The sequence below is a fragment of the Saccopteryx bilineata genome, chromosome 2 (genome assembly GCF_036850765.1).
Source record: "Saccopteryx bilineata isolate mSacBil1 chromosome 2, mSacBil1_pri_phased_curated, whole genome shotgun sequence".
In the NCBI taxonomy this organism is placed as follows: domain Eukaryota; kingdom Metazoa; phylum Chordata; class Mammalia; order Chiroptera; family Emballonuridae; genus Saccopteryx; species Saccopteryx bilineata.
The window spans coordinates 38,937,807-39,005,379 of NC_089491.1; the positions used below are offsets into that span (position 1 = coordinate 38,937,807).

Below are 67,573 nucleotides of genomic sequence, written 5' to 3' on the forward strand. Positions count from 1 at the left end.
GGAGCCTCCCTCCCTCCCAAGCTCCCAGGGACCCCAGCCCTCTCTCCTTATAGCACACATCATACTGAGTTATAATGACTAGTTTGTCAGCCTTGCTGGATAGAGATCTGGTCTATTTAGTTTCCACTGTCTCCATGGTGTCCAGCACACTACCTGGCACAAGGCAGTCACACAAATATTTCTCTAGAAAATGAATAAATAGGTGAGGAAAGACTTGGCAGCCAGTGGTGAGAGCTCATCTGTCCCTATAGACTTTGACCTCCAGGCTACCCCTTCTCTCTCACTCAGTCAGTCTGGGCCAGGGCCAGCCCCATCAGGGGCCACAGTTCTCAGGATACTGACAGATAGACTTGCGAGCCAGGGGTGAAAGATGGGAGAAGACCCAGAGGTAGAAGGAGGAGCAGCCAGGGAAGCTGGAGCAATCTGGCCTGAAGGAAGTCCGCCACACCCGGAAGCCCACTTTGAGCTCCAGGGCTGAGGCAACACTTAGACCAGGGGATTCACAGGGAAGCAATTTCAGCTCTGGGAGACAAAAGCCCTCTAACTCTTAGAGAAACCCGGGCAGCTCTTAGGGCAGCGGTTCTCAGCCTGTGGGTCGCGGGGTCGGGGTCGCGACCCACAGGCTGAGAACCGCTGTCTTAGAGGATAAAACCTCTTGTGCTTGGGAAATCCCCTGTGGAAGCTGGCCAGCCTCCCAACTATGGTCTCTAAGGTCCAGCTAGGAGAAGCAAGTCTGTGCCACTGGGGTTGAATGGGAGCTGGCATGCCAGACTGATCATCTCACCTGGCAAGAGTGGCCAACATTATACCAGATATAACTCAGCTGTAACAAAACCAGGTCTGTGCAGGCCCAGGCAGCTTAGAAGGGGAGAAGTGGTAAAGGGGCTGTGCCAGCCCCTCCTTGATGAGCTGAGAGTATCACAGCTTCTTCCTCCCTCTGCTCCCAGAGCAGGTGTTCAAAACCTCAGATTTCTCAGGTCTTAGGGTTACAAGAAATAGAAGGGATGGAGATAGTTTTCAAGAACAATTGTTATGGCTGGGAAGTTTGGCTCTGCTGCCTGGGGAAAATTATCTATCCATTCATGCATTCATGCATCCATGCATCCATCCATCTAATGTTCCTGCATCCATTAAACCTCCATCCATCTTCCCACACACCCACACATAAATCCATTAACCCATCCATCAAATCAGCCAGCCATAGAGTACCGAAGGTCCCAGCTGTGGATAACATTTGGATTCTATGCCCTGCACCCCAGCAGGCAGAGGACAAGCACAGGTGTGAGGGAGGCACATTGCCTCAAATCCTCAGTTCCCAGTGAAACCAAGCAGAGGTCAGCCTACCAGAAGCAGACACAAATCATCCCTCTGGACCCTCAGGAGAACACCCAGATAGAGTAGGGGAGGTGAAGGAGGGAGGCCTGCAGAAGGTGCTCCCAGAACAGAGGTCCCTGAACAGTACTTCCCTGCCACTGCCACTGTGTGTTACACGAATAGGCCTTGAGCTCAGAGCTCAGCCATCAATCCCACGATCCTTCTTCTGGTCCTCATTGTTCAACTCTAGGCAAGATCTTTCCTTACTCCTCTCGAGGCTCTATCTAGTTCCCCCATCTATTGGGAGATGCTTAATTTTTAGGAGTCCCTCAAAACAAAGACTTGACTCATGAATCTTTGGGTCTCAGGCTAATAACCCCTGTCAACGGGCTTCCCCAAAATCACACATGTTCAGAAATGTCACCATTTCCTGGGTCCCCAGATCACCCTCTAGGAACATAAGGAAAGCTGAGACTCAGGAAGAGAAAAAATAATCCAGGAGCTAGTGAAGTGAATGGTAAACTTTGAGGAAGTCTGGGAGCAAACCCCCAAAGTCCCTGACTTCCTTCAGGCCAGATTGCTCCAGGCATGAAGCCCTCCCCACCTTTTCTCTACCCAGCGCCTTTCCTCCTGGCTGGCTCTCTCCCTCTTCTTCTCATTCTCAGCCACCAATCCCTGCTGGGCACTTGGTTTTATGTCCTTATCCCCCTGCCAGAAACATGAGGGCTGAGACCAGTAATTTGGGACTTGTCCTGACTCAAACATTTTCAGCACTGAGACTTCATCTAATCAATACCTGCTTTCTAATTCACTATAATTCACTAAGTGTGGCGTCTTTTATTTATCCTGAGTTCTAGTGGGCCAGGAACTACCCAGGATATGGGGATTTTGCTGCCTGCCTATAGATAGACACCTGCCTCTTTAGGGTGCAGGGCACCGGCTATAGGTGTAAAGCCAGCAGCGGAGTGATACCTTTCGATCCAGTAGCCAGCATCTTCCTAAAGGGACCAGACATCCCTGCTCAGGGAGCTCCCAGCTTCATAGGTGGATAAAAAGCTCCCTGTCCTATCTATTTTTTTTTTTTTTTTTGTATTTTTTCTGAAGCTGGAAACGGGGAGAGACAGTCAGACAGACTCCCGCATGCGCCCGATGGGGATCCACCCGGCACGCCCACCAGGGGCAACGCTCTGCCCACCAGGGGGCGATGCTCTGCCCCTCCGGGGCGTCACTCTGCCGCAACCAGAGCCACTCTAGCGCCTGGGGCAGAGGCCAAGGAGCCATCCCCAGCGCCCGGGCCATCTTTGCTCCAATGGAGCCTTGGTTGCGGGAGGGGAAGAGAGAGTCAGAGAGGAAGGAGGGGGTGGGGGGTGGAGAAGCAAATGGGTGCTTCTCCTATGTGCCCTGGCCGGGAATCGAACCCGGGTCCCCCGCACGCCAGGCCGACGCTCTACCGCTGAGCCAACTGGCCAGGGCCTGTCCTATCTATTGATAGAGTTCCCAGCAGAAGGAATTGGGCCTGTCCATTTCCATTGCTCTGCACTGGGGCTGGCACAGAACAAGCCCCAGTAAACATCTTAACAAAAAGTAGAACTGAACATGGCCCTTTCCCACGATGCCCCTCTACCAGCCACACCTGGAGCACATCCAGTTCTCAAGGCAGTGAGGCTGTCTGTGTTGCCTGCATGTTCAGTCAGAGCCAGCCCCATGAGGTTTTGATCATATTTTCATCATCTCATGCTCAATTTCTTGGTAAGCCCCCACCCTCGTGCCCCCCTCCTCTGATCTCCGGGAAGCTCAGAAAACCTTGGAAATAGTCTCACAAAGGGGCAGGACTCCCAAGTAGGGAGTTTCCTTCAAGATCCCCTATGTAAGAATAAGCAGGCACTTCTCTAGTCAGAGGACTTTCTCGATGACCCCTAAGACTTTGCCCACATGGAAGGACATGGCTCTGTAGTACCAGCTAATTCACTACTAGTGCTTAACAGGTGCTGGGCACTGCTTTTGGTGCTCTTGTCATTTGTATGTTGCAGCTGAGGAAACTGGTATACAGATGTTTAGTAACTTACCCAAACTGGACAGCTGGTAAAGTGGCAGAGGTGAGGGTCCTAGCTGGACAGTTTGGCTTCAGAATCTGTACTACACATGCTGCCTCTCTCGGCTGACCCATTTTCTATGTAAAAATGGGGATTGATACAGCAGCACCAGGTTTGAGGAAGCAGTCCACAGGAAATAGGGAAAGCCATCATTTTGGGATATTGACCATGTGCCAGCCTCCAAACTGAGTCCTTTATGTGCATGATAAATTGCATCCTCAAACAACCCTATAAAGTGGGAATCACTAGTCCCATTCTATGTATGAGGAAATTGAGGCACAAAGAGGTACAGTACAGTGACCTCCCAAGTCCATTCAGCTGAATGGCAAAGCTGTGATTGCAGCTCAGGGTAGCCTGATAGGTAGCACTTGGGCTGAGGGCTGATGGTTGGGGAACTGTGATGTCCAGTTGGGGTGGAAAGGCTTGGCTTATTAGGAAGAGCTGGGAAAAAAATAAATAAGAGAAGCTGAAGGCCTCAGGCAGAACCCCAGTAACGGAACCCAGACACAAAGATGCCCCCTGGCCCTGGCCAGTTGGCTCAGTGGTAGAGTGTCGGCCTGGCATGCAGAAGTCCCGGGTTTGATTCCCGGCCAGGGCACACAGGAGAGGCGCCCATCTGCTTCTCCACCCCTCCCCTCTCCTTCCTCTCTGTCTCTCTCTTCCCCTCCCGCAGCGAGGCTCAATTGGAGCAAAGATGGCCCGGGCGCTGGGGATGGCTCCTTGGCCTCTGCCCCAGGCGCTGGAGTGGCTCTGGTCGCAACAGAGTGATGCCCCGGAGGAGCAGAGCATCGCCCCCTGGTGGGCAGAGCGTCGCCCCCTCGTGGGCGTGCCAGGTGGATCCCGGTCGGGCGCATGCTGGAGTCTGTCTTACTGTCTCTCCCCGTTTCCAGCTTCAGAAAAAATACAAAAAAAAAAAAATGCCCCCTGGAGGGCCCCCAGCCTCCTGGGCCCCTCCAGCAGAAGGGGAGCTGGCTTTCCCAGAGCCTTCGGGAGGAAGTAAGCACAGGTTCCCGAGGTCTTCCCAGACCAAGTGGAGCAGTGGAGAAGAGATCAGGCTATAGCTATGTCCACCTTCTCACCTCCATTCTCTGGGAGTAACGGAGGCCAGGACCTGGTGATGTTGCAGTGAAAATAAGGATGAAGGAGCGGGCAGAGCTGGAATCCAGAGGGTATGAGTAGAGCAGGACAAGGGGTCCTGTGGCAGGGCTTCTAAAAGGGGCAGGCCTCTCAGGGGAGTGCTAAGCCAGCCTGGTGGGACCTCTTCAGAGAATCTGATGACCACAGGAGCAGGAGCAGACTCCTGGAGGACCCACTTTTGAAGGCCATTTCTGCCTCCTGAGGGGTTAGGAATAGGCAGGACAGGGGAGGAAGACAAGGGTTAGGGCAGAAATTCTGAGGATCAGAGTAGATTATAGGAGTCAGACTTCCAGCCCCATTTCTGTTCCTAGGACCTTTAGGTCTTCCCTGTGGCTCCTATGGGGAGGCAGAAGACATGAGCTTCCCTGGGCTCCAAGCCACAAAAGCGGGATGGCTTTATCCCCAGCAGCTTTGACACTGCCCTACTGGGATAACCAGGTCCCCCAGAGCTCCAGATATCAAAATGTGGTCCCTGGGAATCTGAACCCAACATTATCAAAACCCCAATCACCCCACTGACCCCATACTGTCAGACCATCATTTCAAGGAGCCTCCTCCAAAAGGAAGCCACCCTTCCCACCAGGGGCACAACACTCAAGCCCTCCATTAATTCAGAAACCCTGACAGGACATATCAATATCTATTGGTGTTCCCACTGGTGACGGGACTCCCCTTAGTGTCAAGGTCCCTCCAATACTAACAGGCCACCAACCCTCTTGGGAAATCCAAGCACTCTCAGGAACAGCCATGCCTATCAGGCAGGACAGCATCATCGTGCAACACCAGGGACACCATTTTCCCTGTAATCTGTGTAAATGGCACCTCCTGGCATGGCTACCCTAAGAATCAGAGTGTCTGTTAGTGTGCGGCTCTCAGTAATCACAGAACTTCTGTGACATAGGGTCATGCCCCCTGCCAAAAAAAGGGGGGCAAATAAACAAATGTATTAATAAGGAATTCTTACTTGCAAGCCACTGAAACTCACTAGCTGATTCAAACAGAAAAGTAAGCTATTGAAAAGACCCTGGGAAGGTACAGAAAATGGAAGAATAAGGGAGCCTGGTCAGCCAGAACCACTTGCAAAGCATGCAGTAGGGTTAGGACAGTCCAGACAGCCCTCCAGGACAGCATGGTGGCACCATCAGAAGGGGGTGCCAAATGCCAGTACCACCCTTACATCCAGACAACTGAGACCCCAGCCCTATAGTCCATGTTATAGAGAGCTCTGCTCTGGCCCTCCTCCAATCAAATCTGTGGACATGGAGCAAAGAGTACATAAGGCTAAGGAGGCATGTTCACCTGGAGCTTGTGTTTCTCCTTCTAGACCACATTTTAGGAAGTGTAAACTAGACAATTCCTGGCCTTCAAGTTGTTTTGAAAGTACATTTTTCAAGGAAGTGAGAGAGATTTTTATTTGACAATAGTTAGCTTGATTTATAACTTTTAAATATTTAGATACATGGTATGTGGACCTCCATTTGTACTGTTACCGCAAGCCCTTCAAATATTAGATGGTCAACCAACCAGATTCCACCTCTGGAATCACAGCTTAGCTGCCCATGGAAACCAGACATCACTTCTGCCACTGCTTCTACCACCACCAAAATGGATTTTCTACTAACCCTGCTCGTTTGTATCACTACTAGCTTCCTACTCATGGTCCTTGAAAGGTGCTTCTCATTGACTAAGCCTAAGGCATGTTCCCAAGTCCTAGCTGCAGAGATGGCTAGGAAATTTAGTGTGTGATCCTTAAGGGGTTGGGTGATGGAAGGCAAGTTCTACTGGTAACTAAAACTCATATAATAGGAAATTCCTCAGGCCATAGAAAGGGGTTAGTTAAGGTTGTGGGCAGTGAAAAAAAATAACATCTCTATAATTCACCCCATGGCTATCCTACAGCAACATACATCCTTCTTCCCAGACACTAGACTTCTTAAAAGTTTAAGAATATGCCTTAACGAATATCACTTTTGCTTATATGACCAAAAAAGTTCACTCCTCCCCTAAAAGATACTAGAACCTTTAGCAAATAACACATCCGCTTAGTCAGCCTGAGCTGCCATAATAAAATACCATAAACTGGGTGGCTTAAACAACAGAAATTTATTTTCTCAAAGTTCTGGAGGTTAGAAGTTCAAGATCAAGGTGCCAACATGGTTGGCTTCTGGGGAGAGCCCTCTTACTATCATGCAGATAGCTGCCTTCTCACTGTGTCCTCATATGACATCTCTCTCTCTTTTTTTTTTTTAATTTTTGTTTATTTATTTATTTTTTACAGAGACAGAGAGTGAGTCAGAGAGAGGAATAGATAGGGACAGACAGACAGGAACAGAGAGAGATGAGAAGCATCAATCATTAGTTTTTCATTGCGCATTGCAACACCTTAGTTGTTCATTGACTGATTTCTCATATGTGCCTTGACCGTGGGCCTTCAGCAGACCGAGTAACCCCTTGCTGGAGTCAGCGACCTTGGGTTCAAGCTGGTGGGCTTTTCCTCAAACCAGATGAGCCCGCACTCAAGCCGGCGACCTTGGGGTCTCGAACCCGGGTCTTCTGCATCCCGGTCCAACGCTCTATCCACTGCGCCACTGCCTGGTCAGACAATTTCTCTCTCTCTCTCTGTCTCTCTCTCTTTCTATTCTTATAAACCACAGTCCTATCAGATTAGGACCCTACCCTTATGACCTCATTTAACCTAAATTACTTCCTAAAGAACCTATCTCTGGATACAGTCAACTTATGAATTTGAAGGGGAGACACAATTCAGCCCAGAGCACAATCCAAAATCTCAGGCTAACATCCATTTCTTTTCTAGTTTTGTTGTTATTTTATCTCTTTATTCTACAACACCTGAAAACCAACAACAACACATCTGATTGGCCAGGACAGGCTGGGTTATGCTACAGTAATAAATGAGATCCAAGTCTGAGGGTTAACACAACAAAATTCTATTCTCCATGCTTACCAAGCTGTACTCCATGTGGTGGTTCAACATTCCAGACCATCTTGATCTTTCAGCATGCTCCTTCATCTCAACACATGTTCCCATGATTGCTCCAGCCAGTGAAGACAGCAAGAAGAACCTTTGCTCAAATGCTTCTATCAATAAATAACACATGCCGTTTCTGCACAGTTAATTAGCCAAAGTAGGTCACACAGCCGTGCTTAACCTCAACTGAATGACTGCCAGGAGGAAAAAAAGTAAACCATATCTTGGTGAGTAGTGGTAATCTGACTGTAACAGCCTATATTAAGAATAGAATAAAGGAGGACAAAGTAAAGGGGGAGTCAGTTAAAGAAATAGCTACATTTTATAACCGGGAAGTATGAATAAAAGCTCTGGTCAGTAGTTCTGAAACTGGTCCAGGGGCTTAACTAACTTTTATTACTTCATTCTTATGTTATTTTTCTATTGCTGTGTAACAAATTACCACAAATTTAGCAGCTTCAAACAATCCAAGTTTGTCATCTCATACTTTCTGTGGGTCAAGAGTTCAGGTACATGTTAACTGGGTCCTCTGCTCAAGGTCTCACCAGGTTGGGCTCAGGTATCAGCCAGGGCTTCAGCAACCTCATCTCAGCCTCGAAGTTCTCTTCCAGACTCACTGGGTGTTGACAGTTGTGGCTCCAAGACTGAGGCCTTGAGTTTCTAGAGCTGCCTGCCACTCCCTGTTACACGGCCCTCTCGCCACATGACAGTTTGCTTATTCAAGGTCAACATGAAAGCATCTGCTGCTGCTTCTAATTTCTTATCTCTAGACACTTTTTGTAAGGGTTCACCTGATTAGGTCAGGCCCACCCAGGGTAATCTCCCTTTTGACTGAGTCAACTGATTATAGATTTAATTATATCTGAAATATCTCTTCATTTTTGCCACATGAAATAACCTAATTCCATCATATTCACAGATCAAAGTTTAAAAAAATCCTTTTGAAGCAAGATTATACAAGGCATGCACGCCAGGGGACAGAAATACCAGAATTCTGTTTACTGCACTTCCTCTATGACTCATTCCCTTTACTGCCAACAGGCACTTCAGTTGGTCGCCTGCTAAGCAACCCAAACCTTCACACACAAAGGATACTAGTCCAGGGTGGTTCTGCCTAATTATGGTAAACTACAGGAGCCTTCCATTAACTTTGACCACTGGGCATAGCATCATCAGGAAGTGCCCCAAGTACCCTAGGGCTTAGCACCATACACATAGCCTCTTTCGCCAATTACCCTTCTCCTGCCTCACCCACACTGGGATTAATCACGAACCTCTATCTTTCCTCTGAGCCTGTGCTTGCTGTTCATTCTACCTGGACTCCCCTCCCTCCTGCCTCACCCATATTAAAGGCTCTGCAGAGCTCCCTCCTCCAAGAAGTCTGACCTGCCTTCCCTCTTAGCCCCCAGGGCTCTTCATCTCATCTCCAGCCACAGAAGTCACCTTCTGCTTTGGGTTCAAGGGCCCTTCTCTCCTGTACTTGTCCCAAGCAAGCTCAGCCTAGACCCAGAAACCCGGGGATCCAGAGTGGCCCAAATTGCAGAAAGTAAAGGACAGAGTTATTCAGAAAACCCTGGCAATGGCTTTACTTCAAGCTCCAGGGGGTAGGAGACAGGAAAGGGAGGTATGCTATTATTTAAGACTTCCCCCCATTCTGATGTCCCATCACCTCCGGAAGTCCTGCAGTATTCTACCCACACTCTGGGACTGCAGGGCCAAGCTCTGCCCCTCTGGAGGGGCCAGAAACTTCTGGAGAAGGATGGGGTGTGAAGCAGACCCCTTCCCAGGATCAGGGACTTTCAGGAGCTGACTCATCTGATTTCTTGCATATTTCCAGCTCCTTTCTGGAACAACACAGCCCAGATAAATCAGGCAAGAGCCCCCCCTTCCACAGGCCAAGAGCCACACATCCTGTTTTCTTTATATACTAGACGCCCTCTGCAGGCCCCATCAGGTTGAGAGGGACCCCATATTCTCTTTTCCCTGCGCACTGGACGCCCCCTGCAGGCTCTGTAAGCTTGGCAGCCACAAAATGATGGATTGAACAGCTAGAACACATGCACACACACAAGCACCAACACTCTCACCCTCCTATATATGTCCACACTCATACACACATACACAGTCATATTAGCAATCACACAGTTCATTTACTTACATCAAGGACACAGCACAGATATTTAAGCTTATAATCACCATATGAACACAAGGACACATACAGATACATACACACGATTACATGCAGACATTGGGCACACAAGCACACATTCACACATGCACACAATATTTTCTCCTAAAGAGGAGTACTTGTTTGGGAGAAATAGGTTGAAAAGCCACCTGAGGAACAGGGTGACATCCTGAGTGGTAGACTTAATAAACTGCTTCTAGGTCAAGGAGGCTTTGTTTTGCTGGGCACTAAACTGGTTGTCTATTGCAGATAAGAGTTTGAGTCAAGCTATGAAAAAGAGAAATTTAGAGTGTGCAAGAGTTTAATCTCTATAACTTGTATAAAAGTTCATTCTTAGAAGCTGGACTCATGAACTCAGCAGGCCAGACTGAACTGTCCTCACGGCATCCCAGGACACCACAAAAAGAAAGAGGCCTCCTGATACTGGTAATACATGCTAGATGATGGAGAGATGGGGATGGACCTAACCTTCCCTAAGTGCCCATCATGAGTCAGGTACTTACAATATTGCATAAGATACATATTACTCCTACTTTATAGATGAGGAAACTGTCACATGTTTCCTCATCTGTCCAAAGCCATAAAGCCAGATTCAAACATAAGAGTTTGAGTATAAAAATCCTGTTGTTTCCACTACATTAGTAATGGCAAATGCAAGGCATACATGTTCCCAACAACAATACTGATTCAGACCAGGGATTGGCAAACAACGGTCCATGGGCAAAATCCAGCTAGCCTGCCTGCCGCCTGTTTTGCAAATAAAGTTTTATTGGAATACAGCTATGCCTGGTCATTTACATATTGTCTATGGCTGTTTTAGAACTACAACAGCAAGGATGAACAGTCCCTGCAGAGGCAGTATGGCCAGAAAAACCTTACGTATTTACTGTCTGGACCTTTATAGAAAAAGTTTGCCAATCCATGATCTAAACCCAGTCTCAGAATTGTCAAGTGAGATGAAGTGTATTACCTTTAGTGTCTTAGCATTGAAGGATGGTCAGATAAACAAATGAATTGGATATGGGATGGATAAATTGATAGATGGATGGATGGATGGATGGATGGATGGATAAATGGACACATAGGCAGACATAGAGTAGACCCCCTTTATCTGCAGAAGACACATTTCAATACCCCTGGGGGATGCTTGAAACTGTAGGTAGTACTATCCCCTACATATATTATGTTTTTTCCTATATATCCACATCTGTGATAAAGTTTTATTTATAACTGAGCACAGTAATAGATTAATAACAATAACTAATTATAATAATATACTCTAATAAAAGTTATGTGAATGTTCTCTCTCTCTCTCAGCAAACTAGCACAAATTTCTTTTTCCTTCTTCACAATTCCACTGGCAGATTTGTTTTTACCATAAATCTTAGCAACCTCAGTATACAATTTTTTTCTTTCCTTATTGAGAACTTTTGTCTTTTTACTTAAAGGAAGCACTTCATGGTTTCTCCTTAGCATAATCAAATTCCCAATATTACTGTTGTGCTTTGGGGTGATTCTTACGTAAAATAAGAGTTATTTGAACACAAGTACTGTAATACTGCAACAGTCCAGTTGATCTGATAACCAAGATAGGTACTAAGTGACTGACAAGCAGGTAACATATACAGCATAAATATGCTGGACAAAGGGACGATTCACATCCCAGGTGGAATGAAGAGGGACAGGTGCGAGATTTCATCACATTATCCAAAATAGGAAGCAATTTCATACTCATGAATTTTTTATTTCTGTAATTTTCCATTTAATGTTTTTGGGCTGTGGAAAGAGAAATTACGAATATGGGGACTACTGTTTATAGGTGTTTATCAGAGTTTGGCTTCAAATGCCAATGTTCTGCCATTTATAAGCTGGAACGCTCACCTTTCTGGGTTTTAGTTTCCTCATCTGTAAAATGGAAATAATGATACAGTAATTATTGTTCAGGGCTATTTCCATTGTAAATTACAAAAACCTAACTTAGGCTACCTTAAGCAAAAAGTTCAATGTGTCATATCACATAACTAGCTCCATTAAGATTTAGTCTAGCCTGACCAGGCGGTGGCGCAGTGGATAGAGCGTTGGACTGGGATGCAGAGGACCCGGGTTCGAGACCTGAGGTCGCCAACTTGTGCGCAGGCTCATCTGGTTAGAGCAGAAGCTCACCACCTTGGACCCAAGGTTGCTGGCTCGAGCAAGGGGTTACTCAGTCTGCTGTAGCCCCACGGTCAAGGCACATATGAGAAAGCATTCAATGAACAACTAAAGTGTCGCAATGCGCAACGAAAAACTAATGATTGATGCTTCTCATCTCTCCGTTCCTGTCTGTCTGTCCTGTCTATCCCTCTCACTGACTCTCTCTCTCTGTCTCTGTAAATAAATAAATAAATAATCTTTAAATAAATAAATAAAAAAGATTTAGTCTATTCCAGCCATGGTTGGATCTAGGGGTTCAGATCTCCATCTCCTATCCAGACTGCTCTAATTTTTGTGTGAGGACCTCATTCTTCTAGCAGCAGAAAATGTGGCCTCTGAAGTCTCAATTTTTTTTTTTTTTTTTATTTTTTTATTTTTTTTATTTTTCTGAAGCTGGAAACAGGGAGAGACAGTCAGACAGATTCCGCATGCGCCCGACCGGGATCCACCCGGCACGCCCACCATGGGGCGACGCTCTGCCCACCAGGAGGCGATGCTCTGCCCATCCTAGGCGTCGCCATGTTGCGACCAGAGCCACTCTAGCGCCTGAGGCAGAGGCCACAGAGCCATCCCCAGCGCCCGGGCCATCTTTGCTCCAATGGAGCCTTGGCTGCGGGAGGGGAAGAGAGAGACAGAAAGGAAGGCGCGGCAGAGGGGTGGAGAAGCAAATGGGCGCTTCTCCTGTGTGCCCTGGCCGGGAATTGAACCCGGGTCCTCCGCACGCTAGGCTGATGCTCTACCGCTGAGCCAACCGGCCAGGGCCTCAAGTCTAAATTTTTATAGTGAGTGGTCTAAAACAGAGGTCATTTTTAGCTAACATCAACTCTCATGAAAAGTTCTGATTAATTGTGCTTGTAACACATACTCAATATATGTTCTTCTATATATTACAGTGGCCAGGGAATGGGGTACTCTGATCTGTCAACAACACTGTGGTTGACAGACCCATCAAGAGCACATACAGTGGGAGAGGAGTTCCCTAAAGGAATCATTGAAAGGAGTATAAAAAGTGTCTGTGTGGCCTGGCTGGTTGGCTCAGTGGTAGAGCATCAACCCAGCATGTGGATGTCCTGAGTTCAATTCCCAATAAGGGGACAGAGAAGAAGTAACCATCTGCTTCTCCACCCCTCCCTTTTCCCCTTCTCTCCCTCTTTCCCTCCCACAGTCAATGGCTTGATTGGTTCAAGCACATCTGCCTGGGTGCTGAGAATGGCTCTGTGGAGCATTCACTTCAGGCACTAAAAATAGCTTGGTTGCGAGCATGGCCCCAGATGGGTGGAGCATTGGCCCCAAACGGGAGTTGCGGGGTGGAAATTGGTTGGGGGCACACATGGGAGTCTGTTTCTCTACCTCCTCTCTTCTCACTTGGAAAAGAAGAATAAAAAAAAAGTGTTCGTGTGAACAAATACACAATTCATGGCACTCTAATTCATAGATTTGTTATGAGACAATGGATTTAAAGCATTTAACATGGTGCCTGGCACAAGTATCAATGAATGTTAATTACTACCATAACTGATAAATAGATGAATGGATGCATTAGTAGATGGATGATTGAACATATGGATAAATAAATGGAGATGAAGACATGAGTAGATGAAAGAAGAAAGAATAGCTTGACCAGGTGGTGGCACAGTGGATAGAGCATCGGACTGGGACATGGAGGACCCAGGTTTGAAACCCCAAGGTCTTTAGCTTGAGTGTGGGCTCACCAGCTTGAGCATGGGGTCACTGGCTTGAGCGTGGGATCATAGACATGACCCCATGGGTGCTGGCTTGAGCCCAAAGGTTGCTGGCTTGAGCAAGGGGTCACTGGCTTGAGCCCAAGGTCGCTGGATTGAGCAAGGGGTCACTGGCTCAGCTGGAGCCTCTCCGTCAAGGAACATATATGAAAGCCATCAGTGAACAACTAAAGTGCCTCAACTATAAGTTGGTGCTTCGCATCTCTCTCCCTTTCTGTCACTCTGTCCCTATCTGTCCCTTTCTCTGTCTCTCTGTCACAAAAAAAAAAGAAGAAAAAATAGACTGATGAAAAGACAAAGATGGGTAAACATACAGACACATGGATGGATAGACAGACAAACAAATAAGGTGGAAAAATCAGGCCCACGGTTAAGTTTGTCATATCATATGCTCTAAAGCTGGGAGTGGGAAACAGAATGGCACTCCACAATTAGTCTTTCAGGGAAGGTCTCCTCCTACGACCTCTGTCTCTTCAGTCTCTCTCCTCAGGTAGGGAAAGTACTTGCTCACCTCCCTCATCTCTGGTTTCTTTTTCTCACTGTGATCTGACCAGCCCCTCTCCTCAGAAATCCCCTCTCAATTCCCAGGGTAGGGAAAGCATGGTAAGGGGGGGTGCTCAAGTTATTCCTCTTCCTCAGGGTACAGGAAAATGGGTCAACAGAGGAGAGGGACAGTGCTGGCTGGGTCATGAGGGTGAGGCCTGGGTCTAAGATGTGAGATAGGACCTGCTTCCAAAGAACTTTCTCTTTATCTCTGCTTGTCCAAGGAAGAAGCAGGTCTCAGATAATGGATGCGTAGACACAGTGATGGGCCTTGGTAGACCTGAGAGGTACCTTCTCCAACCTTACTCTGCTACTTGTGATTGTCCTCAGGGTATCTAGGGGAACAAAGGGTCCCATCTTTCCCACTCAGGCATCTTAGGATCACAGAGAAGAGTTGGGGGTGAGGAAAAACCTGGGAAAGAGCGAGGCATTCCTTACTTTGACCTCTAATCCTGAACCAAGCTCTGGCGTGTAGGCTTGATACTGATGGCTCAAATGCCTCCAAGGAGACACTGTAAACCTTCCCCTAAGGGTAACAGGGCAGCACCCCACACATCCTTCCCTTGTCCAAACTTTCGATTGCTAAGATTCTCGGAGCTAAAGACAAAGAATGGAAAATGGGGATGGGGAGGATACTGAGGGAAAAAAGGTTCTTCCAGATAGAGGAAGACAGTGCAGAAAATATCCTGTTGAAGAGTATTGTTACCATCTCATGTACTGCGATTCAACTCAGACACTAACCAGTGTCAGACTCCACAGGTTTAAGAACATGGTCCTCAATACGCCTGCCCCCCACTTGAGATGCCAGCCACAAAGAGGGTCCTCAGCCCACCACCAGCCACATTTATGTCCAAATGACAAGTCCAGAGGGTTCCCACAACCCCCCTCAGATTCAACAATTCATTAGAATGACCCACAAAAGTCAAGAGTGTTATACTTACAATTTGTTTTTTATGAAGGATATAAATCAGGAACAGCCAAATAAGACGACACACAGGGTCTCAAATGCCTTCTCCCCTGGAGACACAAAGGGTGTATCACCCTCCTAGCACATCAGGGTGTTCACCAACCAGGAAATTTCATGAGCTTTGGTATCCAGTTTTTAATAAGATTTCATTACATAGGCATCATTGAATTGTTGGCCATATGACTAAACTAAACCTCTAGCTCCCTCCCCTCCTCAGAGGTTGGACTGGCTCAGAGCCACAACTCTCCAAGAACACAGTTGGTCTTTCTGGTGACCAGCTCCCATTCTAAGTCATCTCATCTCTTAGCATAAACTCAGGGTGACCCAAGGGACTCATAAATAACAGACATTTTTTTTAAAGATTTTATTTATGATTTTAGAGAGAGAGAGAGAGAGAAGGGGGAAGCAGGAAGCATCAACTCATAGTAGTATAATAGTTGCTTCTCATATGTGCCTTGACCAGGTAAGCCTGGAATTTTGATCTGGAGACCTCAGTATTCCAGGTCAATGCTTTATCCACTTCTCCACCACAGGTCAGGCTAACAGAAACTCTTATTACTTGGGAAATTCCAAAGATTTAGTCTCTCTTGCAGAAAGCAGGGACAAAGTTCAGTCAAATTCTTTATTATACAACAAAAAGGAAGAAGTTTCTGGACATAAACAAAAGCTTTAGGGGGCCATAAATAGGTGACAGCTACAGCCTCACTCAGGCTCATACACACACACTCACAGGACCATCATGAATTCCCTCACTATCCCTCTTTGGCTCACTCTTTCCCATCTAGTCTCAGTCTCATAAAGGCTCCACACAAGCTGAAAGATTCCTGTAACCCATACACTTGCTACTTCCAAAGACTGCACATTTGTCCGTCTCTATTCGTCCTCCATGGCCTCCTGCACAGCACCACTCCTCTCCTCAGCATACTGATTTCTTGGTCTCTCCTGAAAAGGATAAGAGGTAAATGGCAAGATGAAGGGCTCAACAGAGATCTGGGAGTCTGTGAAGGGGACTCTAAGTCAAGTCCACACTCAGATCCAAGTGTGTCCATGAATCTGAGAGTATACATGTATCAAATGGCTGTACCCTTGTTTGTGTGTCTCTGTGTACCATGAGTATATCTGTGCATTGTGTGTATTCTATACAATCTATACATGGGCTTGTGTGGTGCAGTATGCCTGTGTCCCGTGTATGTACTTATATGATATAGATGTGCCTGTGCCTCAATGTGTCCAGGGGCATCTGGATGTGCTTCTCACTAGAGGCTCTGCCTCCTCTAGCCTCATTTCCAGAGGAAGAGAGGACATTGCACGTGGTTAGAGGAGAAACACTAAAACTATGGCATACACAGGTATCCTGAATTTAGTCAGGGCTGTGAGCTTCCCACCTATAGACCCTCAAGCCCTAACAATAATACCCACCCATCCCTGGCTCTAAGTGAACCAATACCAATTTCCTAGGAACATTATTGGTGCCTTTTGTTCCCATCTCCTCCTCGACGATGGCTACAGGGTACTGTTGTCCTGTGAGTGGGGAGTAGAGAGTCTTTTCCTCTCCAAAGACCTCTGTTTTCACTGGGGCCTATGCTCACCATCTTACTCTTCTTCTTACTGAAGCCCCTGAAACAAGTTCCTAGATGTGATCCTCAGTTTCTGCCCTACACACACAGGCCTTCCAGGATGCTGAGTTCCAAAGCTGCTCTATTCTTCCTGACCTCTGACTCCAGGTTTACAACGCTGAGGGATCACCAGTTTTGCACACTCTTAGACTGGCCCTGGGTGGACCGCATCATCCGGAGACTGCAGAACTGCCAAAGCAAGCCTGACCTTCCCAGCCCTGCCTACTGTCTCTGAGTCCCTTTCTAAGACTCCAGCCCATGACCTTTCCTCTCCTTCCTCCCTCAGACCAAATGCCATAGCAGTTAGCCCACGACAGCTCCAGAGGGAGCCCTGTATCTCAGTGAAGGGATGTGAATCACTGCCACCCTGGGGAACCAAGGTCCAGAAGAGAGAACCAGACCATCAGCTTCTCTGCACCAGACCTGACCCAGTTTGGGCAGGGCCTGGAGTATGAGTGTGAATATGAGTGTGAACAAGGGTCACAGTTTCCCTTCCATACCTAAATCGCAATGCTTCCAGTAAAACCTAAATGGCACCCACAGATCTGTCACTTGTCTGTTTGTGGTCCAGGCAGGGGAAGGCAGTTATGAGAGTAAGAAAGGGTGGGGTGGGGGGAAAGAGTAGATGTATCCATTCTCCACACCTCAGCCTGAGAGAACTTTCACTTCACTCATTTCTGGTCACTCTCGCTCCTACAGTCCAGCCACAAAGCTCCCTTCGTCCCTCCAAAGACCAACTGGGCAGCTATTTCCAACTTCCCACACTGGGCTAACTGCTCTTTCTGGGCTCTACCACAGCCACAGCATCCTCTCCTGTTCCTAGCCAGTCTTCCAGGTTTATTGTAATGATCTGATTGTCTCTTTCAATCCTCCTATTTTCAATCCAGATGATAAGTCCTCTGAGGGTAGAGACTGTCCGATCTTCTTTACTGCTGTCTCCCCATGCCCAGCACAGCGCCTGAATGTAGCACTCAATAAAGATTTGTTGATTGAATGACTGTAGGAACAAAAATCATAGGAAGGTAGGTCACAACTTAGAGAGGAAAAACTGTGACCCTCTGGCTATTAAGTGATTGCCAAGTCCACTCAGTCAAGAAGTATTTCCATAGCCTGGCCTGTCTAGACTGGGCCCTCTCTGGAGGCCTATTCTTCCTTAGCCCACGGACATACAAGTTGAATTGGGCAGACAAGAAAGGCAATCGTCAGCACAGAAGCCAAGGAGATTGAGAGGAGGAGAGGGAATTGGGGAAAACAGCACTGGACAGAGTCCCAAAGCTCTTGCTGCCTATTACTAAGGTCTCCGTTTCTCAGGATAGAACTCCAAAATTTGACTCCATCCTTATAAGATAGGGTCCAGTGCCTCGCATCTTAGTAATAAACCCCGACTTCATACCTTAGTAATACACCTCCTGACATTTTTGACTCCGCCTCTTCTGAAGAAATGGTGTAACTCCGCCCCTTCCGGGTAATGGGCAAGCCCCACCCCTGGTGCGCGACGGAGTCCCTGTGACGTAACGGTAACGGTCTGTTTCCGGGGTGGAGCCAAGGAGGGCGGAGTTTAGGCTGCGCCGACCCCTCAGCCCCCCTCCAGGTGACCCCAGCCCTCGAAAATCCTCACCCGGGGCCCCAAATATCCCAGTCCCATGACCGCAAAGCCTTTCACCCTGCCTCCCTAAATGCCTCAGAACCCTGCGGTGACCGACCTCCTAGTTTCTTAACGTCTAGTGCTTCCAAAATCTTCAACCCAAACTCCCCCTCCCCGATGTGGCAATTGAGTCTTCCCGGGGGTGCCTGCCTCAGGTTACCTGAGAACAAGTCAGACTGATCCTGAGAATGACAGAGAAGGGGATCGGGTGTTAGGAAATCCTTGATCCCATCATTCTGCTTCCCAGGAGACGTTCGGAGCCCGGGACATGTCGGGATTGAGGAGATACGAGGTGGCGCTGGAGACAGAGGAGGAGTGAGTGGAGGCGGGGTTCTGCGGAGGAGGATGAAGCTGCTCCGGGGTGGGTGGAGGGCGCGAATTCCCGGGGTCGGGAGGAGCCAGCGGGGTGGGGCCCCTAAAGGGGCGTGGGCTGTGAAGAGAACCGCCTCTAAGGGGCGGGGCCTCGGGTGGTGTCCGAGGAGTGTATGGGGTCAACTTCTCCTGGCCCAGCGCGGCTCTCGACCTTCTCTCCGCAGGATCTACTGGGGCTGCTTCTACTTTTTCCCGTGGCTGCGCATGTGGCGGAGGGAGCGGAGGTGAGGGGGCTTTGAAACCGCGGACCCTTCCCGGGCATGGATGAGGCTCAGTCTCGGAGGACGGTTCGGGTCGGCGGGACGGGCAGGGGCGGGCAAGGGCGGGGAGAATCCGGGAGACCCCGCCCAGCCTCAGGTCAGGTTGCCTTACAGCTCGGCACACCCCCGGGAGCAGAAACTAGAGCCTCTGCGGGGACTGATGAGCTGTCTGTCTAGCGGCCTGGGTCCTGTTCCCCAGCGCTCGGGTCACGGCCTCCCCCGCCGCACACCCGCTGCCACTGCCCAGCCAGCCGGTGTATTAAAGATTTAAACTGCAGCCACTGTGCTTCCCTCCTGTGTCGCCGCTGCCGCCGTTTGAGCTGGGAGCCCCTCTCCATGCTGGCTGTGTTCTGAACTGACAAGGCCTCTCTTCTCAACAGAGTGCCCTTCAATGTCCAGGTCCCTGTTATACCGAAGGGTCCCTCATCAGTGTCAGGCCCCCGTTACTATCAGTGACTGACTTTCAACCCTATACCCATCGCTCCCCTCCCTTACATACACACCCATCACTGTGAGTACCTTATTATGGAAGAAACTATCTAGTCCTGGGTTGGTCTTATTCCCAACCTTATTCCCACACTAAAGTGTTCTCACAACCCCAGCTCTCTGCTACCACCTTCCTCCTAGCCGAGACTTTGCCAGAATTTTATTTTCTTGGAAGTGGAACTAAAAATATCTTAAGCCCAGAGTTGTGGAAGGAGGCTGTGAGAAGAGGGGAAGAGTCCTAGAAACTGCCTTCCTCAGTCTGTCATAGGGGAGTGACTTGGACCTGTTGGAGGTCTTTCCCTATAGTTAATACCCCAACTTCTAGGTCCTCCAGTCTGATCCCAAGCATAAAGACACTCGACATCAAACCATCTAGCAGTTCTTGCTACCTCCTTAGAAGAATCCAAGGGCCACTGTTCCCTGTCATTCCTTTCTGTCTTGTCACCTACTTGACCCACTATCTCCTAAAGTGCTAGGAGTCAGGGATTTCAGTGGTCCTTTCTTTTTTTTATTATTATTATTTTTATTCATTTTAGAGGAGAGAGAGAGAGAGAGAGATTGAGAGAGAGAGAGAGAGAGAGAGAAGGGGAGGGAGGAGCAGGAAGCTTCAACTCCCATATGTGCCTTGACCGGGCAAGCCCAGGGTTTTGAACCAGCAACCTCAGCATTCCAGGTCAACGTTTTATCCACTGCGCTACCACAGGTCAGGCCCTACTTTCAATTAAAAACAGATTCCAGCGCCAGAAAGGGCACCAAAGGATTAAGTTAGAGACAGCCCAGTTTGTGGGTTGAAGGCAAAGCTAACTTTTAGCCTGGGGCTACCCCTGCAGGTTATGGCTGAGGACACTTGGCCTTACCTGTGGAGAAGACAAAGTGGAGAGATGGGTGCATGCCCAGAAGAATTCATTTTTTGCCTTCTCAGGACTGGCCTGACAGGTCTAATAGAGTCCACAAAATGTATGACAGACATACAGCTCATGGAGGTCTATGACAAGACGATGGCACCTCAGTTGCTGCACCCAAGCTCTGGGGCACAAGTCCAGCCTAGAGGGTGGGAGAGACCCTAAGGCCTCTGGTACTAGAAGTTCAAAATGTCTCTGGGTTATGGCAACCTTCAAAAATAGACCTGGGGCCTTGAGCCATTTTATCACAATGTCTACATCAGGAACCCTGTCCAGCCCTGGGCCTATACCTCACTGGGAAACTGTCAGAATTCCTGAGTATCCACAAGTCAGACTCCAGGAAAGGGCCTTCAAGCCTCACCTTAGACAGGAGGGAGAAACTCCAGTTGTTCAGCCTGAGGGGGACTAATTTTTACTCTTGGAGCTAATGGTCCTTCCAGATTGTTGCAGCAGAACACGATGCCCAGCAAAGTTGTGAATCCCCATCCCAAGACAAGTCCTGCCCCATGGAAGGTAGCACAGTGGAAAATGCTACAGAAAGCACCCCTGCAACAACCAGATAAGGACTTGATTACTGGGTTATGACTCAGTTTACATTTCAAACACAGAGCAGAATTTGAGGTTTAAAACCCTAGAACAAGAGTGGGAAATTCTTCCAGGTGCCAGGAGCACTAAATTTAGTTTCTTGCCCCCACCCTGGGCAGTTCTCAGCTTCCTGAAAAGGACTGGAGGAGGAGTTTTGAGTTGGGGATTGAGGGGAAATGGGGAGGGCTGAGTATAGGATTAGGAGAGAAGGGACAAGAAGTAGATGGGAGGTTGGGGCTTTAGTAAGAAAACGGGATGCAGAGGGTGTGGGTGTTCTTGATGGGTGTTACTGGACCTGGGTGGAGAAGGGGAATGTTCTTCCAGGCCCACAGTGGAAAGAGGCTGGAATTTGAATAGAACAAAAAAGAAGTAATTGAACTCTTGAGTCTGATGTCTCAATAAGCCAGGGATTGAGTCTGGAAACCCCAGGCCCTTTTGGCAAGAGGCTGGCATTTCTGGAACAAAACTAGGCAAAAACAGAATAAGATTTCTTCGTTCTTTTACCTGCTTGATAGCAACTTGGCACCAAAACATTTTTATCTTCCCTCATCTGCTCTCCTTACCCACCCTACCCTTCCTCCCTGTCTCATCTTCCTAAGGAAAGCAGCCCCCACCTCAGCATCTCCAAGGCACCCCCAATATCACCAAAATAGGCCTTCCCCAGCTTATTTGAATGTGACTGGCCTCAGCCAGAAGTGCCTGCTTTAGACACTCATTCCTAACAATTTCTCCTGATCAGACAAGCAGGCTAGGGTAGGAAGTTGTGAGGGAAAAATGAAGGCAAGTTGGTGCTGGCTTGACCTCTCGTCCCATTCCACCCACAACTCCCTCACTAGAATTTTTATGATTGGAATACTGTGAAAACAACTGGGTGGAAGTGGGACTTTGAATATAACTGGGGCTGTATAATTCTGTCTGTGGTTGTCTGACCATGTGAGATTGATCAAGTGATTGAGACGTGACTGTGAATGTGTAGCTATGACTTTGTGGGTATAAATGTCCATCACTGGATGCCACTGAGGATCCTTGGGTGCCCTTATTCAGTCACTGTACTTTCAGTCCCATCAGGCACCACCCCTCTCCCCAGCTTCTCTGCCTAGGACTTAGGAGCCCATGGAAAATGGCAGTCCTAAAAGAAGAAGGGGTCTATGGTAACTAGGGCATAGGAGTGTGACAGGATTAGCCATACGTCTTCACCTGCCTCTGACTTGCCTAGTGCCCCAGGTAAAAGGTACCCAGATAAAAGCTAGGGGAGAAGGAGGAGAGGAAAGGAAGTATACAGGCTGAGCAGCATAAAGGGCCCTCACCCACCATCAGCCTCCTGGTGCTATAGTTGCTTCTGATCCCAGATCCTGGAGCAGGTGAGCACTTGGGGGGGTCTAGAAGGCCAGGGATCTGGGTGAATGGGATGAAAGGAAAAGGGTCCTAGGAAATCCAGCTTCCAGCTATCTGATGAGGTTTTGAGTCAGGAGCCCTCTGAACACATGGACCCATTCTTCCCTAGCAGTGCTACTGCCACCCAAAACTACCTACAGTACTCAGCTCTACCAACATTGACTCCTGAACAAGCTACTGAGGAAGGTTACTTGGATGGAACTGCAGGAGGCTGATGGGGACTGTCACCTCCAGGCTTTTGTGTGAGCTCTGACCCTGCCCCTAATACTGACACCTCACTCTGACAGTCCCAATCCCTGATGCAGACCCCAACCCCAGCCCCAGCTGCTAATTCTAATGCCAACTCAGGCTGTCACCTGGCCTCTGCCCCTAATCCCTGGACCCTAACCCAGTCTCCAAACTATGGCCATGGCCTTGGACCTTTCCTTTCTCAGGCTTCATCTGTCTCAACACAGCATCTGCATCCATCCACAGAACCACAGCCTGGCTCAGTGGTTTTAAGTGCCAAGGGAGGAGGCTCCAGGGGACTCTGCCCAACCTGAATTTTGGGCCAATAGGGAAAATGGGCCAGGATCACCAATAGCCAAAATAATAAAGCAGTCTCTGATTGTGGTCTCCAAGTTCTCTGCATTCTCCTGTGAGCCCTGAATCTGAAGCCGGGAGACACGTCAGTAAACAAAAGAACATCCTCATTCTCTTTATTCATACTTCCACAACCCCCACCAAGGCAATGCTAAGAGCCAAGGACCCACACACACTCCCCAAGTATCTACATACATACATGCAGAGAATACATATTCTCTACCTCACATACACATGGACACATATACACATCTACACACATTTTGCTGGTAGACCTCTAACTCTGGGATAAAATCAGAGGTCCAGGCTCCTTTCATCTGGCAAGTTTAGAACACCGAGTCCAAACAAAACTTCAGCTGAGACACCTCCTCCCATGAGGATCTACAGTGATGCCTGGGTTCTATCTGTCCGTCCATCCACACCAGCAAGACAGAGTTTTAGGTGGAATCAGCTGAAGCTTTCCTGGGTCCTCTACAGGTTTGGGGCTCCTAGAAAAAGCAGGAGGCAAATCAAGGGAGATAGGAGGACTGAATCTTGGATCAGACACCCTGAGTATGAGGGAGGAGACCCAGCTCTAAGCTTAACACTCCAAGGATGAATAGGGTACCCCAGCTCCGACTGAGACCCAACACCCTGAAGATAAGGAAGAGAACCTAGTTCTGGACCAAAGCACATCAAGAATGAGGGAGAGGACCCAGGTCTTATTTCAGATACCACAAGAATAGAGTTACCAGCTCTGAACTTCACACTAAAAATTAAGATGGAGTTCATCTAGGAGCCCCAATACCCTGCAAGAGAGGGAAGGGACCCAACTCTGAGCTCGGGGACTTGAGTGAAATACCCATCCCTGAGCCCAGACATCATAAGAATGAAGAGACTCAACTCTGATTCCCAATACCCTTACAATGACTGGGGCCTCTGGCTCTTAGACACCTAAACTGAGGGCACACATCCAAACCTCCTGGAGGTCTTGCTCACCTGGAAGCTTGTCCACTGGAATCATCGGGGCCAAAAACCCAGGCTTTTGGGGTCCATCCTTCCCATCTGGTCTCAGCCTCAGCCTGGAACATAAAAAGGCAACTGTTTTCTTGATAATGTGGAACATCTCAGTGTCCTCCAAAAGGGTTTATTAGTAAAGGGACAGGAGAGCAATCAGAATCATGAAGTTGAGGGGAAGAAGGGAAAGTGGTTCCAGAATCAGACATGTTCAGTGAGAAAACATGAGGGGCGGGAAAGGGTGTGGTCTATGAGTATCAGAGAATCCGTGTGGGATCAGAGACTGTGGTGCCAATGACAAGTCACTTACCAGAGCCCCAGTGCCAAGGCCCCAGCTGCCAGTCCCAGGAAAGAGAAGATTCCCAAAGATGCTAGCACAGCCACCTGCTCCAGGGGGTCCCTATGGACTGAGGAGGGGCGGTCACATACCACTGTGAGAGTGAACCTGACCAAACTTGGTGCCCCCTTCTCCAGGACTTTCCCATCCTCTACCACCTTTGCCCATCTACCCCAGCTCACCAAGTGGCTGAGGATCTGGCAGGAGAGAGGGCCGTGAGGGAGGAGGGCTGTCCATCAGAGGCTCCTCCTCCAGCTGTGTGTGTGGCTGACGTCCAGCTGGTATCTCCTTTGGCAGGGCCCCTGAAGAGAGAGAAGACCTGAAGAGAACTGTCCACACTGGGTAGGGGCAGAGGCCAGGGCCTGCCAGGCAAAGCCAGATCTGGTTTGGACACAAGGGTACATAGGAAGAGGAGCCAGAAAGGACAGAGCCAGTTTCTGGGGATGTAACAGGGGTGGAGGCTGAGAAGCAGGGTTTAAGCAGGACAGGGCTGCAGGCATTCAAGGCTGAAGCCTGGGACAGCAATTGTCATGCCCACATGGGTGGGGCTTGTGCCATGCAACCCTGTTCGTGCCAACCTGTCCAGCTGATAGATGTCTCTGCCCTTTCCCTTGGCTCTCTCTCACCAGTAATTGGAGTTCCCCAAGCCTCAGGGCTCCAGGCGCTCCAGGTGCCAGCATCTAGAAAGTCCCGGGCACTGACCCGCACAGCATGGGGCAGCCCAGCCACAGCATCTGTAATCACCTCCTCCAATCCAGCCGGCTCCACCTGGCAGTGAAGATGGTTCATCACCGAATTAACCAGGTTATAAACGCTGAGCCTGCCTGTCCCCCAGCCCCAATCTGCAAAGAGCACCCTTCCTTCCCATCCTGTCCCTGTCAGCCCCGTAGAGCTATTGGGGCCTCAGGCAGCCTGGCTGGTAGTGTCAGATTTACACCTAGTAATTAGAAGACAAAAGTGCATAATGGTTATATAAATAGACTGTGCTGTCAGACTGGCTGGGTTTAAAACTTATCAGGTAACCTTGGGCCTCTCTGTGCTTCAGTTTCTTCATTTGTAAAATAGAAGTGAAAACACCTAAATGACATAATTCATGTACAATGCGTAGCTTCGTGCCTGGTGTGCAAACAGCACTCAATAAATATTGGTTATTAGCTGAGGTGGCCACTCCCCAGACATGATGCAGCCAATCACTGGCATCTCCAAAGATGGGAATTCACTATCTTTATCTGGGTATATGAGTGTTTTGTATCTGGGTATATGAGTATTTTGTATCTGGGTATATGAGTATTTTGTATCTGGGTATATGAGGATATGCCTTTGGGTGAAAGACACTTCTTTTCCTAGAAAAGTTATTCTTAAAAAGTCACTGCTGTCTTCCCACAGATAGGCTTACATCAAAGTTACAGCCCCACAGGGCAAAACTTGGTCTATTACAGTGGTTTTCAACCGCTGGTCCGCAGACCAATGCTGGTGTGCCAGAAATTTCATGCCAGTCTGCAAAAGAGTTAACCACCCTGTAGACCAGCACGAAATTTCTGGCAAACTGAAACTTCTGGCAGACCGGCACTAGTCCACAGACCAGTGGTTGAAAAACACTGGATTGGCCCCTGCTGCAATCCCAGCACCCAGCATATAGTCTGGCCCATGGAGAGCCCTCTCTATGGGGAGGTGACAAGTCTTCAGTGACTTGCCAGTGCCAGAAATCCATGCAGAACACCCAGGAACATGAAACCAGAGACAGAACCCACAGCCCCAAATTGGGACACACTCCAGGCTTACTGTAGACCAGGCAGGATGCTGCACTGGACGGTACTGCAGCCGGAACTTGAGCAGGAAGTGGGGCTGGCGGGGCCAAGAGGCAGGGTACATCCAGCTGGCACGCAGGCGGCGAGGGTAACCAGGTACTGACTCTACCCTCAGTCCCTGGGGTGGGTCAGGACGCACTGAGGGTGGTGAAGATACAAAGTCAGGGCAGGCAGGCGACAGGTACCCATCCCTTACCCACCACCCAAGGGATGGTGGGTGTGTGCCTAAAGGTACCTGAGGGAGGCACTTCCAAGGGGTTGGGGAAATCTTAAGCTTGATCATCCGTTAGGCTCAGGACCTGTCTGTCATCCTTATTATAAAATGAGCTGAGATCTGGGGACAGGTTTTTGAAAGGTTTGTTGAGTAGATTAAAGAGTGAGTCTGCTTTCCATCCAAGGAAGAAGATAAGTTAACCCAAATTCCAGCCAGAGCTTTAAAGGCCCCATCCCACACACAGAACAAGAGGAAGGAGAAGCCAGTAATGACTTCCATTAGACAAGGGGACTTGAGATACGGCTGCCTTCAGCACAGGGCCTAGAAGCAGAGAGGTAGCTCTGGGGCTCAGCAGCCCGGAAGGATCTGTGGGGAGGGGTTAGTGGCAGCAGCCTCTAGAGGCTGAGGTAGCCTTGCCTCCTGAGCTCTGACCTCTTTGGCTTCTTTATCTCCGTGGGGGCCATCTATGTGCTGAGGTGGTGGGTATTTGTGGGGAGGAAACTCTTTGGGAGCTCTGGAGAGTTCTGTGTTGGTTAGCTATACTCGGAGTCTGTTTGAGTCTCTGTGGTGGGGGTCTGGGGGAACTCTAGGGTAGGTACTCACATATGCTCTGCAAGCTCACATCCAGCAGGCGTGTGCTGGCCCCCAGGGGGTTCACCTCAGTCACATTGATGCGGTACTGGCTCCAGAACTCTGCCCCGTGGACTACACAGCGGGCAGCCCCTGGGGGGTCCTGTGGGCATGGCCAGGGCCCTGTAGATGGACTCATCCTAGAGAGAGGATGTGGTCTCTGGCTTTGGAAATGCACATTGTGGGGTCCAGCCGGATCCCCCACCGCCCGCCAGCCTCTCCCTCATGTCCTACCTCTGGCCATCAGCTCCTGGCACTGTCTTCTTCCTGGCAGGGAGAGGGACAACTGAGGTCATGAAAGAAAATAGGGTCCTCCCTCTCTCTAAGGCCTCCTCGGGACCTCCCTCCCAGCCTCTCATATCCATACTGTGCCGGCATACCCAGATGTATAAATCTACACACCCCATCATGAACATACCTGTAGGAAGTGAGGTAGCGGGTGGGTAAACCGCTGACCTGGCTGGGAGTCCAAGTGCAGGAAAAGTTCTCATAGTCAGCTGCTCGGCAAGAGACAACAGGACGGGCTGGGGGGTCTAAAGGCAGAGGGCACAGCTATAGACTGAGAAGTCCCCAGTCCTTCCATCTCAGAGGATTTACTTGGGAACTTGATTCTCTCAGGAGCCCCATGTCTCATCACTGCCACCCAACACACCCTCCTCAACTCACAGCCCAGCTGCAGGGTCACCATGCCCCCAAGTGCACCATCCAGGGTCCGGCAGATGTAGGTACCCTCGTCAGTGCTGTCTGCCTGGGCTAGGACCAGTTCGTGCCCTAGCCCAGAGTCAGGTCCCTGGAGCAGCCTTGTCTCCTCGTCCCGAAACCAGGACACAGGGGCCCTGGGGGTGAGATGAGGTGATAATAGACAGAGGGAAGGTTTCAAGAGTAAGTCAGACCATGCCACAGCTCTCCATGGGCTTCTCACTGCACTTGCAATAAAACCCATACTCCTTTTGCTGACTCACAGAGCCCCAGTGATTTAGCCCTTGCCTTCATTCCTTCTTCAGCTCCTCCTTCTCCTGCATTACCTAGCACACTCCCATCCTGTCCAGCGAGTCATCTTTCTGTTTAACAGTGTCCAGCTCATCCTCACCTCGGGGCATTTGTACTGGCTCCTGTCAGGAATGCTTCTACCTCAACCTGTGCCTGGCTGCCTCCTTCCTGACCTCACAAATCAGCTTCAACATTACTTCCTCAGAGAGGCCTTTCCTGATTACCAATAGAAAAGAACCGCTCAGTTATCATCTCCCAGGGCACTCTCTTTTGATTTTCCACCTTGCCAGGTACTATTACTACCTGGCAAGATTCTTATTTGCTTATTGTCTGTCTGCCCCACTAGCATGTAAGCTCTGAGAGGGCTGACATCTTGCCTGGCTTGTATACTGCTGTAGAACAGACCAGGCACTTAGCAGGTGCTCAGTACATGTTGGTTGAAATTTTCTGTTGAATAAGAATGGTCTGAAAATTAGCACATATAGAAAAGTGAGGATTGCAGACACAGAGGCAAGGATGGGAAGGGGCATGAGGGCTGGGCAGGGTCAAGAAAGGGTCATGAGTGTCACCCCAACAGGCAGATGGGCACTTACCCAGCAGTCACTCCAGGGCAACACAGCGTTATGGACCTTCCAGGCTGTCCATAGTGGACTCCTGTGGAGGGCACTTCTGAGGAGGGGCTCTTCCTTTCCCTCTCCCCAAACCCCCCACTTTATGAGAGTAATTGGGAAAAAGCAGACTTTTAAGTCCCGAATAGGGTCATTGGGTCAGAGTATCATGTTATAATCTGGAGACAGAGATCAGAGGACAGGGTAGAGAGCAGATGTTGCCAAGTTGAATGTCAGGGGTTGGGTGGAGGGGTCACAGATTAGATAATGGGTTGGAAGCCACAGTGAGGATGGCACGTCACACAGCAGGGTCTCACCTGGGGGACCCCAGGCCTGGGGGCAGGAGGAAGAAGCAGACACCAGGGCTGTAGCCACAGCCACCAGGACCCTGCTCAGCCCTGAGCAGCTGCTGCTCATCTGTGGGGAGAGAGAGGCAGTTTCAGCAATCCCCCATCCCCAAGATGGGAGATGAGAGGCTGGAGCCTCCTTCCTTCTCTTCTAAACGGGAGCTTTTTAGGAGCAAAAATGAGGTACCAAGTGGGTCAAGAATATCAGAAATCACTGGGGGGATCTGATTTAAGTTCCCCCTTTCCACTACACACCGCCAGGCTGTGTGTATGTGCACACACAGAACTATGCATGCACATGCAGACACACACCCTCACATTCTCCATCTCAGTCTTGGGCTTAGGGCCCAGAACAAAAGCCGGAGGCGACAGACTGTGCCAGCACCACCCCCCTGCACCACCCTTGGCGCCCACCCCCGGCACCAAGTGCCAGCACCAGCTCAGTTACTCCTATTAACCCCTCCAATCCAGCTGTTGGAAATCCTGGTGTCCACCTGGCCCAGGGCTAATCATTGCCTCTGACTGACCTCAGGCAGCCCTCATCACCCTGGAGCTGTCATGGTGGGACTAAACCCACCCTATACTCCTGCCAGGAGGCCTAGCCCTGCTCTGGCTGCCAAGCCTCTTCTCGCCTGGGTCTGCCTGGCTCCTTGCTCTGGCTCCTTGGGCCACTGATCTGGGCTGACTCTGGAGTCTTGCTGGTCTCCAGCCTATGAGGCTGGATGGGGCTAGGGTGCAGGCTGAGGCTGTAGAGTTAAGCAGATCCAGATGCCCTGGCTGCTGCCAGAGGCTGGGGGCAGGCGAGAAGCCAGCAGATGGAGACAGGGTGGCGGGGAAGGAAAGGAGGCTGAGAGGAGCTGGGAGTGTGCAGGGATGGGGTCTGAGGTGGGGTCCACAGGACCAGGAGATGGTTGGGGACCAGGACGGGGGTGGGGGGGTGGGGGTGGGGCTCATTGTGAGTTGAAGGCTGAGCTGGGGCAGCAGAAATTCAGGAAGGCAAAGGAAGTAACCAACTTTGTGTGTATGGGATTTGGAGGGTGCTAGGAGAGGATTCCGGATGGGGAAAAGCAAAAGGAAGCAAGGCAGTGGGGAAGTGGCCACGGGAACAGGAGTAGGAGGAGATGGACAGAGGGCCCTGGGCTGGTGCTTCGGAAGAGGTAGAGTACAGATCCCTCCCTAGTAGAGCAGAACAGGGGCTTGCATGTGTCTGTGTGTCTCTCTGAGTATCTAGTGGCTCACCCCTGGCCTCCCAGCCACATTCACCCTGCTCAGCCCCGCCCTACCTCGGTGATCCCAGTGGCTAAGTGTCCATGGCCTCCAAGACTTCCTCCCACTAGCTACAGCACCCGTCTCAGCTCCACAGTTCTGAGACCCCAGAATCATCCCCTCCTCCCCCTTCCCTGCCCCGCCCCTCTAAGCCCTGGAGCTCAGCCACTCATAACCAAGCCCCCTTCCCCCTCCTTCTTCTTCCCCCTTCTCCTCTCTCCTCCCCTCCAACCCTCCTCCCACCCGAGGCCCGGGGAAGGGAAGAGGCCTCCCCCCCAGTCTGGAAAGGAAGCCACAAACGCAACCAGGGCCAACAAGAGGGAAAGGAGGGCTGCTTATGTCCCTATCAGTAATAGATTCCCTGTGTTTTCACACAGCCAAACACAGCCACATTCATGTGTGGACTCACTAGGCACAGTCAACAAAAAGATACTCCCTTGAACAAACATGGACACAATCAAATAAAAATTCAGATACATACTCATGCTCCCACTCTTTCCACTCCCCAGTAAAGATTTCTTTAGGGGATAGCTCGCTGTGTTTTGAGGGGAAAGGAGGCCCCAGGTTGGGGGATATAAAGAAAAGCCAATCCTTCCCCTGGATGTTCCAGCCATTTCTCACCACCCCCTCTACTCTTTGGGCCCCAGCACCAGGAAATGCCTTTGGTCCCTTGGTGCCAGATACACAAGACCCCACACTTACCCTCAGACACACACTCTCAGATACAGTCACACCAACATACTCAGGTATCTTCACTCAGACTCAGCCGCTCTCATCTACACATACCCACACACTCATACCGACCAATACTCACATCTTACCCTTCCTCCCACAGTCACACCTCTGGGATGGGGTCACAGCACTTCCTAAACACAACTCCTCGTGGTGGTTTATGCCCTGTCTTCCAGGGAGTTCTAACCCAGCAGATCCCACATCTCATCACTGTTACAGGACCACAGGTAGCCAAAGAGACAAAGGTGAACAGGGGAGTCAGGCAGAGCAATACAGAGACAGATGCAAAGAACTTGAGGCAGAACTAAAAAGCAGATACACAGAGATATGGGCAGACAAAATTGTGAAGAAGAGACACAGAGAACCGTAGCTCTAGAAAGACAGTAATAGGGGGAGAAAAAGAAATACAAGAAAACTATCAGACAAGGAAACAAAATAGGAAGCAGTACACCAGTGACAGGGATCCTTAAGCACAGAAAGGAGGGGATCCCTCCAAGAGTGTTGGGGATGGGTCTGCCTACGCTGGACACTCACTAAGAAAGGTCAGTCCCATTAGCTATTGAAGTGGGACCCCAGATATAAATACAGCTCCACTCCCACATGGTCTGACAATTAGGACCCAGGACACGCACATAGTACAAATCTCACTCTTGCTTTACTACTCCTGAAGTCACACATTGGTGTACACAAACCCAGCCACCCACTCTCACACTGGCAGAAACGATCTTAAACCCCACAGAGATCTTCCCCAAACACATTCCCTTATGTGGTCACAGGCCCTCACACACACACACACACACACACACACACACGACCCAGTCTCTCACCAAAAACTTCACATTGACAGATATTCACATAATCCCTTGCACAGCTGCATACACAATGACACATTTAGTCACATTATCTGACAGTTGTAACAAGTGACACAGTTGCGGAGCCGCACAGACATCATCACCCACAGCCTCACAGTGGCACACGCACTGACAGTCTGTCAGTCACTGAGCCCTCCATCGTACACCACCCCGCTGGCCCTCTCCTGGCAAGGTTTCCTCTTGCACACCCAAGGGCCCCAGCAGGCCTCACCTTCCGCGGCCTCCGCCGCCAGCGCCCTCCGCCCTCGCCCTCTGCCCCGGCCTTTACTCCCTCCTGCCCCGGGCCCCGCTGTGGAGTGGCTCCGCCCAGGCACCAATGGAAGGAGAGTGGTGAAATAGGGGGGGTTTCGACCCATTGGAGCCTCCAAGTGCCAATCACCTCCTCCCCCACCTCTGCCGGACACTTCCTGTCCCGTCCAGACTGAGGAGCTGCTAGGGGACAGAGTCTGGGGCCGTATACCTGGTTCCTTTCCCGAAGTCCTGTCCTCCTGGACAGTAGCACTGGAATCTTTCAGGCCCCTCTCCCTACCTACTGTCCACAAACAATGCCTTAAGTTCAGTGACTCAGGAGCCACCGGGCAGGTGACTGGACAAGCTGAAGGTACCCGACTCCAGATAAGGAAGGGCATTGCTGAACATTGTAGTTTTAAAACTGCCAAGCCACACTCCAAGCCAATTAAATTAGAGGCTCTGGAGACTGGACCTAGGCATCAGTATTGTCTGAAACTCCCCAGATGATTCCAAATGCCCCCCCCCCCAATCAAAGCGCATGCATGCATGTGTGCCCACACTTGAAGAAAGTAACCACCATCCAGTATTCTCATCCACTCTCCAGTCACTGGGGGCTTAAGGAAGACGTGTACCATGTCTGTTTGAGCTCCTTCCAGACCAGGATTAACACTCCAACTCACAGACCATTCCCCTCTCAAGGAAGAAAGAACCCTGGACTGGATGACAGGCAGCCAAGGTTCTCCTGGGCCAGGTCACCACTGTCTGGCCTCGGCATGATTTCCTCTCCCAGAGACTCAATTCCCTTAAGAATGGAAACAAACAGCATTCTGGCTATTCTTATATTGTTCACAAGCCCTGTCCTCACCTAAAAGTCTGGAGGATACTGATACTAGGTGACATCAAGTCGCCTGGGTTGTGTGACCTATTGTTCACACATAGTAAGAGTTTTATCAAGGAAACAAGTCCAGAGGGACAGGGGTACACTTAGGGTCACTCCAAGAACCATCCCATCCTTCCCGATCTGGGACTCCTAACTCTGGCAGCCCCTTTCTTCCCAGAGTTGTTTTTTTTGCCCTTTGCAATAACTGAGTCACAGGGGCAACAGAGGTCTGGAGAGCCTGCACATACATGCTGCAAGCGGGAGTCTGGAGAAGCCAAAGACATAAAGCCACGTACACATTCCCTACCCATACTTCTTCAGCCCCTGTGGGCTGGAGTAGAGCCAAGCTGCAGCCACTCACAAAGCCAGGGTTCTGGCCAGCAGCCCAGGGTCTGGCCACTGACCACTGGGCCAGGATCTGTTCACCCGCTCCCCACCAAACCTTCAGTCCCAGGCTTCATGAGCTGACACCCTAGAGGTGGTGGTGAGAGGGACTCTGACCTTCTCCAAAGCCTCAGCCACAGACAAGAAAACAGGATTTTTAATCATTTTCTCAAACTGGAATGCCTGTTACTTTAGGAGTAAAAGAATTCATAGCCTGACCTGTGGTGGCGCAGTGGATAAACCGTCAACCTGGAAACACTGAGGTTGCTGGTTCAAAACCCTGGCTTGCCTGGTCAAGGCACATATGGGAGTTGATGCTTCCTGCTCCTCCCCCTTCTCCCTCTCTCCCTCTCTCTCTCCCCCTCCTCTCTAAAATGAAAAAAAAAAAAAAAAAAGAATTCATAGACAACACATAACACTGAGTATTAATTTTGTTCAGAGATTTAGAAAGGAAGATTTTTTATCCTTAAGCTTTTTGCACACCTGTGGGCAAAGAAAAGCTGGGCTGGAGCTGTGCCTTCAGCCTTTAACCCCAGACTCCCGAGAGTTAGAGTTCGCTGGCAGTAGAATATATGATTAAAGTTTGAGGAGCGCAGTTTTATTGATCCCACATCTGCCCCAACCCTCGGCCCTGGTTCTCTCAGAAGGCTCTGGGGTCAGTGTGATGAGGCGATGGCTGCTGTCTCCTTGTCCTTCTGCTCCAGGTGATAATGAACCTCAGGAAGTGCCCTTAGTCTCTCCGCAGCCTGAAAGGGGAAGAAGGAGGGTAAGAGCTGCCCAGAATGGTGGTATGGAGTTCAGAGTGCCTAGGAAAAACAAAAGAGGGCTTGTGGGACCAAGAGGCTGGTGATAAGGATGTTGGAACAATCAGAGGATGAAGGAGTTGAGCAGTCCTGAGTCCTTAGGAACGCCCAAGTTATGGGGGTTCTCAAGGTCATGATTGTTGGGATCCTTTGAGGAAATAGAAAAGAAAGGGAGACCCAGAGTGCTCTGAGTCCTGACCTGCTCAGGAGTGAGGTCCCTTTGCGCCTGGGCAAGCATTTCGTAGCCAACCATGAATTTCCGAACAGTAGCAGAGCGCAGGAGTGGAGGGTAATAATGAGCATGCAGCTGCCAGTGGTCCCAGTTGGCTCCGGTCTCTGATCCTGTAGGAGCTCCTGATAAGAAGGCAGAGATGGCTGGAAAGGGCCCTTCTTAGTTCTGGAGCCCAATCCCTACCCCTCAATCAGGCTAGGTACCTGAAAACTACATTCCCCAGTATTCTATGCCAGACAGCGGATCAGGCATTGGAAAGCACACTGGGACACATTTTCACCATGTTTCTGCTCCACCCTTAGTCCCAGCAATTCTGCTCTGAACACTTCCCCCCAGCAAGAGTTCCAAGGCCTGCTGGGGGTTGCAATCCACTTGGCTGGGCCACAGGAGCCCAGAAATGATACTGGGGCTAGATATGGGTGCTCAAAAAGCCTTACCATGCCAGCCCATGGAGTAGGGAAAGGATGTCTCAAATAGGTTGTCATACTTGGTCAAGAGCTTCTTCATAATGAAGGCTAGATCTGGAATCAAAGCTTGGCTCTCAGTCTGTGGCCTAGAAGTTGGCCCAATAAGAACAACCCCTATCCAGAGCCTGTCCCCAAAGTTCCAGTTGGGAGACTCACCATCTCGCTCAGCAGGGGTCAGCTCAGGCAGCCGCCGCACATGCCGACGGGGCAACAGCAGTGTCTGGAAGGGCCACACTGCCCAGAAGGGGACCAGCACTAACCAGTGCTCACTGGTTAGGACCAGACGTTCCTGAGCAGACCAAATGGAGATGAGGTCATCAAGGTGAGTGAGTAAGGGGTCAGCAAATAAACAAAGAAAGCAGAAGAAAAAGTATACTCAGAATCTTATGGATTCTCATCACCTTCACCATTATCACCTTAGTTTAAGTCACCATCACCTTTCCTTTAGATTACTGCAATGGCTCCTACCAAGTGTCTCTGCTACTTTCTTTTCACCCTTCTTCATACACCTCTGTTGTTTGGGGTCAGGTGAGGGACAAGGTCTAGCTTTCTCCCACCTTCCTGAGCAGTTCCTGGCGGCCATATTCCATTAACAGGGGCTCTCCATGCTGACTCTGGTAGGCTCGCTGAGATCGGTCTTCACGCTGAGCAATATCTGGCAGAAAACTGCTGGCCCATACCTATCAAGAAGTAAGAGAAAGAAAAATGGCAGGTCCTTCACTCCCAAGCCTCCACATCACTAGCATACTCCCTTTGTCCCATCTCTTACTCCAGTTCCCCTCTGCACAGTGCTAGCTTAGACTCAGCCTAGAAATGCACTGGAGCCTCTGACACACCTACCTGGCAGTGGGGGTGGGGGTTGGAACAGCCCATCATGGCTCCTTTGTTTTCAAAGATCTATCAAGTAGGGAAGTAGGGAGCCAAAAAGACACCAAGTCAACCCTTCCAAACCACACCCTGTGGAAACAAGAATGCCAATTCCCAGAACAAAAGCAGCACCGCCCCCTCTCTGCTCATCCAGGGGAGGGGGCAATTTCACAGACCTGCACCCAAGGGTACTGAGCACCCAGCTCCTCTGTGACTGCGGCCCACACATCGACAACAGCACGGATCTCAGGAATTGACATGAGTGGCAGCGTCATATCCGACCAGGGGTGGAAGCACAAGACCTTACTAAGTGGTGAGGGAGGGAGGGAGGGAGGGAGGGATGACAGAAATATAGGGTTTGGATGTGCTAGGGGCAAGGTCCAAACCCTGTACTCAATCTAGGCCCTGGATTGAAGGTTACAGGAGAGGAAATCCATAGTTACCAAACACCTCGAGCAGCCTCTGCTTGGAAAAGAGGGTGATCACTGGGACCTGAGACAAAGGAGATCACTCTCTGCAACAGAAGTCACTGCAAGGAGTCCAGCTTCCCTTCCCCCCAACAGCAGCTACAAACAATTACCTGGATTGGGAGCATCAGGCTGTAGAGCTGGGAAGTCATTGTCAAACAGGAAAGTGCCATGGTAGTGGGGATTCACCTACAGACAAGGATGGGCTAGAAGCATTTGCTGGCCCATACCACCAGTCATGTGGTGCTTCAATGGCTGGACAGGCTACAAGAGGGTGGGGAAGGCCCACTCTGGGGTCAAAAAGACACGATAAGATAGGACCCAGAAGGAGGTCCACTACCCTATGGGTGAGGGGTAGCTCTAAGGGGAAGCTACTTCCCCTGACCCAGCATACAGATGTAAGATCTAAAGGCTTACCTCTCCATTGGTCCGTGTGGCCCCAGGACACAGAGGGTTGTGGGGGTCATAGCGAGGCACTGTCTTCAGAAGTGAGGGCTCTATTTGCCCCTGCCAGGGCCGCTTCATGCGATGAGCTGACACCAACACCCACTCATCCTGTAGCGGGTTGTAGCGGATATGCTGATGCTCTGGGGGCAAAAAGCCATTATCAGTCAGCAAAGTTCTCCGTCCACCTCGTCAATGTGTCTCACCCACCAGCAGGCCCAAGCTCTGAGGCACCCTCTCGGCCCTGTCCATCTCCAGAGCTAAATAACCCGACTTGGGCTTTCCCAGCGTCAAATAGCCTGCTACCCAACACGGGTGTGTCTCTTCGCCGCTCGGGCCCGACCGGGTGGGCGCGCCCACCTGAGGGTACGGACGACAACTTCCTAAGGAAGGAGACGGCTCGGCTGCGCGTTCCAGCGAGTCCCGGGCGCCCTAAAGTTACCGCTTGCCAGGAAAGTCGTGGCGGTGGCTTCCGCCTCTGATGCCTGCTGGCGCTGCTCAGGACCCGATCCGCTGCGCGACATTAGACCACCTTGGGGGATCCTCCGGAGTTCTGTCCCGCCGCCTCTCACCCATCTCTGTCTATTCAACCCCGCCCGTACCCGATAATTGGCTAGCCTTCAGCACGTGACTGTCTGGGGGGCGGATCGGCCACCTGGGGGCGGGGCTCAGGACAACCTAGAACTTACAGGGCGACTTTGGAGACTTCAGGGTTGAAGTCAGTACCCTGGAAAAATCCTCTGTGAAAGCTGCTTACTGAAGATCCAGGACGCTGACAAGATTTTTTACTGCCTTCACTCATTCGTTTGGTCATTCGTTCAGCAAATATGTACTGAGCATCTACCCTGTGCTAGGCACCTAGGCTCCACGTGATGCAAAGTGATGCCCCTATGTGCACAAGTTAGGTATGGCCTCTGCCCTCCTAAATGGGATGAAAGTTATAGGCAAAGTAAAGGTATAGCTCTGGACCCACAATTACTTCACTTACCTGCTCAATGGCTATGGTGGAGGAGAGACAGACTTGGCGGGAGGGGTGATCTGCTTCAGATGAACCCCAACCTCAAGTATTAGCTGGAGGAGTGGGTACTACCCTATAACCATCCTCACCAGTCAGCAGAAACAGGTTTGGGAAAATAGAGCTAAGTAACTGAATAAAAAGAGCTATGAGCCTGACCTGTAAAGGTGCATTGGATAAAGCATCGACCATGAACGCTGAGGTCACTGGTTTAAAACTGTGGGCTTGCTCAGTCAAGGCATGTGTGAGAAGCAATTGCTACAAGTTGATGTTTCCTGCTCTTCCCCTCTTTTCTCTCTCTCTCCTCTCTTTAAAAGAGAAAAATCAAAAGGAGAAATGTACCCCCATGTTTGTGGCAGCACTGTTCACAATAGCGAAGATCTGGAAACAGCCCAAATGTCCGTCAGAGGACGAGTGGATTAAAAAGCTTTGGTACATATATACTATGGAATACTACTCAGCCATAAGAAATGATGACATCGGATCATTTACAATAACATGGATGGACCTTGATAACATTATACGGAGTGAAATAAGTAAATCAGAAAAAACTAAGAACTATATGAATCCATATATAGATGGGACATAAAAATGAGACTCAGAGACATGAACAAGAATGTGATGGCAATGGGGGTGGAGGGGTGGGGGGAGGGGGGAGGGGGGGAGGAAGAAGAGAGGGGGTGGGGGAGGGGAGGGGCACAAAGAAAACCAGATAGAAGGTGACAGAAGACAATTTGACTTTGGGTGAGGGGTATAAAAAAAAAAAGAAAAAGAAAAATCAGTAAATAAAATCTTTAAAAGGGGAGAGGGCTATGTAATAAACCTGACAAGTTCAGAGGCCTAACAAGTTCAGTGACTGAAAGTAACTACACAAGACGGTCTGATCACAAGTTCCTAACTGAACAGTTCATAGCAGGTAAGCATGTCCCAGGCCTACAGGTAAAGGTTGATCTTTACCTTAAGTGAGCTCTGTCCAATGTCCATATACATCAAGGATAACATATCTTTGAAATATCAGAGTAATTTTCTTTTCTAGACTCTTTGAAGGCATAACCACAGGCATGAGAGCATAAGACCACTGAACACCTCATGGTTATCTTGTTCCCGGAATACCATCTCTAAGCACTATAAATGTTAATTATTAACTATCCTGTACCCACCAATATAAAAGAAATATGTGTTTCTCCATTTTGCTTTTTATCCAGTCCTAGAGCTTTCCCCACTTTGCTTTCTCCTGCCTCCTTAATCTACCACCAATGTATTTAATGTAGCTTCCTCACATCTCTTCCCTTGATCCTAAATGCCTAAAAGGAGCTACAAAACTGCCATTCTCCAGAGCATTTTCTCAATCGTTGAGATTTTGCTTCCAAGTACATCCTCAAAATTAGGGTCAAACAAAGCCTTATAAAACTCTTCTATGAAAGGACTAATGAAATTATATATACATAACACATAGATACAGATAACAGGACAGCAAGTCCCAGAGGGGGAAGGAGGGAGTTAGGGGGAAGGGGGCAAAGGGGGTAAAATGGGGGACACAGGGGTAGGGGGTGAGGGTGTTATATTGAGTGGGACACTTGAATCCATGTTAATAAATTAAAATTAATAAAAATTTTTAAAAATTCTTTTAAAGATTTAGACATTCTTTTGTTACATAATTCTCTCTCTCTTTCATATGCACATACCAAAAGCACAAGAAGTGGGTAGGTAAGAGGGCTATAAGAAGTCTGAAAATGTAGGGAAGACAACATTATCAGTAGATGTAGCCACCATCTGTCTAGGTGGGATCAGGGGTGTTTACACCCCCATTCCCTTCTACAACTTTTCCTTGGATCAAACCAATAGGCTAACCTTAGAATAAAATTCAAATTAATTTCTCCCCTGGCACTTTTAAAGAGACATCAAAACATTGTCTGAACATCTTCCTCATTTCATAGTGGGAAACAGAGGCCTCAAGGTCACCCAAAGGACAAGTGTCCAAGCTAGAATTTACACTCAAATGTCTAGTCTCTTCCCTCTGTTCAGAATTACCCCTGAGAGTTTGGTGACACTCAACACGGAAAAATAGTAAACTAGAAGTTAGGGAGTAGCAAGGAGGCCCCTTTCCCCGAACCAGACCAGGCTAAGCCAGGTGTTTTGCAGCTCAGATTCAAAAACTAGGTCATTGGTCATTTATCTAATCTCTGCCCTAGGAACCTCTGACTAGAATCTGAAAAGGCCACCAGGTAGGGGGCAGGAAGCAGAGAGCTGAGAAATAGGGATGGGGTGTTTTACCTGTCCCACTAGCTGCCAATGGTGGGGAGTTGTAGGAAGGGAGGACAGAAGATCTACTTTTCTACTCTCTCAGCTGTTTTTGTTGTTTGAGTGACTGGATTTTGGAGGCAGCTCCATTTTCTCAAGGACACTAATGCTTCGCCTGACCAGGCGGTGGCGCAGTGGATAGAGCTTCGAACTGGGACGCAGAGGACCCAGGTTCCAGACCCTGAGATCGCCAGTTTGAGCACAAATTCATCTGATTTGAGCAAACCTCACCATCTTGAGCCCAAGGTTGCTGGTTTGAGCAAGGAGTCACTTGGTCTGCTGTTGCCCCATGGTCGAGGCACATATAAGAAAGCAATCAATGAACAACTAAAGTGTCGCAATGAAAAATTGATGCTTCTCATCTCTCTCCCTTTCTGTCTGTCTGTCCCCATTTATCTCTCCCTCTGAGTCTCTGTCAAAAAAAAAGAAAAAAGAAAAAAAGAACACTAATGCTTCAGTGACATTCCGAGGATCATGCCAACTAATTCCTGACCTCTTCAGAAATATCTCTTCAGTTGTATTGTCAAACCTCTCCTGTATCTGTGTCTCCCTAAGGTCACATTTTGGTGGAAGAGGAGAATGGCTGAGATAGGGCCTACCCAGCCCTTTCCCTCCAAGATCCCAGACGTGTGATCTCTTCTATGACATTTAGGGAAGGTGACTGTGACCCTCAGCCCTTTAATCTCCTTTCTTAGAACCCTCTTAAGGCTGTGGGAAGAAAAAATCTTTCCTCCACCCTTCTAAATTCTTCAAGCTGTTCTAATAAGCAAATCAACAAGAGACAGATTAACAAGAGAAAATAACCAACTTTAATTATATATGTACAGTCCTGGCAGGTTGGCTCAGCAGTACAGTGTCAGCCTGGTGTGTGGAAGTCCCAGGTTCAATTTCCAGCCAGGGCACACAGGAGAAGCACCCATCTGCTTCTCCACCCCTCCCCCTCTCACTTCTCTCTCTCTCTCTCTCTCTCTCTCTCTCTTCCCCTCCTGCAGCCATGGCTTGACTGGAGCGAGTTGGCCCGGGCCTTGAGGATGGCTCCATGGCCTCCGTTTCAGGCCCTAAGAAGGGCTTGGTTACTGAGCAGTGGAGTAACACCCGGGTGGACAGAGCATCACCGCCTGGTGGGCTTGCCAGGTGGATCCTGGTCAGGGCGCATGCAGGAGTCTGTCTCTTCGCCTCCCCTCCTCTATCTGAATAATAAATAAATAAATAATTAAATAAATAATTGCATATGTACATATGACATGAGAAAGTCAGAGACCCCCACATACGTGAGAGGCTCAGAGACAGAATGCTAAAAGGAGGTATATACAGCATTCTGAGCTAAGGATGAGGTAAGGCACCTTGGGTCTTGAGAGAGCAAGAAGGTCATTACAAGATAAAAGTAGATGTTCAGTAACTAGAAGTTTGCCCTGCCATATAAATAGGTCATGAAAAGTTATTTTTGGTAATAACTCTTATTACAGGCAAGGCCTCAAAGTTAAATTCCTCTAAGATTTTTTTTTTTGACAGAGACAGAGGGTCAGAGAAAGGGACAGACAGGAAGGGAGAGAGATGAGAAGCATCAATTCTTTGTTGCCACACCTTAGTTATTCAATGACTGCTTTCTCATATGTGTCTTGACCAGTAGGGCTACAGCAAAGCAAGTGACCCTTTGCTCACACCAGCAACCTTGGGGTCATGTCTATGATTCCATGCTCAAGCCAGCAACTCCACACTCAAGCTGGTGAGCCTGTGCTCTAGCTGAATGAGCCCACGCTCAAGTCGGTGACCTCTGTGTTTGGAACCTGGATCTTCCGCATCCCAGTCCAATGCTCTATCCACTGCACCATCACCTGGTCAGGCAGGGTTTTTTTCATTCAATATTATGTTCCTAAGGTTTATACCAGTATTTTTCAAATATATATTTTCTCTTTTTTTTAGGGGGGGACAGACAGGCAGGCAGGGATAGAGCTGAGAAGCATCAACTTGTCATTGTGGCCCTTTAGTTTTTTCATTGATTACTTTCTCATACATGCCTTGATCAGGGAGTTCCAGTTGAGCCAGCTCCTTGCTTAAGCCAGCAACCATGGAGTCATCTCTATGATCCCACACTCAAGCTAGTGTCCCTGCGCTCAAGCTAGTGAACCTGCACTCAAGCTAGTGAACCTGCACTCAAGCTGGTGTCCCTGCGCTCAAGCTAGTGAACCTGCACTCAAGCTGGTGACCTCAGGGTTTCAAACCTGGGTCTTCAGACGCCCAGGTCAATGCTCTATCCACTGCACCACTGCCTGGTCAGGCCAAATTTAAATTCTTTAAGGAAGAGGTAAAAGTTTTTTGTGAGTGTACAGAATCTTGATCAGCGCCAGTTCAAAATAATTCACATGCCAAAGTGGTATATTTTGGGGAGTCCTGTTCTGAACCTCTTCAAGGCCAAAAGGACACTTCAGGTTTTTTGTTTGTTTGTTTTTTAAACAGCGTGTGCTAGAAAAGTGTTCTAAAAACCTAATAGGGGAGCTGCAGACCGAGATAGCCCGAGAGATCTCTGAATGGAACAGGGTGGGCAGAGGCCAGATTTTTGGACTAGTCTCTGCTTTTCAAGGTTCTTAGAGAATGGTCAGCTCAGGAGTATCACAGAAGCCAGAGGCAATAAAAAAAAGGTTCCTCAATTCTGCAATCTCCTCCAGATAATCCCTTTTTTATCTTTCCATTCTTGGCCAAGTTTCTCAAAAAGCAGTTCAACTCTCAAGTCTCTACATTTAATGCATAGTACACTGTAACATGTCTTTTGCCCTGTATTAGTCAGGGTAAGTAATTTTAATTGTTGTAATAAACAACCCCCAAACTCAGTGGCTAAGCACCACAGTCCATTATGGGGGAGAAGGGGAGCTCTGTCCTATGCAGCACTCAGAATTTTCCATTAATTACTTAATTCAATATAACTATAATAATATATCAGAGAAGAGAAAGAATGTAAAAATTTCAGATTTTAGGCACCAGACCTGAAGGTGGTATACATAATTTCTGCCTATACTTCATTAGCTAGAACATAATCATCTGGCCTTAACCAATTACAGAGTAGACTGTGTAATGTAATCTGGCTGCATGCCCTTATTGAGAAAGCTAATGACCATTTCCCATAATTTTATTGGCAAGACTTCTCAATTATATTTGACTGTGCCATCCATTTCATTACTCTCATATGTGAGGCCATGCTCTTCCAGTTCTCTTGTGTTTTACTTACGTAGCTAACACATATGATACTACATGCCAGGTATTAATTACTTTATAAATATTAACTCATTTAATCTTCATCACAAAGAAGGTATGTACTATGAGGTAGGTACTTTTTATTCATTCCAATTTACAGATAGGAAAACTGAGTCACAAAGAGTTTAAGTAACTTGCTCAAGATCACACAACTAGTAGGTGACAGCAGCCAGGTTTTTAGTCCAGTCAATCCAGCTCCACTTTCTTTCTTTTTTTAAAAAAATTTTATTTATTCATTTTAGAGAGGAGAGAGAAAGGGAGAGAGAGAGAGAGAGAGAGAGAGAGAGAGAGAGAGAGAGAGAGAGAGAAGGTGGGGAGGAGCTGGAAGCATCAACTCCCATATGTACCTTGACCAGGCAAGCCCAGGGTTTCAATCCGGCGACCTCAGCATTTCCAGGTCGACGCTTTATCCACTGCGCCACCACAGGTCAGGCCTCCACTTTCTTTCTTAACCACTGCACTGTGCTGCCTCTTTTCTCTCATTTCTATTCCTTTATCACTCCCCTGCCATAACTTTCAGTTGGTTACATGAGACTCCTCTCACATTTTGTGCTACACAAGGAAGAATAAATTGTAGGCATTGAAGACCCATGCTGTCTCTCTCTTCAATGCCTTTGCTCTTGGAGTAGGTCTCAATGCTGGAATGCCCTTCCCTTCCCATCTCTCTCTCTTTCTCTCTCTCTTTAAATTTATTTATTGATTTTAGAGAGAGAGAGGGAGAGCAAGAAACATCCATCAATTTATTGTTTCACTTATTTATGCATTCATTGGCTGATTCCTGCATGTGCCCTGACCGGGGATCGAACCCTCAATCATGGTACATCCGGACCTTCCCATCTCTCTTAAAGCTACTGCTCAGATGTCACCGCCTCCTGAAAGCCTTCCGTAACATCAGGAGATTCTAATGCAGCCCTTCCATCTTCTGGGCTAACAAAGGCGGGCCTTAAGAATTACAAATCCAGGAAGGCTCTGCTTCCGGGCTGACCTGTTTCACCAGTCAGTGAGGCCAGGGAGGTATTCTTTCTGAGTTTCACCGCCAGCAACCCTTAGCCCCACGTAGGATGGCGCTCAGACAGACCCTACCTTGACGTCTTAATACTGAGCAGCTAGAAGAGCTTGGAACTGCCCCATTTACTTTCTGCGCGCGGCGCCGCCTCACCCCCTTGGCCCTCCCTGCTCCCCCATGAGGAAATGGTACAACCCGAGGGGCGGTGCCCGGGTGCCCGAACAGTTCCGATTGGCCAGGGAGAGCCGTCTGGCGGTGGCGGGGTAACGAGTCCTGGACCGCGCGCTACTGGCTTTGAGGCAGTGGGAAGCGTAACTTCGGGCTCCGGGTTTCTTCTGCGCTGCGTTGCGTCTCGATTCCCGCAGGGATGCAGTGGGCCGTGGGCCGGCGGTGGGCGTGGGCTGCGCTACTTCTAGCTGCCGCGGCCGTGCTGGCCCAGGTGGTCTGGCTCTGGCTGGGCACGCAGAGCTTCGTCTTCCAGCGCGAAGAGATCGCTCAGCTGGCGCGGCAGTACGCGGGTGAGCCGGCGAATGAACGGATGGAGGGCTGGGAAGGCCCGGGCCGAGCTAGGGGTTCCGGGTGCGTCGTTCCCCAGATTAGGACCTGTGTTGTTCCTAATTGTGTTACTCCTCTGCCCCCGCCAGGGCTGGACCACGAGCTGGCCTTCTCTCGGTTCATTGTGGAGCTGCGGCGGCTGCACCCAGGCCACGTGCTGCCTGACGAGGAACTGCAGTGGGTGTTCGTGAACGCGGGTGGCTGGATGGGCGCCATGTGCCTTCTGCATGCCTCACTGTCCGAGTACGTGCTGCTGTTCGGCACTGCGCTCGGCTCTGGCGGCCACTCTGGTCAGTGCTGGCGGCGGGCCGGACTGGGAGGCTGGGGCTGTACAAGGGCCCATGCCCTCCTTTCTGTTTGGCCAGGCCATGTGATGGCGCGGATACCCTGATATTCGGTGTCCATCTGATTGTCCTGCAGGACGCTATTGGGCTGAGATCTCGGACACCATAATATCTGGCACATTCCACCAGTGGAGAGAAGGCACTACCAAAAGTGAGGTCTTTTACCCAGGTGGGTAGGAAAGTTCTGTCAGAGAAGGGAGTCCCTTCATTTTGGGATGCCCATAGTTTGGGGAGAGAGCCATGGCATGGGAAAGTGGTGCGTTGAGGGTCCCTATCCTTGGCTCCCTTACCCCCTAGATAAGCTACAGGTGTTTGGGTGCAGGGCTGAGGGCCCCTATTGTTTTCCATGGGAAAAAAAAACATAACAGCTTCCTGTTAATGTCTGATTTTTATCTAAGACACTGTTTTTTACTCCTCCTATATTCCAGCAATTGTTGGGGAGGCAGTTGGGTAATCAAAATGCTCTCATATCCCCAAAAGCAAGACAGACTTGTTTTCCTTTTTTATAATGAGTAAAAGTAGAGGTTTAGGCTTCCAACTAAGTTTGAGGTTGAGTGTTACAAGCACAGCAGGCATTGTAGTTAAAGGTACATTTCTCAGAAAGCCTCACAAGTTGTATAATCACCCTCTCTATCTAACATGGACCCAGCCGAAGTTTAGCTAAATTTCTGCTTGACATGACTGAGGCTTAGGAATGCAGACTTCCAAAACTCCTGTACAATGACCCATGGTCAAGTGAACTGCTCCTCCATGGCTTCCCCAAAAATGAGGACATGACCCAGGTAATGAATGCCACAGAGGAAAATTTAGGAGTCATTCTTGGCCTCTAATCCCTCCAGATAGGCGAACTGGCCAGTGAAATCAGGCCTTTTCCTTTCCTTAAGCTCTCTCTTCATCCCCTACCCACTAGATAGCCTATGGGCCAGGAAGATGGCAGCAATAGAAGGGCAGGGCTAGGCTCCTCATGTGGATGCTCCCTGTCCCCCAGGGGAGACAGTGATACATGGTCCTGGTGAGGCAACGGCTGTGGAGTGGGGGCCAAACACATGGATGGTGGAGTATGGCCGGGGTGTCATCCCATCTACCTTGGCCTTCGCGCTGGCTGACACAATCTTCAGCACCCAGGATTTCTTCACCCTCTTCTACACTCTTCGCGCCTATGCCCGAGGCCTCCGGCTTGAGCTCACTACCTACCTCTTCGGCCAAGAACCCTGACCAGCCAGGCCTAAAGGAGGACCTGTGGATGGCCAGAAGCGGGCAGACCCGCACACATCCCCTCGTTGGAGCCTATGTGAAAAGACAAACCTACTTACAATACAGATATTGAGTTTCTGGTACACAAGCAGGGACACACATGCTTATACCACCAAACATAGAGACCTATGGGAAATACGGGACACACACTCAGATACTGAATCCCATGTGTACAGCAACATCATGCATTCACACCCATCTAAAGAGGGAGCACCATGTATATCAAGGCATCCAGTCATGTTCAAACATAACACAAGCTTGACTCATCAACTCAGACCTTTCCAGACCTTCCCTACCCTGTCATGGCTCTGGGGTTAGGGATGGAGGTGGGTATACACTCTGCTTGGGTCTGACCCCTCAACCCAGCAGCACTTGGGGAAGAGGGTGAGGAAGAAGGGGAGTTGCCTTCATCAGAAGCCCCCTTCACCTGCAGCTGTGATGCCCTTTCCCTTGATTTCCCTGTCCTCACCATATGCCTTACCCCTGCTCTCTATTCCCCTGCTATGCAAGTGCCCTCCTGGCCTGTCCCTCACCCTCTCAGCAACCAAGTCAGCAGGGGAATCAGAAGAATGTGGAGAATGCTGAGATCAAGGTCCCTTTTATCCTAGAGAGAAGGCCTTTTCTGCATACACGCACACACACCCATCATAGCTTTCAGACACTGCCTTTGCTGCATTTCTGTCCATCTGTCTATGTTAATAAAGATCTGTCGAACAGTTAGTTCCATTTCTTTTTTATCTGAGCAGCAGAAAAACATGCTAACTCATGAGAAGCATCAAGAAGGCCTCTCTGAGTTTATAAGACAGTGGCTGTATGTACTTTAGAGTGCCCAAGAAGAAAACAGTCCTGGGAATCTTGTCCTGATGGCCACGAGATGGCAGTGTGCATCCACTTTTGAGCAGAAAGAGGCCTAGTCATTCCCCATCTGCTTTTTTGTGTTTGTTTCCAGCATACCTTGTCAAGCTCCAACAACAGGAGTTTCTCTCCAGTCTTCCTTCTCCAGGACCCCTCACTTCTGTGGATGCTCCCAGGTGGGCAGCAGACACACCATCTGGTGGTGTCTGAGTTAGATGGGGCTGGAACTAGTGTGAGGCAAGAGAGGTCCCTAAGGCGAACTCCCAGGGACTCTCAAGGTCGCTACACTTGCCCTTTTAAAATTTTGTGCCCTATTTGCATCACTGTCTCCTTCTAGCCCTGCTCTGAGGGTAAGGCCAGACCACTCTTAGTATTGCTGGTATATTAAAAATGAAAGGTGCATGGTTTCAAAAAAATAAAGTTGACATTCCAATGAAAAAAAGCTATAGGAGACTGTGTATAACCATTTGTAAGTGACATCACAACTAAATTTGTGGCTCTGAATGAATGTGAGGCCCAGGCAAGATGGCCATCTTGATACACCATATTGGTCAGGACAGATTCCGGCAGGGGCTTCTCCATAGATCATGTGTTGCAAAGTCAAGCCACAAGTACTCCCACCCTGTAACCCAGCTCTGCCTCAAGGCTCATCCTACACCTATCAGAAATGCCCCAACTCCCCTGTCATCCCTTTCTCCCTTCCACATAGGAACTAGTCCCAGGGTCCTCTTCCATCTCTTGCAAAGCCCAGAATTATTCTCAACTTTTCATTTGATAACAATTACTCAAGGCCCTGGCCAGTTGGCTCAGCAGTAGAGCGTTGGCCTGGCATGTAGAAGTCCCAGGTTCGATTCCCCGCCAGGGCGCACCATTGGAGCAAGGTTGGCTCAGGCGCTGAGGATGGCACCATGTCCTCTGCCTCAGGCGCTAGAATGGCTCAGGTTGCAATGGAGCATCACCCCCTGGTGGGCATGCCAGTGGATCCCTATCGGGCACATGTGAGGGTCTGTCTGCCTCCCTGCTTCTCACTTCAGAAAAAAACAAAAAACAATCATTCTTAAAAACTTGGATTCTGCCTGACCTGTGGTGGCACAGTGGATAAAGCATCGACCTGGAATGCTGAGGTCGCAGGTTTGAAACCCTGGGCTTGCCTGGTCAAAGCACATAGAGGAGTTGATGCTTCCTGCTTCTTCCCCCTTCTCTCTAAAAATGAATAAAATCATATATATATATATATATATATATATATGGACACTTGGGTTCCAGTACACTACTCCTTTGCTTGATTTTTTTTTTTTTTTTTTTTTTACTGATTTTAGATAGAGAAGGCAGGGGGAGGAGCGAGAAGCAATTGCATCTCACATGTGCCTTGACTGGGCAAGTCCTGATTTTGAACCGGTGACCTCAGCATTCCAGGTTGACACTTTATCCACTGCACCACCATGGGTCAGTCTCCTTTGCTAGATATTAACTTTCAACCTCTGTTGACTTTCCAGGACTTAACCTTCAAACTTCTTTCTACACCCTACCCAGGTGATCTCAATTATTTCAAGACTTTAAATAACATCTATATGTCTCCCCCACCACCAGTTTTATTGAGATATAATTGATAAAACATTAGGGTGTATAACATAGTGATATACGTATATATTATGGAATGATTACCACAATAAGTTTAGTTAACCTCTAGAACCTCTCATAGAAATAAATTTTGTATAAGAACTTTCAAGATTGACCTGACCAGGCAGTGCAGTGGATAGAGTGACGGACTGGGACATGGAGGACCCAGGGTGGACACCGAGGTCACCAGGTTGAATGCAAGCTCATCCGGCTTGAGCACGAGGTTGTAGGCTCTAGCCCAAAGGTCTCTGGCTTGAATCCAAGATCACTGGCTCTGCTGTAGCCCCTTGGTCAAGGCGCATATGAAAAAGCAAGCACTGAGCAACTAAGGAGCTGCAACGAAGAATTGATGCTTCTTATCTCTCTTCCTGTCCGCCCCTCTCTCTGACTCTGTCTCTATAAAAAAACAACAACAACCACACAACAAGAAGCAAAAAAGAAGTTTCAAGATTTTTTTTTCTTTTTTTTTTAGTGAGAGGAGGGGAGGCAGAGACACTCCTGCATTTGCCCAGATGGGGATCACCCGTTAAACCCACTAGAGGGCAATGCTCTGCCCTTCTGGGGCCCTTGCTCCATTGCAACTGGAGCCATATTTTTAGCACCTGAGGCAGAAGCCATTGAACCATCCCCAGAGCCTGGGGCCAGCTTACTGCAATGGAGCCATGGCTGCAGGAGGGGAGGAGAAGAGAGAGAAGCGAGAGGGGGAAGGGGGAGAAGCAGATGGGCACATCTGTGTGCCCTGGCATGGAATCAAACCAGGACATCCACATACTGGGCAGATGCTCTACCACTGAGTCAACTGGCCAGGGCCTCAAGATCTATACTTCTAGCAATTTTCAAATATGTGATGTTAACTATAGTTACTATTCTGGACATTACCTTTCCAGGACTTATTTCTCTTATAACTGGAAGTTTGTACCTTTTGACCACCTTTACCCAAATCACCTACATTGGGCCTCTGGCATTTATCAATCTGTTCTGTTTCTAAGAGGTTTGTATGTGAGTGTTTAGAGTCCACAAATAAGTGAGAACATAAAATATTTCTTTCTGACTTCACCTAGCATAATGCCCTCAAGGATAAATGGATAAAGAAAATGTGATTTATAATGGGATACTATTCAGCCAGTAAAAAAGGAAATCCTGCTATTTGCAACAACATGGTTGGACCTTGAGGACCATCTATATCTGGTCTCGGCTAAACCTCTTCTCTGAGCTCCAGATATCAGCTTCATATATCTGACAACCAACATCTCCACCTGGTTGTCCAATTGGCACCTCAAACTTAAAATGTCTAACATAAACTGATTTTCCCCAATTTTGTACCTCCTGCAGTCTTTTCTGTCTAAGTTAAAGATAATCTCCATTTACCCACCTGTCCAGGCCAAAAGCCATGGAGTCATCTTGGATACCTCTTATTCTCACACCCCATATTCAGGGCATCAGCAGATCCTATCAGTTTTATCTTTGTTTATTCATTGTAGAAAGGAGAGAGACAGAGACAGACAGAGAGAGAGAAGGGGGGAGGAGCAGGAAGCATCATCTCCCATATGTGCCTTGACCAGGCAAGCCCAGGGTTTTGAACCGGCGACCTTAGCATTTCCAAGTCGACGCTTTATCCACTGCGCCACCACAGGTCAGGCCCAGTTTTATCTTTGGAACATCCAGAATCTAACCACCCCTTATCATCTCCACTGTTGCCATCCTGGTCCAAGCTATCAGCTCTTTCCTGGATTAGTGCAATGGCTTAATTAGTCCTCATGCTTGCATGCTGTGTGGAGCATCCACTACACAATAGCCAGACCCAGCCTTTCACTCCTCAGACACTTCCAATAGCTTCCCATCTCATTCAGTCTTTTCACTGTCTCTGGGAACCTACTCCAAGGCCCATGTTACCTCTGACCAAATACCTGACCATTCACCTCAGCCACCCTGTTCTAGCCCAGTATCCTAGCTTTTCATATGACACAGCAAGCAAACTTCCGCCTTAGGATATTTGTATCTGCTAATTTGCCTGCAATGCTCTTCTCTAGGTATCTCCATAACTCTCTTCCACATCCCCCCATTCCTGCTTAGAGTCCTTCTCCTAACATTTGTGTATTAGCAGCCCTTCTTTGGTCGTTTTAAAATACCTCCATAAAATTTCTTATATTCCTCCCTTTAAGAGATAAAGCCTAGCCTGACCTGTGGTGGCACAGTGGATAAAGCATCGACCTGGAACGCTGAGGTCGCAGGTTCAAAACCCTGGGCTTGCCTGGTCAAGGCACATATGGGAGTTGATGCTTCCTGCTCCTCCCTCCCCCTTCTCTCTCTCTCTTTCTCTCTCTCTCTCTCTCTCTCCTCTCTAAAAATTAATAAAAGAAAAAATTTTAAAAAAAGATAAAGCCTAATTACCTTACCCTTGAATGTGGGCTGGACTGTTACATGTTTTTAACAAATAATGTATGGCAGAAGTGACAGTGCATGACTTCCAAGACTAGGCCATAAAAGCATTGCTGTCTCTTTAGTCTCTTCTTGGGTCACTCTCTGGGGAAAACCAGCTGCCATATTGGGAGGACACTCAGGCATGAAGTCCTCTCATGGAGAGGTCCACCTGAGGAAAACAGTCTCCTACCAATAGGCATGTGAGTGAGCCATCCTGGAGGTAGATCCTCCCATCCCAGTCAACATGACTGCAGCCTTAGCCAACATTTTTGCTATAACCTCATGAGAGACAGTAAGCCAGAACCATTCTGCTCAGCAACTGTTGAATTCCTGATCCACAGAAGTATGATAAAAAAATGTTTGCTGTTTCCCTTGCCAGGTAGCTCAGGTGATCAGAGCATCATCCTGATAAGCCAAGGTTTGGGTTCAATCACCAGTCAGGACACATACAAGAGTCAACTAGTGAGTGCATGAATACGTGGAATAACAAATCGATGCCCCCAATTTGTCTCTTTAAAAAAAAATCATTAAAAAAATGTTTTAAAATTTTGCATGTCATTTGTTACATAGTGATAAATAACTGATAACACCCTTCCCTTTATAGTCTCCTGACCGGATTTATGTCTCTTTGTTTTACTTATCACTATCTGACCCTATTCCCCAGTAGAATTATGCCATTATAAGAACTTTATTTGCTCCTGTGTCCAACAGTGCCTGACTTAAAAGTAGATGCTCAGTAAATATGTGTTGGAAGACTGACAGTCTAGGTCTGTGTCTGTCTTTGTCTCTGTGAGGTACAGCAGTGGTCCCCAACCTTTTTTGGGCCACGGACCAGTTTAATGTCAGAAAATATTTTCACGGACCGGCCTTTAGGGTGGGATGAATAAATGCACAAAATAAAATTATGTGACTGGCATAAAAACTGTGGGGTTTTTTGTTGTTGGTTTTTTTTGTATTTTTCTGAACTGGGAGGAAACTGGGAGGCACCCAGACAGACTCCCGCATGCGCCCGACCGGGATCCACCCGGCATGCCCACCCATCTGAGGCATTGCTCCGTTGCGACCAGAGCCATTCTAGCGCCTGAGGCAGAGGCCATGGAGCCGTCCCCAGCGCCTGGGCCAACTTTGCTCCAGTGGAGCCTGGGCTGCGGGAGGGGAAGAGAGAGACAGAGAGGAAGGAGAGGGGGAGGGGTGGAGAAGCAGATGGGCGCTTCTCCTGTGTGCCCTGGCCGGGAATCGAACCCGAGACTCCTGCACGCCAGGCCGATGCTCTACCACTGAGCCAACTGGCCAGGGCCAAAACTGGTATTTTTAAATATAATTGTCGAACTTACGAGACAAGCGTCAAGAGTGAGTCTTAGACGGATGTAACAGAGGGAATCTGGTCTTTTTTTTTTTTTTTTTTTTTTTTTAAGAGATAGAGAGAGAGTCAGAGAGAGGGATAGATAGGGACGGACAGACAGGAATGGAGAGATGAGAACCATCATTAGTTTTTCATTGCGCATTGCGACGCCTTAGTTCATTTATTGCTTTCTCATATGTGCCTTGACCATGGGCCTTCAGCAGACCGAGTAACCCCTTGCTCAAGCCAGCGACCTTGGGTCCAAGCTGGTGAGCTTTTGCTCAAACCAGATGAGCCCGTGCTCAAGCTGGCGACCTCAGGGTCTCGGACCTGGGTCCTTCCGCATCCCAGTCCGATGCTCTATCCATTGCGCCACCGCCTGGTCAGGTGATCTGGTCATTTTTTAAAAATAAAACATCGTTCATACTTAAATATAAATAAAATGGAAATAATGTAAGTTATTTATTCTTTCTCTGCGGACCGGTGCCGGTCCGTGGCCCGGGGGTTGGGGACCACTGAGGTACAGGATCAGATAGGGGTTATGTGTGGGTGTGAGAGACAGCATTTTCTCTTCACAGATGAAGAGAAACAAACCAGATCCCAGTCAGGCTTATTCCTTCCCCTCAGCCCTTTCTAGTTGAGGCTCTTGTGGCTCAGATTGCAAAAGAGGGATCCTATATTTGATTGGTTCTTTTTCTTTTGGGAGTATCTTCCCAGTCCCGTTCTCTCTTTCCCCTCAAACTCCTGCAAAGCAATCTCCAAACCCTCAGAACTGGAATTCCCCAAGCCAGTTCCTACCTCTCCAAGAAGAATCTTACCGTCCAGCTCTCTCCAGGTACCTCTTCTCTGAGCAGCCTGGGGAAGTTGTGTGGGGAAAAAGGAACAAGCTGGGAACAGAGTTCCACAAATCTCTACCGCCTGCCCACTAGTCCCCCAAGAGACCCCCAGGGCATGTCTGTCTGCCTCTGTACATTCAGTGATGTCCCCCTCTGTGGTTCCAGCTTTAGAGAGGGCTGGGCAGAGGAAGGGGCTTGACTGCCCCAGGACCACACAAAGCTATGTGGTAGGGGCATCAGTACTAAAGGTGATTGGATCACCAAGGCTTCCTGATGGAGAAGGGGTCTGATGCTCAGTTCTGAAATCTGAATGAGAGAGCACTGGAGTGAGCCAAAGCTGTGAGCAGTACTGAGCCTCACTGTGGCCAGGGAAGGGCCAAAGAGAACAAGACCTTAGTGCTGCAGTGGGAGCCGGGTTGGGGACAAGGGTGGAGGCTGGAGACAGGGAGAGCAGGTAGGGGTTAGGGGCGTCATCCTGGTGAGAAGAGCTGGTGGGCAAGGCCAGGGCAAGCTGGGTCTGAGAAGAGGGGACTGGTTGGGAGAGGGTGGGGATGTAGGTGTGAGAAGGAGAGAAGAAGCAAAAGTCACACCTGAATTTCTGTCTCCTGGAGTAATCTTGGCCCTGGGAGGAATCTTACCTCACTGGGTATGAGGTCAGGATGACCCCCAAGCTGGATTTGGGTTTGACATAGCAGTGTCTCATCCATGCCAGGTGTCACCTCTACAGACACATGTTGTTCTCACACACTTGGCCTCACTTCCGTGTGGCCCTCCTACTTTTTGGTAGGTCAGTTCCCTTGCATACAGGAAGAAACTGGGGGATGTATGAGAATGCCAGAGAGGAGTGGGATTCAGACTGCTCAGAAGAGGAATTGTGACCTGCCATCAGCACCCCCAAAATAAGGAACAGCATCTCAGCATCTGAGTGATAACGGGGTAGGGTAAGGCTTAAATCAGTTGATTCAAGGGGTCGGGAGATACAGACTCGGGATTCACACACATGGCTGGAGGATGTGTGTGAAGATGAGCAAAATGCTGATCACTGTTGAAATGTTCATTATACTCTTCACTCTTTTTGTATATATGTTTGAACATGTCCATAATAGACCATCAAAAGAGCTTTTTAAAATGTGTGGCTGTGTATATTGGTGGAGCATGTGTACTCTGATGCAGGTACGGAATCAGTGCAGAGACCTCCAAGTGTGTGTACACAGGTGTGAGTCTACCACCGTGTGCACATATTGTACAAACTGCAGCATGCATGCAGTTGGGGACAGCACCTGTAAGGCATGGAGAGAGAAGTTTCAGATATGTCCAGGCCCTCTACACTCACCCAAACATCCTGCAGAGTGATTCCCCTTAATGATCACAGGCCACTGGCACTGCAATGCCCATGTAACTCAGTGTGTGAAACAGGGCAGCTGTGTGCCTGTACTTGTGACAGGGTATGTTGGTGTGTGAATACAGCTGTTTGTGTGTGAATGCCAGGCAGTCACTGAGTGTGTGTGTGTGGGGGGGGCAAGACTTGTGAGGTTGGATGGGGTCCTGGTCCCGAGTCCAGTGGCGGTAGAATCCTCACTCTCCTTTGCAGGGTTCCCCGCGCTCCCCAGAGCCCCTCCCTCGAAGCTGGCTGGCTGTGTGGAGAGGAGACACCTGTTGGGGGGCTGGGAGCGCCAGAGCCCACCAGGGCCTCTCTCCCTGCGTATCCGCCCGCCCTGCCCCGCTCGGGTCCCGCCCCCTCGGCTGCCGCCAGCGAAGCTGCTTGAGCGCACGGTTGTCAGAGGAGCGCACGGCGTCAAGAGCGCACAGCGGAGAACCCCGCGTGGGGAACCGAGCGGAGGCAGGGGCCGCCCGAGAAGCGGGTGTAGCAGAGGGAGAGCCGTGGAGACGCCGGGGGCAGCGGGCCGCGCCAGGATGGTGAGTGCGGGCAGCCGCGGGGTGCCGAGAGCCAGAGAGCGGGCGTCGAGGCCCCGCCGTCCCCTGCCCACCCGGTCCGGTCCCTGTCCCGGGCTCTGCTCCCACCGCCCTCTATTCCTGCGCCTCCTTGGTTCTAGTCATCTGCGTCTCTCTGTTTTCCCTGTGTCTCTCTGCCTGCCCCCTTCTATTTACTGTCTCGCCCTGTCTCTTTCTGATCTCTCTCTTGTCTCTGTCTCCTGCTGCATAGGTCTTTCCCATTCTCTCTCAATCCTGGTCTCACTTATTCTCTCTCTCTCTCTCTCTCTCTCTCTCTCTCTCCTGCCTATCACTCAGGTCTTTGATATTTATCTCATGCTCCTCTCTCTCTTACCTTCGCTGTCTCTCTATCCAGTATCTCTATCAATCTCATCTCTTGCCATCTCTCCATTCTTTTTTCCCTCTATCTCTCCATTCTTGTCTCTGCCTGATACCTCTGTCTCTCTCCATCTCAGTCTCTGTTTCTCCCTACCTTTCTCTCTCCTTGTCTCTGTCCCATCTCCATTTCTATTTCTACATCTTGTCATTCTCTCTCTCTCTCTTTCTGTCTGTTGGATTGCCTCTCTCAGTCTCCCTCATCTTTCTCTGTTTCTTGGTCCTTGTCACCCTCTTTGATCTGCTCAGTCTCTACCTGTCCTCAGTCAATGCCCATTTCTGTCTCTTTGGCTCTGTCTCTCCTGCTCTTGCTACCTCTCTGTCAATCTTTGGGAAAGCTATCTTTCTGTCTTTTTCCATATGCCCCCCCTGCACTTCCCTGAATCTATAACCACTTCCCCTGGTGTTGGGGGTTGTGGGGGCAGCAGGGCCCAACACCTATAATGCCCTCCCCCACAGGCGGCCCTTTCCTCAGGGCCCCGCCTGGTGCCAGCCCCCCCACCAGCGGGGGGACTGCGCCTGGAAGCTGTCATGGAAGCCCTGCAGAGGCAGCAGGCAGCTCGACTGGCCCAGGCGGTGGTGCCACTGGCCCCTCCACACCCACCACCACCACGGGCTTCTTTGCCTGGCCCCCGGATTGTGCTGGCCAGTGAGAGGGGCTTGGGGGAGGCTGGAGCTGATGAAGAGGAGGAAACTGAAGAGGATGAAGAGGGAGAAGAAGCTGGAGCCGAGAGAGAGGTAGCTGAGGAGAATCGTCCAGGCACTCGGGGCCCCAGCTCACCTTCCAGCCAGCCCTCTGGACCTCATCCCCATGAATGGACCTATGAGGAACAGTTCAAGCAGGTAGGACCCCCTCAATGTCAGGCCTTCCCCTCTTCCTCTCTGGACAAAAAGCAAAGCTTGGTGATTGGTAGCCTTCCCCCCACTACCCCCCCCCCGCTGCCCTCTACAGGATGGAAAGACAGAGACACAGAGACCTGGATAGGGACAGTGGAAAGTCTGAAGGATAGTGACAAGAAGAGAGAGACAGGCACCCAGAGACACAGAAAGAAGTGCATAGGCAAACATTAAGAGGTTCAGAAGACACCCAGAAACATGGAGGCTGACAGATTGGAGGCTCTTGGTGAGGCTGGAAGGGAAAGTAGGAGGGGTGTAGAGACCTTTAAGAATTCTTTTGAGGAAGGAGCACCTGGGGACTAGGGATTCCAATGGCAGCACCACCCTACCCTAACTTTTCACATATCAAGTCACAAGATTATATTTCAGCAACCAGTGGGGTGTTTGGGGCTGCCTACTTCTGTCTTTGGAAGCAGAATGGAGGTTGCCACTCCTCTGGCAAGCTGATATCCTCCTCATCTCTTCCCTGTCACATTCCCCCATCCAAATCCTTTTGCTGGCCTGAGTTCTATGAGTGACAGTTCCCAGCCTGTGATGGTCACGACAAGCACAGTGTGACTAATGGGTCTGTGCAGCTGAGAATGACAGGATCTTACTCATGGGGCCCTATTTGAGTTTTTCCTCCCTGCAAACCCCATTTGGATGTTACTGTAAAGCACTACTCCAGCCTGTCATTATGAAGGTATTCTGTAGGGCTATGACTCCAGGTGTGCTACTCTGGTGGTGTTACCTGTAGGGTGTTGGTCTTGGATATTTTCCAGAAGTGTTCATCTGTGGTTAGTACTCTGTGACATTAGTATAAAAAGGAGTGTTACTCAGTACTCTGCTACTATGGAGATAGGTCTCTAGTGGCTGTTTCTCCTGGTATATAAGTATGGGGACTATTACTTGGAGAGTGTGTAATTTGTGGGCATCCATATAAGACTTAGGGCTCAGTTCCTATGAGAGCATAGCTCTAAAGGTGAATCATTGAGGTTTGTTATTCATGGGTATTTTTTACTGAGATTTCTTATTGAGGAATAGAATGTCATCTATAGGTGTTACTCAGGAACTCTTACTATTGGGTAAATGACTGTTACCCCAGGGATTGTTCCTCCTGGGTGGTATGTAGGAGGTGATGCTAGAGATGGGGCTCCAGGTGACTAGGAACGTGTAGAATTATCCTCTGGGCCTTTCAAGTCTTGACTCCACAGGTCCTCAGTGGTACAAGGCCATTGCCTCTGTGGCAGCTCCTGTAGTGGGCAGGCTACTGTCCCTGAAGGAGATTAGACCAGGAGGTGGGCTGAGGGGCCCCAGGCTTCAATCCAGGAGCTCCTGAGCATCCATCGTGGCTGAGGGATGGTTAGAGTCATTACCCCTGGCCTTGGCACACAGAGATGGCAACAGCTAGAAGCCCTTGCAGGAATGAACAAGAGTAAATGAATGCCTCAGATATATCTGTCAGTTTCCTCATTGTGGAGCACAGCTCCAACCTGACTTCCTCTCTGAACTCTGTGTATGCCCTGCAGGGCAGGATGAACCTCCAAGGCGTCCTTTCTTCCCCTCCTCCCCAGATGGGTGGTTTGATCTGCTCAGGGCACTACTAGCCAGTAAGGGGTCTCTGTGTGTATTAGAAAAAAGTGCCCTTATCTGTACCAGAAGAAAAGAGCCTAATGTTTGGGAGTCCACATTTCAGACCCTACTTACCCATTTAGCTGGGGACCCTTATTCAGGATACAACCTGAGTTGGGGCCCCAGGGTGTGAGGGGTAAGCAGAGCTGGAAAATGATCTCAGTCCTTCCCCAGCTGTACGAGCTCGATGCAGACCCCAAGAGGAAGGAATTTCTGGATGACCTGTTTAGCTTCATGCAGAAGAGGGGTGAGTGGGGTGATGTAAGGGAAGGACCCCCATTTATGAGGTTTGAGGATGGGAGACTTTAGGGTTTGGTCCCCAGGTTGGGTCCTTTCTACAGAGGTCTGAGCATGGCAGCACCTATCCTTTGGGTCCTCAATAGCATCTTTAACCTCTGACCCTGCCCTCCTCCTCCACCCAGCAATTAATTAGTGGCCAGCCCACTGGCAGGTTAATGAGTGTGGGATCAATTGGGAGGGTGGGAAGGAGAGCTGGTGGGGGGCTGGCCTGGTGCAGGGGCCTTCCCAGGCTAGGGGGCTGAGAATGCCTTGGTCCTCTTTCACCGATCCTTCCTCCAGCCTTGTCTCTCCTTAGTTTCCCCTTGCTTCAGGCAGGGGACACCCAATGTGCTCTATAGCAGAAGGACTAAGATTAGACTGAAGGAAGGACTTCTCAAGGGGTAGGCTGAGGACCATGTTAGTTGGGGCTATGCAGGAGGAGGAATTCCTTTCCAGAAATTTCAGAGCTAAAAGAGAATGCAAGAAGGGATCAGGGTGGGTGGTAGTCCATCACTAAGGCTTCTCCCAGATTCATGTGTCCAAAGACTGACTCATTATCTCTCTCTACAAAGCTAATTAACTCACTCCAGTGTGGCCTGATAAGCTGCTAATTAACTAGACGGCACGCCTCCCCCGCCCCCCCCCCCCCCAGTGCAGGAGCTGGCCACAGTCCCTCAGACCCCTATGCCAGGCCAGCACCCATTACAAGTCCATTCCAAACCAGAAACCTTCAGAGAGGCCCCAGATCCTTTTGCTCCCCAGGGAGACCTAGTCATTCTGGTCCCAGTGTACCCTCCCAGCCCCTTCCTTGATGACTCCCCTCCATTGGGGATTGGGGTAGGGTGCTCTTAGCATATTCTAGACTTCCCCTACCAGGCCCAGAGCTCTGCCTCCTTGGAGTCCTTCCTCCCTTCTCTCCCTCTGCAGCGGGGAGGGGGGTCTCGCGGGGCCGATAATTTTCCCCCATTAATCAGGCCGCAGCTAATTGTTCGGGTCCAAAGGCGGCCGCGGAAGGGGACGGGATCGGTAAGGAATTAACTGGGGCCCATCGCTCAGCGCAGACAGGCCCTTTTGTCAGGGCTGGCCGGCGGGGGAGGCGCGGGCTGCGGTGGAGTTGGCAAGCTGAGGCAGGGGTTGCTTCTTCTCCTGTCCACAATCCTTCAGCCTCAGGCAGCCACCGCCGGCTGCTGCTTAGGGAGTCGCGCTCTTCAGCACTGTCAGGAAGTCCTTCCCACGGTCTACCCCAGGGATTGACAAACTAAAGTTTGAGGACAAAATCTAGCAGCCTGCGAGTTAAGAATGGTTATGATATTTTTAAATAGTGTAAAAAACTAAAAGACAAATAGCATTCCAGAATGAAATTCGAATTTCAGAATTCGTAAATAAAGTTTTATTGGAACACAGCCGCAGAGCTGCTTTCAGACTACAATGGCAGAGTGGAGTAGTAGTTCTGAAGGAACCGTTTGGCCTGTAAAGCCTAAACATTTAACATCTGATTCTTTACAGAAGTTTGCCTACCCCCAGTCTAGTCTCCTGTCCCTTCTTGGAGCTCTGTGGGGTCTGCCTAGAATAGCACTCCCAACCCCCCTCCTTCCCCTACTTTCTCGAGGTCCCACCTTGTATCCCGGCCTCGTCCAGGCAGCTGACTCCTTAAGTGTCTGACGATGCCCGCAGACTGGGTCTTAAGTCTTCGTGTCCTGACTCTACACAACCCCCACCAGGGACGCCAGTGAACCGCGTGCCCATCATGGCGAAGCAGGTGCTGGATTTGTACGCGCTGTTTCGCCTAGTGACGGCTAAAGGCGGCCTGGTGGAAGTCATCAACCGCAAGGTGTGGCGGGAGGTCACGCGCGGCCTCAGCCTGCCCACCACCATCACGTCGGCCGCCTTCACTCTTCGCACCCAGTAAGGCCAGGCGCGCGAGCACTAGGCTGGGGGCGGGGCGGGGAGGGGAGAGAGGGAGGGGCAGGGTGGGGCAAGGCCCGAGAGGCGGGCCCCTGGGCGGGCTTCCCGGGATAGGGCTTGATAGTGGGGCTCAGCTTCCTCTGCTCGCATATTCCGTCCTCCCCTAGGTACATGAAGTACCTGTACCCATATGAGTGTGAGACGCGGGCGCTCAGCTCCCCAGGGGAGCTCCAAGCTGCCATCGACAGCAACCGGCGTGAGGGCCGTCGTCAGGCTTACACTGCCACCCCGCTCTTCGGCTTGGCAGGGCCACCCCCTCGGGGCACTCCAGGCCCGGCCGCCGGTCCTGGCTCGGCCCTGCCGGCACCCACTCCTGGCAACCGCCCTGCCCAGCTCTCAGCTTCAGGCCTTCCGGCACATGCCTGCGCGCAGCTGAGCCCGAGCCCCATTAAGAAAGGTGTGAGGGGTTGGGGCTGCGGTTTGGGGGTCACTGAGTCCTCGGGGTACACTGAGATATACGGAACATTAAAATATCCAGACTCTAAAATGTAAGAGGCATTGAGATATGGGGTGGTAGGGACTGATGAGGCACTAAGATTTGATGAACTCTGAAGTTTAGGAGTCCTGAGGTTTGGGGTCAATGAAGCTTTGAGAGCTCTGGAATAAGTGGTACTATGGCACAGGGCTGAAGGTCCTTTATCCGAATTAATTCCATTCTACACTTTGTATTTTTTAACAACTGAGAACAAGGAAATCCTCCAAATTGTCTTGGACCAACATATAGGCCCTTTGGGCTCTCCAGTTTCAGAGCCTTTGGGCTGAGACTCTGAATGGAAATGGAAATTGAACCTGGTGCTTAAGCTTAGGTGACCAGGGCCTTGGGGGAGAACCAAAAGCAGAGATTGTTGGTTGGCCCAGAGGAGCTGAATGACCTATTCTTCCAGAGGAGAGTGGGATTTCAACCCCTCGACCTGTGGGCCTGGCCTTGGGATCTGCAAGGGAGAAGTTGGCACCAGAGGAGCCTCCAGAGAAGAGGGCTGTGCTGATGGGGCCAATTGACCCACCTCGACCTGGAGCACCCCCCAGTTTCCTGACTCGTGGCAAGGTTCCCCTAAGGGGTGAGGAAGGGCTAATTGCTGATAGGGCTTTGGGCTTGTGCACCGTAGGAGGACAGACCCATCAGCAGCCAGGCATTGGAGGTGGGGCAGATAGCCCCTCAATAAGTAACTGTGTGATTACAGGTGTGGGGTTGAAGTGAATGGGGGCTGTCTATAGGGATGAAGAGGGGAGCTTGTAAATCTGAAGTCTGATTCCCAAAAATGTGACTCCCCTTCCCCCTCCCGGACAGAAGAGCGGCTGGATGGGCCTCTCAATCTGGCAGGCAGTGGTATCAGCAGTATCAACATGGCCCTAGAGATCAACGGGGTGGTCTACACTGGTATGGGTACTGCAGGCTATCTACACTGGCATTCGGTCAGGGGTATTTACATTGGCATGGGGATTTTAGACTTTTTCTACTGGCATGAGATTCAGGGGCATTCAAACTTGCATGGGTAATACAGGGTTCAGTGGATTGCTACACTGTCATGGGTTAAAGGTACTGTCTACATGGCATGGGGTCCAAGGCATGTGTAAATATTTATTGTTTATCTGTTTGAGAGTATCTGTATTGGCATAGGAGTCTCTAACTGACCCAAAGTGTTTGTCCTCATTGGCTTGTGGTAGAGATATGTGTGTGGTGTTCTAGCAATCAGGTCACTAACTTTTGTTTCCTTCTTCTGTTTCTCTTCCCTGCCCCCTCCTGATTGTATTTTCCCTCTACCATCTCTTTATGCCTTTGCCAGGCATCCTCTTTGCCCGCCGCCAGCCTGTGCCAGCTTCCCAGGGCCCAACTAACCCTGTACCGCCAAACTCTACAGGGCCCCCTTCCAGTACCTCACCCTGAGAGCTCCCACTTGCAATTAAGAGTTGCAGCCCATTGCAGAGGGGGAGGCAGGAGACACCCCCTCCACCTTGATTCTTCAGAGGGTCCAGTCTAGGGCTCAGACCTGGGAAGTGACCCCCACCCCCACCCCTATGCCATGTGGACTTGAAGCCAAAGAGTTTTCTTTTGATGTTACATCTACCTCATTGTAAAGGGAGGGCACTTCCTCTCTGGCCTACTCCAGCAGCATCTACCAAAGAGTCCTGCCCCAGTAACCCCCATCATCTCCTCATGTGCCCCCCTGTGTCAATATCATCGCTAGGACCCTACCTCTTGGATTCAGACCTGGTTCTCTTCAGGAGTCAGATGAAGGGTTGGGTTGGGATGTTGTGAAGGAGATGTTCCTCAGGTCACATCTGGATAATAAAGCTGCAGTACCCCCCCCTCCAATGTCTTTTCTTCTTCTTTGGATCTGGGCGCTGGAAAGGAATTGTGTGGTATATACAAACTGTGTTGGGACAGGGGTTCTCAGAGGAAAGACAGAATAGCAAAGATCCATGAGAGTAGAAGAGCTTAGTCTCATGAATCAGACTGCATGAGTTCAAATCCTGATTCTACCACTATAGTACTGAATGCCCTAGGCAAGGCACTTAATTGCTTGAACTTTTTAGACTCTAAAAGATTATGGTATTTCACAGGGCCTCATATTGATATACTGGAATAGACCAATCCTGGAATAATGGGTGTATTTATATGCGCAAGTTCGGGGAATGAGATGGGGCACCTTCTTTGATATTAGGTAAAGGTTATCTTGACAAGCAGGAACTGGAGACCAGTGTAGGGTCTGACAGGTGGCTGTTGCCTAGGTAACCAGGCAGCTTTAGACTCTTTCTGCCCGCCCCGCCGGTCACTTCCGGCTCCGGAAGGCTGAATCGTGACGTCACTTTCTATATGGAGTTGCGCTGGTGCACTGGGATTGGTCAAACTTCTCTGTTTGGCCGGACGTCCCGCCCTTTGGCAATTCCCCAGCTGAGCAGAGCACAACTATGGCGGCTGTGACTGATGTGCAGCGGCTACAGACCCGTGTGGAGGAGCTGGAGCGCTGGGTGTACGGACCCGGAGGGTCATGCGGCTCGCGGAAGGTGAGCGATCTTTGGTCCAGTGGTCTTTTTCTGGGGCTGAGCAAGAGCGATCTACAGGCTACGGACTCGGGATGGATGCCGTTCCAGTCCGGTCACCCTTAGTCCGGCCTTTGAAATAACAGAAGTCCGAGACTTCCCGAAGCATATTGGACCTGCGGGGACCACGACATGCAGGGAACTGCGGGTTATTAAGGCAACTTGAAATGGGCTCAATGTGATGTGACTAAGACTCCGTCCCTGCTTTCGAGGTTTAGTTGGGGGAGACTTGACATAATCGGAAAGCTGACTAATGAGAGTTTCAGTAAGAGTTGAAATCCACAATGGAGGAGACGTCATGGAGCCCTGTGTAATTAATTGCTAAATGAATTGTGCAGAAAGAGGTCTGTAGGACTTAGAGGAAGCAGAGAAAAGGTGCATAAGAAAGGTTCCAGGGGGTGCGAGGTGAGGTCTGAGAGGACCATGATTAGGAGGGGAAGCGATTGGCTACTGGGTGTTTCAATATAGACAGGCACTCCACACCAGTTACTGAATTTTGACAACTGTGAAGCTCTGTTATCATCCCTTCTTTACTACGGGAAGATCTTTTACTGGAGTTGGAGTGTCAGGAATACCGTGGAATTAAGTGTATCAGAGTAATGGTTTGTACACTCTTGTGAAATTAGTTGTCACTAGCAGATTGTGCCTCATTTGAGAACTGACTTTTCAAAACATTATCTTCCTTTGACATCTATGATGCTAACCCTCCTGGTTTTCCTCCTACCTCTCTGGCTGCTCTGCTCAGTCTTATTTGCCTCCCCATGTGTTTGACCCTTAAATTTTGGCACTCCTCACCCTCTATCCTACGAGTAAGATCATTTATTTCCATTGCCTCTCCATCTATTCAGCTCTTTAACATTGGAATTCATCACCCTCTGCCCTTAAAGTATAGGTAGGTTCAGTTAGGGGGGTAGGAACCAGGGAATATATAGTATATGCTAGTGCCTCATAAACTCTAAAATAATTAATTATGCCCCGACCCAGTCAGACTTGAAACTCCTCAAGGAGTACATAATTATCTTCCTCTTCCCACTGAGGATTCCTGGAAGGTGGAATCACATTTCCTTTAATACAAGAGAAAGTGACCAAGCCAGATTTCTGGGGCAAAGAGATTTGTGAGTCTGAGAGAATGAGAGTGTTTTACCACTTGGAAATAACTTTCACTCCTCTTACAGGTGGCTGATGGCCTGGTCAAGGTGCAGGTAGCTTTGGGGAACATTGCCAGCAAGAGGGAGAGGGTGAAGATTCTGTACAAAAAGAGTAAGTGTTTCTGGGGGGTGCCTGCCTGTCTTTTTTTTCTATGCCTATGCTTCCTGAGACTCGGCCCTGATTCTTTGGCCTACTGGGCCACTGGAGTCACCATTTGGGGATAGAATGTGAAGAGATTTACCTGCTGACATGGTGAATTGGGGTGTGCTTTCTAGTTTATGGTTAAACTTCAAGCCCATGACGGTACCCCAAGCTATGGGATAAGAGCTCTGCCTGAAAGATCCCTTTGGTAAAGGAGAAGGGGTATGGGATTTCCACAGCAAGGTTCAGAGACAGGAAATTAATTAGGCACTGAGAGCCCCAGCCTTGGCTGTGATTGTGTCAGAGCTAGAAACCTGGTCAGTAACTAGATGTCAGATAAAGCTCTGGATTATCTTGGTGACACTGAGGGGCAAGGGGTCGTCCACTTTTGGTGAACATAGGTCAGTGGGAATACTAAGGGCTCCAGGGTGGTGGAGGAAATTATGCTCCCAGTTGTAAAGTTTGAGGTCAGCCAGCAGGTGATGAGTGGGGAGCAACAGGGAAGTGGGGATAGGGGCCCTGGTAGACGCCAGATAATGGACACTGTGTGTGTTAGCTCTTCACTCAAGGCTCTCCCCAAGATGGACTATTCCTCCAATATTCTCCATAAAACAGATCCCCATTCTTCAACCTTATTCCATTTTCCATCTTGCTACTTTTCTAGTTGAAGACTTGATCAAATACCTGGATCCTGAGTACATTGACCGCATTGCCATGCCTGATGTCTCTAAGCTGCAGTTCATCTTAGCAGGTGTGCACAAGCATCTGGGGATATAGGTTGTGGGAGAATTTGGGCACAGAGATGGCCTCCCTGCCAGTCCTAATAGCTAAAGCCTTGGAAGCTGCTTTCTGGAATTCTGGCCTTCATCTGGGCTGAGGCCTGAAGTGGTCCTGTGGTTCTCTAGTAGACATTGGGTATGGTATACTTCTGAGCCAGCTATAGGCCATGGTGCTAGACACAGTGGGAGATACTCCAGTGCCCTATTAATGGTTTGCCACTAGGATTTTCCTTTAGAACCTTCCTCACTTCTGCTCACTAGACAGGAGAGCTTCTAGGAAAGGGTGGGAGCAGAGGACATTGCATTTGGGAGAGAAGAGTTTCAATGGGGCGATGCCCCAGATGGGCGGAGCATCGCCCCCTGGTGGGCATGCAGGAGTCTGTCTGACTGCCTCCCCGTTACTAACTTCGAAAAAAAGAAAAAGAAAAAAAAAAAAGAACAAATATTTCTGTGAAATGGTGAAAAAGAAAATTTTGTGCTAGTTTTGCTGTTGTGCCTCAAATTGGGTTAGTACAGTACAATGAGAGAGAGACCACATTCACATAACTTATTACAATATATTGTTATATTTGTTCCATTTCATTATTATTGCTTTACCAACATTATTTATTTTATTTTATTTTTTTAGTAGGAGAGAGAGACAGAGACAGGAAGGGAGAGAGATGAGAAGCATCAGTTTATAGATACAGCACTTTAGTTGTTCATTGATTGCTTCACGCTCTTTTTTTAAGATTTTGTTAATTTAAGAGAGAGAAAAAGGTGGGGGGAGAGGAATGGGAAGCATCAACTCGTAGTTGCTTCTCATATGTTCCTTGACCAGGCAAGCCAGGGTTTCAAACCAGTGACCTCAGCATTCCAGGTTGATGCTTTGTGCACTGTGCCAGCACAAGTCAGGCAGATTGCTTCTCATACGTTCTTTGACCAGGGGCCTCCAGCTGAGCCAGTAACCCCTTGCTCAAGCCAGTGACCTTAGGCTCAAGCCAGCAACCTTGGGCTTCAAGCCAGCGACCTTTGGGCTCAAGCCAGAGGAGCCTGCATTCAGCCAGTGACCTAAGGGTTTCAAACCTGAGTCCTCAGTGTCCCAGGTTATGCTCTATCACTGTGCCACCACTGGTCAGGCTTCAACATCTTTTTTTCATTTGAGAAAGCACTGGGATTTCAGAGTTCTAGGCAATGGCTGCTCATCAGTTAGTTAACTACTTCATAAGATAAGGTTTGCCAAGCAACTGGGTATGTTCATTCATTGAAAAGATGTTTAATGATCATCTACTATAATCTAGACTATTCTAGGTATGAGATATACAGTGGTGAACCAGATTGTACCTAAGCCATTGCTATGGCTCAAACATCAAGTTCAGAAGATCTCTTGCACTGACTTGAGTCCAGCCTTTCCATGCCTCCCTGTGACTACTGCCTCAGTGTTTATCCCCTCACACATGAACAGTTGCAGTCTCCTAAGTCCTCTTCTTGATCCCAGTCTTCCCCTTCTTGCATAGCCCCAAAACACTTTTTCAACATTCTGCTTTATCTGCTTTAGAACCTCAGTCTCTATCTCTCTCTCTTTACTAGAATAAAACCCTAAATCCTTAGCCTGCCATTCAAAGCCTTCTGCAGTCTGCTGGATCTACCCTCCCATCTAGTTCTGTTTACTGTGCTCCTCATGCTGCAGTTCAGCAAAATGAGTTCGTTTTCCTCTGCTGATTGACAAGCACTCTTGCCTCCAAATTTTGACATAACAGTCCTTACTTCTTCAATGCCCTTCCCACTCTTTGCAACCATTGAAATCCTTTGTGCAGGGCCATGCTTTCCTTACTTGTCTTTTCTCTTACTGTCCCAGTTCTCCAGAGCCACTGAGCAGAACCTGCTTGGCAGTCTGCCACATGTCTCCTCTTTCAGACCTTCCCTCCCAAGCAGTCCTTGGATATGGGGACCTAAGTCTGAAATATTGTCTCCTCAGAGGAGCTCACTGAATTTGTTGATAGGAGGCCAGAGGAAGAGGC

General features: G+C 49.4%; 7 protein-coding genes and 1 long non-coding RNA gene across 13 annotated transcripts in view; 5 read left to right on the forward strand and 3 right to left on the reverse strand.

The window, feature by feature from the left end:
• Positions 1-15,774: 15,774 nt before the first annotated feature.
• On the reverse strand, positions 15,775-18,786 carry LOC136324259 (uncharacterized). The gene is made up of 2 exons (XR_010729062.1): positions 18,588-18,786; positions 15,775-16,108 (listed from the first exon to the last, which is right to left on the reverse strand). It is a non-coding gene; the product is annotated as an uncharacterized lncRNA (long non-coding RNA).
• On the forward strand, positions 18,628-19,336 carry LOC136324258 (uncharacterized). The gene is made up of 3 exons (XM_066256865.1): positions 18,628-18,742; positions 18,964-19,023; positions 19,174-19,336. Exons 1-3 carry the CDS (start codon positions 18,696-18,698, stop codon positions 19,328-19,330), a joined length of 264 nt encoding a protein of 87 aa, XP_066112962.1. The 5' UTR covers positions 18,628-18,695; the 3' UTR covers positions 19,331-19,336.
• A 2,816-nt stretch (positions 19,337-22,152) lies between these two features.
• CCL27 (C-C motif chemokine ligand 27) lies at positions 22,153-23,010 on the forward strand. Its single transcript, XM_066254347.1, is given in 5 exon segments — positions 22,153-22,183; positions 22,283-22,393; positions 22,537-22,669; positions 22,862-22,922; positions 22,924-23,010. Coding segments are annotated over 5 exon segments (423 nt in total).
• A 99-nt stretch (positions 23,011-23,109) lies between these two features.
• Positions 23,110-32,111, reverse strand: IL11RA (interleukin 11 receptor subunit alpha). 2 transcript variants are annotated; one of them, XM_066256867.1, is made up of 13 exons: positions 32,021-32,111; positions 28,910-29,009; positions 28,578-28,638; positions 27,661-27,830; positions 27,413-27,527; positions 27,229-27,261; positions 26,968-27,134; positions 26,125-26,288; positions 24,969-25,110; positions 24,525-24,644; positions 24,316-24,412; positions 23,988-24,070; positions 23,110-23,497 (listed from the first exon to the last, which is right to left on the reverse strand). In XM_066256867.1, the coding sequence occupies exons 2-13, from the start codon at positions 29,007-29,009 to the stop codon at positions 23,481-23,483; spliced, it is 1,269 nt and encodes a 422-aa protein (XP_066112964.1). In that variant the 5' UTR covers positions 32,021-32,111; the 3' UTR covers positions 23,110-23,480. The 2 variants fall into 2 exon arrangements, with proteins under 2 accessions (XP_066112964.1, XP_066112965.1); XM_066256868.1 differs by lacking the exon at positions 32,021-32,111 and adding an exon at positions 30,223-30,292.
• Positions 32,112-33,880: 1,769 nt separating this feature from the next.
• On the reverse strand, positions 33,881-37,175 carry GALT (galactose-1-phosphate uridylyltransferase). Of its 3 annotated transcripts, none has more exons than XM_066256869.1 (11): positions 37,027-37,175; positions 36,558-36,727; positions 36,254-36,329; positions 36,117-36,165; positions 35,850-35,979; positions 35,647-35,703; positions 35,364-35,486; positions 34,963-35,095; positions 34,777-34,860; positions 34,307-34,461; positions 33,881-34,050 (listed from the first exon to the last, which is right to left on the reverse strand). In XM_066256869.1, exons 1-11 carry the CDS (start codon positions 37,106-37,108, stop codon positions 33,961-33,963), a joined length of 1,149 nt encoding a protein of 382 aa, XP_066112966.1. In that variant the 5' UTR covers positions 37,109-37,175; the 3' UTR covers positions 33,881-33,960. The 3 variants fall into 3 exon arrangements, with proteins under 3 accessions (XP_066112966.1, XP_066112968.1, XP_066112967.1); XM_066256871.1 differs by having other exon boundaries at positions 37,034-37,171; XM_066256870.1 differs by having other exon boundaries at positions 36,945-37,169.
• Positions 37,176-44,410: 7,235 nt separating this feature from the next.
• Positions 44,411-47,028, forward strand: SIGMAR1 (sigma non-opioid intracellular receptor 1). Its single transcript, XM_066256872.1, has 4 exons — positions 44,411-44,673; positions 44,800-45,000; positions 45,131-45,223; positions 46,043-47,028. The coding sequence occupies exons 1-4, from the start codon at positions 44,523-44,525 to the stop codon at positions 46,267-46,269; spliced, it is 672 nt and encodes a 223-aa protein (XP_066112969.1). The 5' UTR covers positions 44,411-44,522; the 3' UTR covers positions 46,270-47,028.
• Positions 47,029-56,241: 9,213 nt separating this feature from the next.
• On the forward strand, positions 56,242-62,762 carry ARID3C (AT-rich interaction domain 3C). Of its 3 annotated transcripts, XM_066254708.1 has the most exons (7): positions 56,242-56,553; positions 58,393-58,465; positions 60,219-60,402; positions 60,570-60,859; positions 61,347-61,520; positions 61,751-61,840; positions 62,247-62,762. In XM_066254708.1, the coding sequence occupies exons 1-7, from the start codon at positions 56,242-56,244 to the stop codon at positions 62,345-62,347; spliced, it is 1,224 nt and encodes a 407-aa protein (XP_066110805.1). In that variant the 3' UTR covers positions 62,348-62,762. The 3 variants fall into 3 exon arrangements, with proteins under 3 accessions (XP_066110805.1, XP_066110803.1, XP_066110804.1); XM_066254706.1 differs by lacking the exon at positions 61,751-61,840; XM_066254707.1 differs by lacking the exon at positions 61,347-61,520.
• Positions 62,763-63,322: 560 nt separating this feature from the next.
• The window catches only part of DCTN3 (dynactin subunit 3), a 7,988-nt gene continuing 3,737 nt past the window's right edge, over positions 63,323-67,573 (forward strand). The window contains exons 1-3 of the mRNA XM_066254709.1: positions 63,323-63,468; positions 64,680-64,764; positions 65,459-65,545. Of these exons, the coding sequence (XP_066110806.1) occupies positions 63,373-63,468; positions 64,680-64,764; positions 65,459-65,545 (268 nt within the window). The 5' untranslated portion in view covers positions 63,323-63,372. The remainder of the gene's footprint in view (positions 63,469-64,679; positions 64,765-65,458; positions 65,546-67,573) is intronic.

Coding starts and splice junctions, on each gene's coding strand:
- GALT (XM_066256869.1), bottom strand. CDS start 37,108: ATGTCGCGCAGCGGATCGGGTCCTGAGCAGCGCCAGCAGGCATCAGAG. Junction 36,330..36,557: donor CCACACGGACCAATGGAGAG/GTAAGCCTTTAG, acceptor CCTTGTCTGTAG/GTGAATCCCCACTACCATGG. Junction 35,096..35,363: donor GCCAGGAACTGCTCAGGAAG/GTGGGAGAAAGC, acceptor TGGTCTGCTCAG/GAACGTCTGGTCCTAACCAG.
- LOC136324258 (XM_066256865.1), top strand. CDS start 18,696: ATGTCGGGATTGAGGAGATACGAGGTGGCGCTGGAGACAGAGGAGGA. Junction 18,743..18,963: donor GCGCTGGAGACAGAGGAGGA/GTGAGTGGAGGC, acceptor TTCTCTCCGCAG/GATCTACTGGGGCTGCTTCT. Junction 19,024..19,173: donor ATGTGGCGGAGGGAGCGGAG/GTGAGGGGGCTT, acceptor GTTGCCTTACAG/CTCGGCACACCCCCGGGAGC.
- ARID3C (XM_066254708.1), top strand. CDS start 56,242: ATGGAAGCCCTGCAGAGGCAGCAGGCAGCTCGACTGGCCCAGGCGGTG. Junction 58,466..60,218: donor TAGCTTCATGCAGAAGAGGG/GTGAGTGGGGTG, acceptor AACCCCCACCAG/GGACGCCAGTGAACCGCGTG. Junction 61,841..62,246: donor CAACGGGGTGGTCTACACTG/GTATGGGTACTG, acceptor TGCCTTTGCCAG/GCATCCTCTTTGCCCGCCGC.
- IL11RA (XM_066256867.1), bottom strand. CDS start 29,009: ATGAGCAGCAGCTGCTCAGGGCTGAGCAGGGTCCTGGTGGCTGTGGCT. Junction 27,831..28,577: donor TGCCCTGGAGTGACTGCTGG/GTAAGTGCCCAT, acceptor TCTCACCCCCAG/GGCCCCTGTGTCCTGGTTTC. Junction 27,135..27,228: donor CCAGGAGCTGATGGCCAGAG/GTAGGACATGAG, acceptor TCCTCTCTCTAG/GATGAGTCCATCTACAGGGC.
- SIGMAR1 (XM_066256872.1), top strand. CDS start 44,523: ATGCAGTGGGCCGTGGGCCGGCGGTGGGCGTGGGCTGCGCTACTTCTA. Junction 44,674..44,799: donor GCTGGCGCGGCAGTACGCGG/GTGAGCCGGCGA, acceptor TGCCCCCGCCAG/GGCTGGACCACGAGCTGGCC. Junction 45,001..45,130: donor CGGCTCTGGCGGCCACTCTG/GTCAGTGCTGGC, acceptor ATTGTCCTGCAG/GACGCTATTGGGCTGAGATC.